At 45.1% G+C, this 72,089-nt stretch overlaps 1 protein-coding gene across 1 annotated transcript; it reads left to right on the top strand.

Annotated features, from left to right (window-relative positions):
• Nucleotides 1–20,783: 20,783 nt before the first annotated feature.
• Nucleotides 20,784–42,613, top strand: LOC144692819 (di-N-acetylchitobiase-like). Its single transcript, XM_078561894.1, has 7 exons — nucleotides 20,784–20,933; nucleotides 23,963–24,101; nucleotides 26,805–27,013; nucleotides 35,125–35,296; nucleotides 35,382–35,479; nucleotides 40,850–41,011; nucleotides 42,428–42,613. Exons 1-7 carry the CDS (start codon nucleotides 20,784–20,786, stop codon nucleotides 42,611–42,613), a joined length of 1,116 nt encoding a protein of 371 aa, XP_078418020.1.
• Nucleotides 42,614–72,089: the final 29,476 nt, after the last annotated feature.

Below are 72,089 nucleotides of genomic sequence, written 5' to 3'. Positions count from 1 at the left end.
CTTCCTCCCACATTATACCTCCCTAGTTGCTGCATTCTCCTCGTTACACCCTCCTCTCCCCCATAATCCCTCCCACCCCCCCCAACCTCAACCCCTCAACATGTTCATCTCCCCCCCCACACCAGCTTTGCCCTGCCCCCGACACCTTCGCCCCCCCGCCCCGACCCACAAATCTCAGCCCGCCCCCGGTACACCTTCCTCTCTCATTCACAGCTGGACCTTCCTCTCCCCTCTTCGCTGATCGTCCGTAGCAGCCCATGGCCCAGACCGTGATGTTCCAAAGCGGATCCAAAACATCAACGGAGACCTCCCACCTTCCGAGAGCTGCTTCGCGGTGGAGCCGTGTCCATGAGGATCCACCCAGCAGGCGATGCCTGTGTTCCTCCAGGGTCCGGTAGCTGTCGGGCTCCAGCATCTCCTTCTCCTCGGATGTCGGCGATCTGAGCAAGGCCCTAACGCTAAGTCCCGGTTTCTGAACGTCGCACTTGTCCAGGCGTGTTCTTGGCCGGCGTGTTCTCCCGCCAGCGTAACGGTAAATCGGGCGTGGGGGGGACAATTCCGGTTGGGCCATACTTTGCCTCCCATTACTGGTGGGATTGGCAATCCGCCACGGCGGACACCATCGGCTGATCCTGCTGTGCCAGCGAGAACCCAAATTCTGCCGAATTGTTTCCACCCACCTGCCGGGATGCCTGACGCCAACGGGACCAGATGATTCTGCTCATAGTGTCAAGTTAGTAGTACTTGCTTTGTCGAACTCTTGTATAGTAAAGGTTTTTCTTGCTTAAAATGTGAAATGCTGTGGTGCAATTCGATCAGCTAATAACTCGGAGTCGCCACTGAAATCGTAAAGATGCGATAACAGGACACTGAGAAAGTGTCGACGGGGCTAGGCACAGTTTACATGGATTTATGAAAGGCAAATCATGTCTGATAAACCGACTTGAGTTTTTTGAGGATGTAGCTAGCACAGTAGATAAGGGAGAACCAGTGGATGTGGTGTATTTGGATTTTCAGAAAGCTTTTGATAAATTCCCACATAAGAGGTTAGTGTGTAAAATTAAAGCACGTGAGATGGGGGTAATACATTGGCATGGATTGAGAACTGGTTAGCAGGCAGGAAACAGAGTCAGAATAAATGGTTCTTCTTTAGAGTGGCAGGCAGTGGAGAGTGGAGTACCGCAGGGATCAGTGCTTGGGCCCCAGCTATTCACAATATACATCAATGATTTGGATAAGGGAACCAAATGTAATATTTCCAACTTTGCTGACAACATGAAACTTGGTGGAAATGTGAGCAATGACAAGGGCGTTAAGAGGCTTCAAGGCAATTTAGACAGGTCGAGGGAGTGGGCAAATACACGGCAGATGTAGTATAACGTCGATAGGTGTGAAGTTATGCACTTTAGTAGGAAAAACAGAATGGCAGAGTATTGTTTGGGAAATGTTGATGTACAAAGGGACCTGGGTGTCCTTGTACACCAATCACTGAAAGCAAGCACGCAGGTGCAGCAAGCAGTTAAGAAGGCAAATGGTATGTTGACCTTCATTGTGAGAGGACTCCAGTACAGGAGCAAGGATGTCTTACTGCACTTGTACAGGGCATTGGTGAGACCACAACTGGAGTATTGTGTGCAGTATTAGTCTCCTTACCTAAGAAAGGAGATACTTGTCATAGAGGGAGTGCAGTGAAGGTTCACCAGACTGATTTCTGGGATGGCAGGATTGTCGTATGAGGAGAGATTGGGCCGACTAGGCCCTGTATTCACTGGAGTTTAGAAGAAGGAGAGGGGATCTCATTGAAACATATAAAATTCTGACAGGGGTGGACAGACTGGATGCAGGGATGATATTTCTTCTGGCTGGGGGGGGGGTGCGGCCTAGAACAAGGGGTCACAATCTCAGGATACGGGGTAGGCCTTTTAGGGCTGAGATGAGGAGGAACTTCTTCACTCAGAGGATGGTGAACCTGTGGAGTTCTCTGCCACAGAGGGCTGTGGAGGCCAAGTCACTGAATATATTTAAGAAGGAAGTAGATAGGTTTCTGGGCTTTAAAGGTGTCAAGGGGTATGGGGGAGAGCACAGGAGTATGGCGTTGAGTTAGCGGATCAGCCATGATCATATTGAATGGTGAAGCTGGCTCAAATGATCTACTCCTGCTCCTATTTTCTGTGTTCTACGTAACACATCTCTTCCTCAAGAAACAATTTCGGCAGTGCCTCCATTTTCATTAGACTGGAAACATACTGCATTAGAAAATTCTCCTGAAAACACTCAGGGAACTCTTGCTCCTTTGCCCTTTACACTACAGCAATCCCTCCAACTACATTTGGATAATTAAGGCCCCCCCATTATAACTATTCTATAAATCTTGCACCTCTCTGTAATTTTCTTGCAAATTTGTTCCTCTACATTCTTCCCGTGTTGGTGGCCACAGACAACAACCAGCGATACAATTGCACCTTTTTTGTTCCTTAGCTCTAGCCCAATAGATACTGCCCTTGACCTCTCTTGGATATCCTCTTTCTCCACAAGTGCAATGCTCTCCTTAACCAATACCACCACCACCCCAGCCCCCACCGCACCTTTCATTCCTTTCTCCACTTCTCCAAACGCTTTGTATCCAGGAATACTTCATACTCAGTCGTGTCCTTTTTTGAGCCAGGTCTCTGTTATTGTCACAACACGATAGTTCGACATGGCAATCTGTGCATGTAATTTACCACACTCTATGCAATGATGCGTAGGTCTTTTTTGTAAGTTAAAAAACATTTAACCTGGAAGGTGCAAAGAAGGGATGATACAGTGCCATTACTGGCTCAGAAGTCCTCATTACTATGCAGCAAGTTTAGGCCATAAGACCATAAGACATAGGAGCAGTAATTAGGCCATTCGGCCCATCGAGTAACAGAGACTGTTACTGTCTAAAAAGTGGACAGCAACAACAAAAGCGAAGACTATAGGGCATTTAACGTGGAAAAAAAAGCCCCCAAACCCTTCAAAGCAGCGTCAGAGGAAGTTACAATTGAAAAAAGTTGCGATTAAATTGTGAAAAAATTGACCAAGGTTTAGAAGACAGGAGGAGTGTTGAGAAGATTTTTGAAAAGACATTGCAGACGGAGAGTAGAGTAATTAGCAGTGGTTGTATCGGAGCTGCAGAGGAATCTCAGCACGGTGATGTCAGCAATAGGAATATCATAGAATTACATAAAAGATACAGCACACAAACAGGCTGTTTAGCCCATCCAGTCCTTGCCAGCGATTATGCCCCATTCGACTCTCAAATCTTTAAACTGCGTGTTCCTTTGTATATTACTCAATAATAGATCTTGCATTAGAAGACAGAAAAACATCTTCTCCCATGAGAAAATTCATTACAATACCTTTCCGGACAACTCGAACGCCATTTGTATGAACATGACACAAAAGCTCAGCGTCAGCATCCTGCAAGGACACAACAGTCGTGATCTTAGACCAGTCATAATGTTTCCAATCCAATCCTCCATGATCAAAGGCAAGGACCTGGTACAAAAATAAAGCTGTCAGCTGCAGTAATAAAGGATAAAAATATCTATATTTCCTGTCAATATAATTGTCCCCAGGGTACGGCATCAGGAAAGAATAATGAAGACATCTAGTCTGCAGGTTATATTGCTGCAGATCTTGTTGCTGCCACACTGCCCACTTAGCAACATTACTCTGAAGGAAAAACTAACCTCATCAACTACAGAACAGTTACAGTCATTTCATATCTACGTTTGTTGAAAGATCTGCTAAGTTGTATTCAGTTTAATCATGAGCATGATCCCAGTTTTACAATGACTGAGGTCAAATCACAATTTTATTACATATGATCCCAGGATTTTTAACTGGGGTTTTGGGGAACCAATATTCTGTGAAAAGTGCAAATCTTAACCACGGTATTAGTCTGTCAGACTGAGATCACACATCAGTTAAGATTCTGCACATCAGAGAAACATTAGAAAAGAAACATTTTGTTGCTGCTGCACTTGTTCAAATATCTTTGCACTGCTCAATATTACAGACGTCCTATTTTCCACAGGCTGTAACTATACCAAGATTAACACGTTAACATATATTATATATAATACGATTCTCACTGCACCTCAATAATAATCTGAGCTGCTCCTTGTGCCTCTGCACTCGCTTCACCTGTTCCCCCACCCGGGCTCACACTCTCAGCCTGACCCTGATACTGGGCCTGAGGCACCGAGCCCTCTCCAGCCTGGATCTCCCCGGGAGCGCAGGCTGGAGCCTGGCCGCTGAACTCTCTTCCCCAACCCCAACCCAGCCCAAATCCCGGGGCTAAAAAGAACATGGTAAAGAGGACAATCTCTCCGAATCTGTACAACAGTGTGGCTGACAGGAGCTGAACCACATGAGGAAAGACACGAGCTCACATCCCAATTCTCCCATTCCAAGTGTTGCTGCTCAATACAATTCACAAGATAACTTCAAATAAACCCAACTCTTTTTCCCGAGGGGATTGAATGGTCTGGGACACCCACCTCCACTTGGAACTGATGGTCCGCGGGTAAGGGCGCACAAAAACTCGTACTGGTACACGGACACCATTGCCAGGGTTTTTGCCCGGAGCCTCCGCCGATCCACAGCGCCAGCACCGCCAGAACCTGCGCCAATGCCAAACTCCAGCGCATCGTCTCCGCCGGAGATGAAGATCTATCAGACGCAGCGAGATCGTTTCTTTATGTTGACCCTCCTGTGGGTGATGGTGCCACCTCCTGGGTGCCTCTATCTCGGTTTGTGTGATCACAGGGAAATGTTGACGCAAACTTCATCCTCGGAAATGTAACTTTGTAGAGAATTCTCTTCCTCCCGTCACTCCTTGTCTTAGGCAGCATTATCCGTTAACCTCTGCAGCATTTCCTCCCAGTCCTGACCAACTTTCATTGCCGAATGTCTCTCTCGTTGCCTCTTTGTGTGGAACCTTGGTGAGGCTGCACTTGAAGTATTGTGTAGAGTTTTGGTTGGCCACTTATGACTGAGGTGAGGAGGAATTTCTTCACTCACGGGGGAGGTGAATGTTTGGAATTCTCTGCCCCAGAAAGCTGTGGAGGCTCAGGCATTGAGTATGTTCAAGATAGAGATTGATAGATTTCTAGATAGTAAAGACATCAATGGATATGGGGATAGTGTGGGCAATGGCACTGAGCCAGAATGATCAAGTTGGATGGCAGAGCAGGCACAAGGTGCTGAATGGTACACCCCTGCTTCTATTTCCTATGTTCATCATTGAAATCTCCACCTCCCTTTAACTCCATGTTATGTACATAATTCATCCCTAAGCCTTTCTCCTCCTTCCTCCCTGCATTGGCCAATGTTTACCCTTGAAACTCTCTCCCACTTTCTTCCTGTTTTGGCATCATTCATTCTTGACCCTTTATCCAGCTTCCTCCTCCCTATTTTGGTCAATATTTAACTCTGATCCTCTCTGCATGTCTCTCTCCATGTCATTCTCAACATTTCCTAGTATAAATCCATGATCGCAATTCAGAAAGGCACTCCAATGTCTGTAAATCACTTTAGGGTGTCCTGGGGCCATGATAGGTGCTATATAAATGCAGATCTTTCTTTTTCTCTCTAGGCATTTAAAGCTCTTTTCCCATTCCTCCATCTCAAAGAACAAAGAACAAAGAAAAGTACAGCACAGGAACAGGCCCTTCGGCCCTCCAAGCCTGCGCCGATCATATTGCCCATCAACTAAAACATTTTGCACTTCCGGGGTCCATATCCTTCTATTCCCATCCAATTCATGTATTTGTCAAGCTGCCTCTTAAACACCACTATCGTACCTGCTTCCACCACCTCCTCTGGCAGCGAATTCCAGACACCCACAACCCTCTACGTAAAAAACTTGCCCTGCACATCTCCTCTATAGTTTTCTCCTCTCACCTTAAATCTATGTCCCCTCGTAATTGACTCTTCCACCCTGGGAAAAAGCTTCATGGATGACTTTTACCCCAGTGCATATCTCCCACTTCCTTGTAACGTGTCAACATTCTTCACTCAACCTTTATTCTCTCCTTCTTCTTTGGCTCAATAAACTTTCATTCTTGTACCTCTGTGCTCCTTCCTTCCTGTCCTGCCTAACATTCATCCGTGAATCTCCACTGCACCACACCAACTCCCACACACACCCACCGCATCCTTCATATCATGTCCAACATTCATCCTGAACCCCTCTCTCTCTCCTCTTCCTCCATCTCAGGGGCAAATTTCATCCTCAAACATCTAACCCTGCCTTTTTCTGCATTTTAATCAATACTTGCCCCTGAACTCTGTCCTCTTCCTCACTACCTTGTCCAACATTCATGCTGAACATGTGTTCCCTCCTTCCTTAGCGTCCTTGTTAATATCCCTCCCTGAATCTCTCATCCTTGCTCTGGGTCTTGCCCAGTTTATATCCCTTTATGTCTCGCTATCCTTCCTTCACGTCCTGTGCACAGACCTGAAACCTTAACTCTGTTTCTCTCTCCACAGATGCTGCCAGACCGGCTGAGATTTTCCCCCAGAATTTTCTCTTTTTGTGAAATAAATTCAAGCTCTTGGATGTTTTTCGCTCGATTTAAACAGAGGCATGAAACCGGTTTAATGTGGGCTAATACCACAGCTGAACTTCCCGATGCCAGGTCTAAATTGACCTTTTCTTGTACCTGTCATTAACAAGGCTGCGGCTAGGCTGCAGCTACCGGTCTCCCCGGAGTGAGGTACAGAGTCGACACACCAACATTATACTGAGCTCTCCCCACAAAGGAGCGCTGGGCATGTCCGGATGGGGCTGCTGTAGAGCTCCACTTTCTGACGGATAAGGATTAATGACAGGGAAGGTCTGAATGGGACAGTCTGACTTCTAACATTAAAACCGTTTCACAGCAAGTTTGAAAGTTCTCTGGAATTTTAAAACTTAAAATTTTGCATCAGGCGGGAATTGTAATGAAGCCGGTACAAACTCCAGCTGGTGTGGGACAACCTCCTGCACTATGGGCTGAGAGACAGGCTAAAGAATGGGGCCTCATATTACTTCCCCTCAGTACAATTTCCAGCCAGGTCGCTGGTGTAATATCCAGGTTATTCGGCTCCTGGTATGGGACTGGCTGCCACAAGAAGCAGTTGTGGTGAGTAGCATAGATTCATTTAAGGGAAAGCCAGATAACAGCATGTGAGAGGAAGAATAGAAGGGTTTTCGCTGATAATGTGAGGCTGAAGCGAGTGAAGATGAAATGAGGTGTGAGGAGGTTCTTATGGGTATAAACAATGGCATTGACCTGATGGGCCGAATGGTCTGTTCTGAGCTGTACACGCTACACATCTATGTATAAAAGCAAAATACTGTGGATGCTGGAAATCTGAAACAAAAACAAAAATAGCTGGAAAAACTCAGCAGGTCTGACAGCATCTGTGGAGAGGAATACAGTTAACGTTTCGAGTCTGTATGACTCTTCATCAGAACTAAGGAAAAGTATACCTTGTTGATATGAATCTGTAAGTGTTTTGTGGTGATTAAAACGCCATTAGATACTGAATGGAAAGTTTATTAGTTTATTTTGTATCCAACAAACTGAATGAAATGTTTGTGAAAAGCTTCAGTGACGGCAGCAGATCAGAACAGGAATTACTCAGACCTTGAACAAGATGGATAAATTCTTCACTCTCCCCTCCCCTTCACTCCCTTAGTGATGTTATCAACCATCTCAGCAATAAAGAACAGAGCTCTCCAGGCACTGAGAGAACAGATCTGTAATAAACTTACCAGTTATAGTCCAGAAGGAGAACACACACACATGTAAACTTTGAGAGACTTTACTCCGAACAAGGGAACGTTCAGGAGAGGAAAATACCAATTTTGTCCATCAGGCCATTTCTAAATTTCAAAAGTGAATGCCCAGTTCCCTTCATTCAGTTTCTCAATAAGAGCCTCTGCAATGTCCCCTTAAAATTGCTGTGTTAGCTACCTCAACAGTGTCCCTGTGCTGCCAAGCCGCTATCATCCTTAGTGTGAAATAGTTCTCTCTCTAATCCATCTATGCATTGCATCCTTTGAGTTTCATCAGTAAGGAAGAAAGAACAAATGTATATTTATATTGTGCCTTCCACATCGTCAGGCACCTTCCAACCAAATAACTGCTTTTGTAACATACTCAGTATTGTGTTTATGAGAATAGAGCAGCCAATGCGTTCTCAGCAAAGTCCCACAACAGCAATAAGATAAATTACAGCTAACTTCTTTTGCAGGTAAGTCTGTAGGAGTGCTATTAGGAAGGAAGTCCTAGGATTCTGACCCAGTGACAGTGAAGGAACGACAATATAGTTCCAAGCCAGAATTGCTTGTGGCTTGGAGGGGAAGTTGAAGGTGGTGGTGTTCCCATGATTCTGCTGCCCTTGACCTTCAAGGTGGTAGAGGTCACATATTTGGAAGCTGCTTTTGAAAGAACCATGGCGAGTTGCTGCAGTGTAACTTGTAGATGGTAATCACTGCTGACATGGGGTAGGGAATGACTGTTTAAGAAGGTGGATGGGGGCCAGTCAGGTGGGCTGCTTTGTCCTGGATGGTATTGAATTTCTTAATTTTTTTTTCAGAGCTGTACTCATCCAGGCAAGTGGGGAGTATTCCATCTCACTCCTGACTTGTGCCTTGTAGATGGTGGGTAAGCTTTCGGGATTTAGGGAGTGAGTTATTCACCACAGAATTCCCAGCCTCTGACCTGCTTTTGTAGCCACAGTATTTATATGGCTGCTCCAGTTAAGTTTCTGGTCAATCCTAATCCCCGGTGTGTTGATGCTGGGATTTCAGTGATGGTAACGCTGTTGAAGGTGAAGGGGAGATGGTTAAATTCTTTCTTGTTGGAGATGGTCATTGCTTAACATTTGCATGTCATGATTGTTACTTGCCAGTTATCAGCCCAAGCCTGAATGCTGTTGATCTTGTTGCTTGTGCCTCATTATTTGAGTGGTTATGAATTGAAATAAACACTGTGCAATCACCAGTGAACATCCCACCTTGGTTGGAGGGAAGGTCAATGCTGAAGAATCTAAAGTAGTTTGGACCTGCGACACTGCTCTGAGGAACTCCTACAGCAATGTCTTGGGGCTATGATGATTGGTCTCCAACAGCCAGAGCCATATTTATTTGTGCTAGGTATGATTCCAACCTGGGGAGAACATACCTCTAGTTCATATTGACTTAATTTTGTGAGGTTTCCTTGATGCCACACTCTTATCAATTTAGGGCTGAGATGAGGAGGAATTTCTTTGCTCACAGGCTGGTGAATCTTTGGAATTCTCTGCCCCAGAGGACTGTGGAGGCTCAGTCATTGAGTATATTCAAGATTGAGACTGCTAGATTTCTACATATTAAAAACACCAAGGGATATGTGGATAGTGCAGGAAAATGGTGTTGAAATAGAAGATCAGCCATGATCTCACCAAATGGCGGGAGAGGCTCAAAGGGCTGAATAGTCAACTCCTGCTCCTTTTTCTTATGTTCTTGTCAATACTTTCCCATCAAATATCATCACTAAGACAGATTTTCAGTTCATTATCACTTGCTGTTTGTGGGAGCTTGCTGTGCACAGATCGGCTGCTGTTTTCCTATATTGCAACAATGAATTTATTTCAAATAACCTCATTGGCTGTACTTTGGGATGTCCAGGCTTTGTGAAGGTGCTATATAAAGGTAATATAAATGTAAGTGTATCTTTCTTTAGAATCTTTTTATATACATTAAGTCTATAACATTGTTAAACAGGGCAAACAGTTGCAGTGCATTCTGGCAATTTTGAGGGATACATTTGCCCTTTAAACATGTGCCCTGTTTTTTCATGTTGCAAAGACTCCAGGTGAGTTGGTTGATTTTGGTGTTATATAAGAAAGACAGGAAATTTCCTGGGGACTGCTCCAACTCTACCAATGTAACTTTGGAACTGTGCAAATGGAGTTTCTGATGACTGGGGAGCCAGTTGTGAGGAGAAGCTTTGAGGAAATTGATGACTGCAACCCTTAACTCTAAGATAGTTGGTCTCTGATGTTGTGCATTTTTCATTGTACATTTCATTGCATCCAATCCTCGGCAGCCTTGGCACAGCCAATCTACTGTAATCAAAAATGTGTGCTGAACTGTGACATTATTTTTTATTCTTTCACAGTATGTGGGTGTCACAGGCTGGGCCAGCATTTATTGCCCATCTCTAATTGCCCTTGAGAAGGTGGTGGTGAGCTGCCTTCTTGAACCGCTACAGTCCATGTGGTGTAGGTACACCCACAGTGCTGTTAGGGAGGGAGTTCCAGGGTTTCGACCCAGCGACAGTGAAGGAACGGCGATATAGAGGAGATAGTGGCGTAGTGGTAATCACAGAATTTTAACAACACAGGGAGAGGCCATTCAGCCCATCGTGTCTGCACAGGCTCTTCAAATGAGAATTATGACCTAGTGCCATTCCCCTGCCTTTTCCCCATATCCCTGCACATTGATTATTTGAGTAGAAACATCTAATGCCCTCCTGAATGCCTCGATTGAACCTGCCTCCACCACACCTCCAGGCAGTGTATTCCAGACTTGAACCACTCGTTGTGTGAAAAAGTTTTTTTCTCATGTCACATTTACTTCTCTTGCAAATCACTTTAAATCTGTGCCCTCTCGTTCTTGACCTTTTTATGAGCAGGAACAGCTTCTCCCTATCTACCCTGTCCAGCCCCCTTATGGTTTTGAACATCTCTATCAAATCTCCTCTTAGCTTTCTTCTCTCCAAGAAGAACAGTCCCAACCTCTCCAATCTATCCTCATAGCTGAAGTTTCTCAAACCTGGAACCATTCTTGTAAACCTCTTCTGCACTCTCTCCAATGTGTTCACATCCTTCCTATAATGTGGCACCCAGAACTGTACACAATATTCCAGCTGAGGTCTAACGAGTGTCTTATATAAATTCAGCATAACCTCCTTGCTCTTGCACTCTATGCCCCTATTAATAAAGCCCAGGATACTATATGGTTCATTAACTGTTCTTTCCTGCCACCTTCAATGATCTATGCAAATATACACCCAGGTCTTTCTGCTTTTGCACCCCCTTCAAAATTTCATCCCTTATTTTACGTTGTCTGTCCACGTTCTTCCCACCAAAATGCATCACCTCATATTTCACATTGAACTTCATCTGCCACCTATCTGCCCACTCCACCAACTTGTCTATGTCCTCTTGAAGTTCCACACCATCCTCCTCGTGGTTCACAACACTCCCAAGCTTCGTATCATCTGCAAATGTTGAAATTGTGCCCTGCACACCAAGATCTAGATCATTAATATATATCAGGAAAAGCAAGGGTCCCAATGCTGACCCCTGGGGAACTCCACTACAAACCTTCCTCCAGCCTGAAAAATATCCATTGATCATTACTCTCTACTTCCGGTTTTTCAGCCAGTTTTGTATCCACGTTGCTACTGCTCCTTTTATTCCATGAGTAATAACTTTTCTTGCAAGTCTATCATGTGGCACTGTGTCAAATGCCTTTTGAAAGTCCATGTTCACCACATCAACAGCATTACCCTCATCGACCTTTTCTGTTACCTCTTCAAAACACTCTAGCAAGTTAGTTAAACATGATTTCCCCATTAGAAATCCATGCTGGCTCTTCCTTATCAAGGAATTTATTTTTCCATGTGACTACTAACTCCATCCTGAATAATTGTTTCTAGAATCTTGCCCAACGCTGAAGTTAAACTGACTGGTCTGTAATTGCTGGGCTTATCCTTACAACCTTTTCTGAACAAGGGCGTAAAGTTTGCAATTCTCCAGGCCTCTGGCACCCCCCTGAGTCTAGGGAAGACTGAAAGATTATGGCCAGTGTCCATGCAATTTCTACTCTCACTTCCCTCAATATCCTTGGATGCATCTCATCCAGTCCCGGTGCCTTGTCAACTTTAAGTACCAACAGTCTGCTCAACACTTCCTCCTTATCAATTTTGAACTATTCTAGTGACAGAGTTTCCTCCTCTGTCACCATGGCCTGGGTAGCATCTACCTCCTTGGTAAAGATGGATGCAAAGTATTCATTTAATACATTGGCAATGGCACCTTCGTCCATGTGTAAATGCCCTTTTAGGTCCCTAATCGGTCCTACTCCTCCTTTTATCACCCTTTCACTATTTATATGTCAATAGAAGACTTTGGGATTCCCCTTTATGCTGGCTGCCAGTCTTTTCTCATAATCCCTCTTCCCTTTTCTAATATGCTTTTTCACCTCCCCTCTGAACCTTCTGTATTCCTCTTGGTTCTCAATTGTATTTTCTACCTGACACCCGTCATGCGCACACTTCTTCTTCTTCATCTTAATTTCTATCTCCTTTTTCATCCAGGGAGCTCTGGATTTGTTTGCCCTACCTTTTCCTTTCGATGGAATATACCTTGACTGTGCCCAAACCAATTCTTTTTTGAAGGTATCCCATTGTTCAGCTACAGTTTTTCCCACCAATCTTTCATTCCAGTCTATCCGGCCCAGCTCTGTTCTTGCCCCATCAAAATCAACTCTCGTCCAGTTAATTATTTTTACTCTGGATTGTCTATCGTCCTTTTTAATCATCACCCTAAAACGTACAATACAATGATCACTGTCTCCTAAATGTTCCCCCACTGACACTTGATCTAATTAGCCCACCTCATTTCCAAGAACCTGGTCCAAAAGTGCATCTTTTCTTGTTGGATTGGACACATAGTGCTGTGGAAAATTCTCCTGAACACAATCTAGGAATATCTGCCCCTCTCCGCCCTTTACATTACCACTGTTCCAGTCTACATTCGGATAATTAAAGTCCCCCATTATAACTACTCTATGATGCTTGCATCTCTCTGCAATTTCCCTGCAGATTTGTTCTTCTACGTCCTCCTCACTAGTTGGCTGTCTATAGACTACACCGAGCAATGTAATTATACCCTTTTTGTTCCTTAGCTCTGGCCAAGTTGATTCTGTCCTTGAACCCTCTGGGACATCCTCTTTCTCCAGCACTGCATTGCTCTCCTTAACCAATATTGCCACCCCTCCTCCTTTCCTATCTTTACTGAACACTTTGTACCCAGGGATATTTAACACCCAGTTCTGCCCTTCCTTGAGCCAGGTCTCTGTTATTGCTACAAAATCATATTTCCACATGGCAATTTGTGCCTGTAACTCCCCAATCTTATTTATTATACTCCGTGCATTCATATACATGCATAGTGACCCTGATTTAGATTTTGTTACTTTCTCCCTTACCCCAACTTCACCTATTAACTTACTATTCCCTATACTAGTGCCATCTGTCCCTCCCAGTATTTTGTGCCCCCGATATTCCTCTCTAATGTTCTCTCCTGGTTCCCATGCCCCTGCCGAGTTAGTTTAAAGCTCTCCCAACAGCACTAGCAAAACACTCCGCAAGGAACTCAGTTCCGGCTCTGTTCAGGTGCAACCCGTCCAGCTTGTGCAGGTGCCATTTCCCCCAGAGCCAGTCCCAGTGTCCCAGGAATCTAAAGCCCTCCCCCTTGCACCATATTTCCAGCCACGCATTCATCTGCCTTATCCTCCTATTTCTGTACTCACTGGCACGTGGCTCTGGAAGTAATCCGAAGATTACTACATTTGAAGACCTGTTTGCTAATTTTCTACCTAGCTCCCTAAATGCTCATTGCAGGATCACATCCCCCTTCCTACCTAAGTCACTGGTACCAATGTGAACCATGACCTCTGGCTGTTCACCCTCCCCCAGAAGAATGTCCTGCAGCCGCCTTCTGACATCCTTGACCCTTGCACCAGGGAGGAAACATACCATCCTGGAGTCACATCTACGGCCACAGAAGCGCCTGTCTGCTCCCCTAACCAGTGAACCCCCTATCGCTATTGCTCTTTCTTTCTTCTTCCTCCCCTCCTGTACAGCTGAGCTGCTCCTGCTGCCACAAACTTGGCTCTGACTGCACTCCTCTGAAGAACCAGTGCCCTCACCAGCTTCCAAAACAGAAAACCAATTTATGAGCAGGGCCTCAGGTGACTCCTGCGCTACCTGCTTACTTCTCTTGGGACTGCCTGGTGGTCACCCATTCCCTCTCTGTCTCCAGGCCCTTAAGCTACGGTGTGACCACCTCTCTGAATATGCTATCCACATAGCTCTCAGCCTCGCGGATGTGCCACAGTGACTCCAGCCGCCGCTCGAGCTCTGAAACCCGGAGCTCACGTTCCTGCAGCTGGCAGCACTTCCTGCACACGTGGTCGTCTGGGACACCGGTATCGTCCATGACTTCACACATATTACAGAACACGCATTCCACTCAACTGAGCTGCCCTGCCATGTCTTAACTCTACTTCCCTTATGTTAACTTTATTCTACTTTGGATTATTTATATTACTTTATTATGTTGGCCCTAAATTTCCCTTATTCCTGGCGCTTCTCAGCTAAATCCAAGTATAGCTACTCATTTAAAAAATTACACTTTTCTAATTTACTCACCGGGTTCCACTGGCCAAGGCTGATGCCCTTCTTTCTGAGGAAAGGTGGAAAGGGAAAGTAGCAACTCGTTCCTCTTCACCGAACTCCCTCAGTCACCAAACTCCAACTTAAGCACTATACTGCAGCGCAAAACAGCACTCCAGTGCAGACTACTGTGGCTGGTCTAGTAATCCAGAGGCCCAGGCTAATGCTCTGGCTACATGGGTTCAAACCCCACCATGGCAGCTGGCGGAATTTGAAATCAGTTAATATATCTGCAATGTAAAGCTACTCTCAGTTATGGTGACCATGAAACTATCGATTGTCATAAAAACCCATCTGGTTCACTAATGCACTTTCGGGAAGGAAATCTGCCATCCTTACCTGGTCTGGCCTACATGTGACTCCAAGACCCACAGCAATGTGCTTGACCCTGAACTGCCATCTGAAGTAGCCTAGCAAGCCATTCAGTTCAAGGGAAATTAGGGATGGGCAACAAATGCTGGCCTTACCAGCGATGCTCACATCTCATGAAAAAAAAATATAGTTAAATGTCATGAAGCTAAGATGGAAATGTTCTTTGAGGATTTCCGACCAGGTCACTTGCAATTAAATGTCAGGCTGATGGATGGACTACAGTTCATTTTCAAAGTTTAATTGTTTAAACAGAGAGGCAACCCAACATGACAAAACTTTGTAATTTTCAAAGGTAAATCTCCATACTCCAGATAGTGCATTTGCTATGTTCCTGGACTAATAATTCAGATAATGTGAGTTTAAATCCCACCATTATGGCTTGAGAATTTGAATACAATTATTTATGATTCTGGAAATAAAAATCCAGCATCAGGAGAAGTGACCATGAAGCTGTTGGAATTGTCGTAAAAAACCTAACTGATTCACTCATGTCCTTTAGGCTTTGTTAATAGGGCCATAGATTACAAAAGCGGGAAGGATAAGTTAAACTTGCATAAGACACTAGCCCAGCCTCAGCTGGAGTATTGCGTCCTGTTCTGGATGACACACTTTAGAAAGATGTGAAGACATTGGGGAGAGAGCAGAAAAGGCTCACGGGAATGGTTCCAGGGATGAGGAATTTCAGTTACGAAGATAGAATGGAGAAGTTGGGACTCTTTTCCTTGGAGAAGAGGTGGCTTAGAGGAGATGTGATAGAGGTGTTCAAAGTCATGAGGGGTCTGGACAGAGTAGTTAGGGAGAAACTGTTCCCACTTGTGAAAGGATCGAGAATGAGAGGGCACAGATTTAGTGTAATTGACAAAAGAAGCAAAAGAGATGTGAGGAAAAACATTCACACAGCAACTGGTTAAGGTCTGGAATGCTTGCGAGTGTGATGAAGGAAGGTTCAACTGAGGCATTCAAAAGGGAATTAGACTGTTACCTGAAAAGGAAGAAAATGCAAGGTTACAGGGAGAAGGCATGGGTGTGGCACTAGGTAAATTGCTCAGAGAGCCGGTGCAGACATGATGGGCCGAATGGCCTTCTTCTGTGGAGGAAGGTGGGAAAGAGGTTTGAGGATTAATGTTACACAGGAGATGAAGGAAGAGGACAGAAGATTCAAGGATGAACATTCTCAAAGGCATGTCCTCTCCAGGGGGGAGGTGATGGCGTAATGGTATTGTCACTGAACTAGTAATCCAGAGACTCACTGTAAAGCTCTGGGTTGCTGAGTTCAAATCCCACCACAGCAGGTAGTGGAATTTGAATTCAATAAAAATACAGAATTAAAAGTCTAATGATGGCCATGCAACCATTGTTGATTGTTGCAAAAACCCATCTGGTTCATTAATACCCTTCAGAGAAGGAAATCTGTTGTCCTTACCTGGTCTGGCCTACATGTGACTCCAGACCCACAGCAATGTGGTTGACTCTTAAATGGCCTAGCAAACCTCTCAGTTGTATCAAACTGCTACAAAGTCACAAATGTTGGCATAGCCAGCAACAAACACATCCCATGAAAAAAAGGATTGTAAGCTTCAGGGATGATTATTGCCTAGAAAAGAGAAGGATTGGGATGGAGTGGGAAAAAGACTTGAGGGTGAAGCTGGCTAAGTTAGTGACTAAGCAGGGAAAGAGTGGCAAAGATGAATGTTGCATCAGAGATAGAGGAAACAGAGGTGTAGCAATCAGTGGTTCTGGCATGAATGATGGCCAAGGCAGCAAGTAAAGAGGGAAAATAGTACAGGATTGAATTATGCTGGAGGTAAGAGAAATGGAGGCAGATAGTTTCACTGAGGAATGTTTCTCTGGAGATAGAAGTTGTGGGGGGTGAGGGTTGAAAATCAGACTTTCAGATGAATCTTTTTTTGGAGCGGGTAGATGAGGGGCAATGCTGTTGATGTGGTGTACATGAACTTCCAAAAGGCATTTGATACAGTGCCACACAACAGACTTGTGAGCAAAGTTAGAGCTCATGGGATAAAAGGGACAATAGCAACATGGATACAAATTTGGCTGAGTGACACGAAACAGCGAGTAGTGGTTAATTTAATAGTGCTTGTAGATGGTGGGCAGGCTTTGGAGAGTCAGGTGGTGAGTTATTTGTCACAGGATTCCTAGCGTCTTACTGCTCTTGTAGCCACAGTATTTATATGGCTAGTCCAGTTCAGTGTCTTGTCAATGGTAACCCGCAGGATGTTGATAGTGGGGGATTCAGTGACGGTAATGCCATTGAACATCAAGGGGTGATGGTTGGGTTCTCTCTTGTTTGAGATGGTCATTGCCTGGCACTGTGAATGTTACTTGCCACTTAGCCCAAGCCTGGATATTGTCCAGGTTTTGCTGCATTTGGACATGGACTGCTTCAGTATCTGAGGAGTCGCAAATGATGCTGAACGTTTTGCAATCATCAGTGAACATCCCCACTTCTGACCTTATGATGGAAAGAAAGTCATTGATGAAGCAGCTGAAGATGGTTAGGCTGAGGACACTACCCTGAGGAACTCCTGCAGAAATGTCCTGGAGCTGAGATGACTGACCTCCAACAACACAACCACCTTCCTTTGTGCTAGGTATGACTCCAAGCAGCAGAGAGTTTTCCTCCCGATTCCTATTCACCCCAGTTTTGCTGGGGTTCCTTGATGCCACATTCGGTCAAATGCGGCCTTGATGTCAAGGGTAGTCGCTCTCACCTCACCTCAGGAGTTCAGCTCTTTTGTCCATGTTTGAGCCAAGGCTGTAATGAGTTCAGGAGCTGAGTGGTCCTGATGGAACCCAAACTGAGTGTTAGTGAGCAGGTTATTACTAAGCAAGTGCCACTTGATAGCACTGTTGATGACCCCTTCCATTACTTTACTGATGAGCGAGAGTAGGCTGATGGAGCGGTAATTGGCCAGGTTGGATTTGTCCTGCTTTTTGCGTACAGACATACCTGGGCAGTTTTCCACATAACTGGGTAGATGCCAGTGTTGTAGCTGTACTGGAACAGCTTGGCTAGAGGTGTGACAAGTTCTGAAGCACAAGTCTTCAGTATTATTGCCGGAATATTGTCAGGGCCCATAGCCTTTGCACTATCCAGTGCCTTCAGCCGTTTCTTGATATCACGTGGAGTGAATCGAATTGACTGACGACTGGCATCTGTGATGCTGGGGAGCTCCGGAGGAGGCCGGGATGGATCATCCACTTGCCACTTCTAGCTAAAATTTGTAGCAAATACTTTAGCCTTATCTTTTGCACAGATGTTCCGGGCTTCTCCATCATTGAGGATGGGGATATTTGTGGAGCCTCCTCCTCCAGTGAGTTGTTTAATTGTCCAGCACCATTCACAACTGGATGTGGCAGGATTGCAGAGCTTAGATCTGATCCATTGGTTGTAGGATCGCTTAGCTCTGTCTATCACTTGCTGCTTATGTTATTTAGCACACAAGTAGTCCTGTGTTATAACTTCACCAGGTTGACACCTCATTTTTAGGTATGCTTGGTGCTGCTCCTGGCATACCTTTCTGCACTCTTTCTTGAACCAGGGCTGGTCCCCTGGCTTGATGGTAATGGTAGAGTGAGGGATAAGCCAGTCCATGAAGTTACAGCTTGTGTTTGAGTACAATGCTGCTGCTGCTGATGGCCCACAGCACCTCATGGATGCCCAGTCTCGAGTTGCTAGATCTGTTCAAAATCTATCCCATTTAGCTCGGTGGTAGTGCCACACAACACGATGGAGGGTATCCGCAATGTGAAGGCGGGACCTCTTCTCCACAATGACTGTGCAGTGGTCACTCCTACCGATACTGTCGTGGACAGATGCATCTGCAACAGGCAGGTAGGTGAGGGTGAGGTCAAGCATGTTTTTCCCTCTTGTTGGTTCCCTCACCACCTGCTGCAGACCCAGTCTAGCAGCTATGTCCTTTAGGACTCAGCCAGCTCGGTCAGTAGTGGTGCTACTGAGCCACTCTTGGTGATGGATGTTGAAATCCCCCACCCAGGGTACTTTCTGCACCCTTGCCGCCCTCAGTGCTTCCTCCAAGTGGTGTTCAACATGGAGGAGCACTGAATCATCAGCTGAAGGAGGGTGGTACGTGATAATCAGCAGGATAATCCTTGTCCATGTTTGACCTGATGCCATTAGACCCTGGCTTGATGGTGAACCCCCATGGGGTCCGGAATCGATGTTGAGGACTCCCAGGGCAACTCCCTTCTGACTGTATACCACTGTGCCGCCACTTCTGCTGTGTCTGGGACAGGACATGCCCAGGGATGGTGATGGTGGTGTTTGGGACATTATCTGTAAGATATGATTCCATGAGGCTGTTGCTTGACTAGTCTGTGAGACAGCTCACCAAATTTTAGCACTAGCCCCCAGATATTAGTGAGGAGGACTTTGCAGGGTCAACAGGGCTGAAATTGCCGTTATCGTTTCTGGTGCCTAGGTCGATGCCGGGTGGTCCATCCGGTTTCATTCTTTTTTTGTGATTTGTAGCGGTTGATATAACTGAATGGCTTGCTGGGCCATTTCAGAGGGCAGTTAAGAGCCAACCACATTGCTGTGGGTTTGGAGACTCATGAAGGCCAGATTGGGTAAGGACGACAGATTTCCTTCCCTAAAGGGCATTCTTGAACCAGATGGGTTTTTACAACAATTGACAATGGTTTCATGGTCATCATTACACTTTTAATGCCAGACTTTTTTATTGAATGCAAAATTCTATCATCTGCCATGGTGAGATTCGAACCCAGGTCCCCAGATGATTTCCCCTAGGTCTCTGGATTACTAGTCCAGCGACAAGTGTCCTAGGCTTTATCAATAAGGGCATTGGGTACAAGAACAAGAAGATTATGTTAAACCTGTATAAGACACTAGTTTGGCCTCAGTTGGAGGACTGTGTCCAGTTTTGGGCCACATTTCAGGAAGGATGTGAGGGCATTAGAGAGAGTGCGGAAAAGATTCACAAGCAAAGTCCTGGGGATAAGGAATTTCAGTTATGTAGAGAGATTGGAGAAGTTGGGACTATTTCCCTTGGAGGAGACTTGATGGAGGTATTCAAAATCGTGGAGGGGTCTGGACAGAGTCGATAGGGGGAAACTGTTCCCATTGGTGGAAGGTGGTGGAATGATGGAGAACATGGGGGTACAGATTTTAAGGTAATTTGCAAAAGAAGCAATGAAGACTTGAGGAGAAACTGTTTCATGTGGTGAGTGGTTAAGATCTAGAATGACATTCAAGAGGGAATTGAATTATTATCTGAAAAGGAAGAATGTGCAGGGTGACAGGGAGAAGGCAAGGGAGTGGCACTTGATGCTTTGGTCATTTAAAGATCCAGGGCGAACACGACGGGCAGAATGGCCTCCTTCTGACCTGTAACAATCGTGAGTAGCAAAGACTAGGTTGAGGGAAAGTGGTTTGACCATGGAAATTGGCCAAGTCAGAGGCTCAGATTCAGGGGTCAATGTTGTCCGAGTTAAGAGTAAAGGGGGGGAATACCTGAGGGAGGTTAGGAGATTAACAAAGCACTGGTTAGGAAGGTAGGGGAGGCAGGTACAGGGGTGAATATAACTCCAGAGATAGATGTAAAGGGAGAAATCCATGGAGCAATGATGCTTCAGAGAAGGTCGAAAAGGGGGAATAGGTTCCTGGATAAATGTTGCCCCAAGTGAGGGAGTGAGAGGAAGAGTAGAGAACTCTCTACAAAGTTACATTTCCGAGGATGAAGTTTACGTCAACATTTCCCTGTGATCACACAAACCGAGATAGAGGCACCCAGGAGGTGGCACCATCACCCACAGGAAGGTCAATATAAAAGAAACGATCTCGCTGCGTCTGGTAGATCTTCATCTCCGGCGGAGACGATGCGCTGGAGTTTGGCATTGGCGCAGGTTCTGGCGGTGCTGGCGCTGTGGATCGGCGGAGGCTGCGGGCAAAAACCCTGGCAATGGTGCCCGTGTACCAGTACGAGTTTTTGTGCGCCCTTACCCGCGGACCATCAGTTCCAAGTGGAGGTGGGTGTCCCAGACCATTCAATCCCCTCGGGAAAAAGAGTTGGTTTATTTGAAGTTATCTTGTGAAGTGTATTGAGCAGCAACACTTGGAATGGGAGAATTGGGATGTGAGCTCGTGTCTTTCCTCAAGTGGTTCAGCTCCTGTCAGCCACACTGTATCAGGGACAGGCTGAGGGGGTGAGCCCGGGTGGGGGAACAGGTAAAGCGAGTGCAGAGGCACAAGGAGCAGCTCAGATTATTATTGATGTGCAGTGAGAATCGTATTATATATAATATATGTTAACGTGTTAATCTTGGTATAGTTACAGCCTGTGGAAAATAGGACAGCTGTAATATTGAGCAGTGCAAAGATATTTGAACAAGTGCAGCAGCAACAAGATGTTTCTTTTCTAATGTTTCTCTGATGTGCAGAATCTTAACTGATGTGTGATCTCAGTCTGACAGCCTAATACCGTGGTTATGATTTGCACTTTTCACAGAATATTGATCCCCCAAAACCCCAGTTAAAATTCCTGGGATCATATGTAATAAAATTGTGATTTGACCTGAGTCATTGTATAACTGGGATCATGCTCATGATTAAACTGAATACAACTTAACAGATCTTTCAACAAACGTAGATATGAAATGACTGTAATTGTTCTGTAGTTCTTAGGCAGTCCTTCGGAATCGGGGATGACTTGGGCTGGGGTTGGAGTTGTCCATGGGAGCCCTGATGCTCCCTGTCCCGACCTTCATTTGGGCAAGTGGAAGATGCTTGTGTGTGAATTCTATTAACATGGGGCAGTCATTGCTTGGTATTTGGCGTAAAGTCTCAGCCAAGCCAGACATTGGTCCAATGGCAAGGACTTTGCAGAACATTTGGAGCTCAGGCTCTGCTATGAGTTACTAGCCTGTTCTCTGCATGATTATTATTTTTTATTCATTTACGGGACATGGGCATTGCTGACTGGACGAGCATTTATTGCCCATCCCTAATTACTCTTGAGAAGGCGGTGGTGAGCTGCCTTCTTGAACCACTGCAGTCCATGTGGTGTAGGTATACCCACAGTGCTGTTAGGGATGGTGTTCCAGGATTTTGACCCAGCGACAGTGAAGGAACGGCGATATATTTCCAAGTCAGGGTGGTGAGTGCCTTGGAGGGGAGCTTCCAGGTGGTGGTGTTCCCATCTATGTGCTGCCCATGTCCTTCTAGATGGTAGTGGTCGTGGATTTGGAAGGTGCTGTCTAAGAAGCCTTGGTGAATTCCTGCATCATCCAGTAGATGGTACATACTGCTGCTACTGTGTGTCGGTGATGGAGGAGGGAGTGACCGTTTGTGGATGTGGTACCAATCAAGTGAGCTGCTGTATCCTGGATGGTGTCGAGCTTCTTGAGTGTTGTGGGAGCTGCACTTATCCAGGCAAGTGGAGAGTATTCCATCACACTCCTGACTTAGAATCAGATTCATAGAGTTTTACAGCACAAACAGGCCCTTCGGCCCATCGTGTCCTCATTGGCCATTTATTCTAATCCCATTTTCCAGCACTTGGCCCATAGCTCTGTATGCTATGGCATTTCAAGTGCTCATCTAAATATGTCTTAAATGTTGTGAGGGTTCCTGCCTCTACCACCCCCTCAGGCAGTGTGTTGCACTCTTACTCCTCCCCACCTGTGCAGCTGTGCCACCCATAGTGCTGTGAACTTGGCCCTGGCTGCACCCTCCAGAGGAACCTTCACCCTCACTGTTTTCCAACACAGAAAAACGGTTCTTGAGTGAGATGCACTCTGGGGCTTTCCTGACTACCTGCCTGCCTCCCTTCTTCTGACTGGTGGTCACCCGTTCCCTCTGGCTGCACTTCCTTAAGCTGCAGAGTGACCACATCTAACCACATGCTACCCTCATAACCCTCAGCCTCGCGGATGCACCGCTCTGTCTCCAGCTGATGCTCAATCTCAGAAACCCATTGCTCAAGCTGGTCAAGCCAGTGGCACTTCCTGCACACGTGGTCATCCAGACTGCAAGGAGTGCTTAAGAATTCCCACCTGATGCAGGCCGTACGGCACACGGGACTGAGCTCCCTTGCCGTACTTGGTTTGATTTTAATTAAAAGACTATTTCCTTAAATTTAAGCCAAATAGAAAACTATTTAGTTTTTCTTTAAAAAAACAAATGCTGAGACTCTGACCTTCTGTAATGTCGCTTTAAAGTGGAAAAAAAACAACTTACCCACTACCTACCAATCATCTCTCCGCCTTGTCGTGACGTCACTTCTTTCGAATTCCAGCGTCGCCGAATGTCTGGGTGAGAACCGGCAGCTTCTGCCTTGTAGATGATGGACAGGCTTTGGGGAGTCAAGAGGTGAGTTACTCACCGCAGGATTCCCAGTCTCTGACCAGCTCTTGTAGCCACAGTATTTATATGGCTAGTCCAGTTCAGTTTCTGGTCAATGGTAACCCCCACAATGTTGATAGTGGGGGGTCCAGTGATAGTAATGCCATTGAATGTCAAGGGGCGGTGGATAGATTCTCTCTTGTTGGAGATGGTCATTGCCTGGCACTTGTAGTGCACAAATGTTACTTGCTGCTTGTCAGTCCGAGCCTGGACATTGTCCAGGTTCTTGCTGCATTTGGGCATGGACTGCTTCAGTATCTGAGGAGTCGCGAGTGGGGCTGAACTTCTGACCTGATGATGGAAGGAAGGTCATTGATGAAGCAGCTGAAGATGGTTGGACCTAGGACACTACCCTGAGGAACTCCTGCAGTGATGTCCTGGAATGTAGATGATTGACCTCCAACAACCATGACCACCTTCCTTTGTGCTAAGTAGATACTTAGGTATGCAGGTATATACGTGACCTGTTGCTAAGTGGGCAGTGTGGCAGCAACAAGATCTCCAGCAATATAACCTGCAGACTAGATGTGTTCATTATTCTTTCCTGATGCTATACCCTGGGGACAATTATATTGATAGGAAAAGAAAATCAATATTTTTAAGATCTGTTTGATATCCTTCATTACTGCAGCTGACAATTTTATTTTTGCACCAGGTCCTTGTCTTTGATAGTGGAGGATCGGATTGGAGACATTACGACTGGACTAAGATCACGACTATCGTTGCCTTTGGAAAGTATGACCGTGAGCTTTTGTGTCATGCTCATGCAAATAAAGTTCGAGTCGTCCTGAAAGGTAATTAATCTGATCACAGGAAAAAAAGCCCTCCTCTCTTCTATTGCAAGCTGCATTAATGAGAACCACTTAAAGGGACATACAGTGTACAGATGTGACTTTGCTATTCTGACTCATCTCCCCCTTACATTGCAGAAATTCCTCTCCGGCTCTGATACAACTGTTGCAAATTATTCTACATCCCATTTACAATATTAAAAACTTTACAGTAACAAACCACTCCGACCTTCAAAACCTTACTTCCTGTTGTCAAGTTTTTCCAAGTTTTTGTGGCTCCCTTTTCCATTTATAAATTCCTCAGTCCACATTTATAATGCTATCTGTCAACTTGTTTCACAGCAATGAGGGCCTCCTGACCATGGTGGTAATGTAGCCTCTCTTTTGCCGCTTGCAGTTTAAATTGTCATTTAACGATAAATAATATCAGATAAAAATCTTATTTAAAAGTAAATTTCACAATGGGAATTTATCTAAATGGACAAGGGCAGCAGACACATGGGAACACCGCCACCTGGAAATTCCCTCCAAGTCACTCACCATCCTGACTTGGAAATATATCGGCCGTTCCTTCACTGTCGCTGGGTCAAAATCCTGGAACTCCCTTCCTAACAGCACTGTGGGTGTACCTACACCACATGGACTGCAGCGGTTCAAGGCAGCAGCTCACCACCACCTTCTCAAGGGCAATTAGGGATGGGCAATAAATGCTGGCCCAGCCAGCGAAGCCCACATCCATTGAATGAGTAAAAAAAACTGGCCTGAATACATTGGTTGAAATATCCCACGCGCTACTCCGCTTTATCTGACAACACTTACTCCCGGGACCTCTTTGCATATTGGCATGGGAGATCGGCCACTGGTGTGTTTTTTTTTTTCCCCAACTTTCACCTCCAAAACTTGTTGGTCTTTGCTGGGTCTGCGAGCACTGCTGCATGTGGTCTACCAGTGGGGGCAAGGGGAATAATTATGGAAAAGGAGATTGGCATTTCAAAGAATTCTGGAGATGGTCCGGGGTTGCAAGGACTTAACAGTTTTGGGAGTGTGAGGGGAAGCAGGGTGTAACATTTCTTGTTGGGAGGGGCTGTGGAGGAGTTTAATGCAATGCTTCTCAAAATGTCTCTTTGGGGACTTCAAGCCTTCAGCCATCAGGTTGCTGCAAATTAAGTGCCCAAGCTGCCACTACTCTGTTGGTTGATCCCACATTCTGTTCCAGCCTTGAGCCTTAAGCACAAATGCTTATTTAGCAAGCCATAGACATGCCAACATGGCTCTGGGGTTTATTTCTACAGGAACAGAATTCAAAAGCAGAGGCGTGATGTTAAAACCTTTCCCGGTCCCTACAAAAGCAAAACACTGCAGATGCTGGAAATCCAAAATAAAAATGCAAAACGCTGTAAATACTCAGTGGGACAAGCAGCAGCTGTGGAGAGAAACAGGGTTCACATTTTATTTAACATATATATTAAACAGAACCTTGGTTTGATCACACTTCGATAACTATGCACAGCTGGATCTACATACCACAAAAACAGATGTAGGCTCACTGGAAAAAAGTGCAAAGAATAAATATGGAATGGAGAGCATATAACCATCAGGAAAGACTGAACAGGCAGGGTCTTTCTGCCCCAGAGAACTGAAGGTTGAGATGTGACCGACTTGACAAGGCAGATAATGTTTCTATTGGTGGGAAATTCTCAGATTAGTGGCCATAAAGATGAGATAGTCAGTAATAAATCCAGTAGGGAATTCGGGAAATACTTCCTTACCCAGGGAGCGGTTAAAGCAAATAGCAAGGGTGTATTCAAGGGGAAGCTGGATGAGGACGAAGGGAATAGAAAGATAATTCAATAGGAAGTTGAGATGAAGTAGTTACAGTGAGAGGCTCCTGTGAATCATAAACACTGGTTAATTCGCTGTAAATATTCTGCCTTTTAAAAATAATGGAAAGAAAATAATTGGCTGTGGGTTATGCAGCTTCAATATTGCAAGCTGGGAAATTATACAAACTGATTCAAAGCCTTCTCTTTACTGTTTACGGGGCAAAAAAAAATATCCAATGTTAGTCCAGGGGTTGGAGATAGGCTGAGGCACTTGAAAAGTTACAGGAAGCCAGTGAGAAACCTTGGTGAAAACAGTGTGGAATATAGAGACACAACAGGCCACGTTGTGTGCAAAATTCCATTAAAAAAAAGAGAACAGGGTATGCAAGTACTCTGTCCCTCTCTTGTAGGTCAGAAGCTTGTGTTTACCCCAAGCGCCCGCACAAGGACAACACTGAGGGAATACTGCTTTGCCAAAGTTGCTGTGTTTCTGATGAGACATTAAACAGACAACTTGAGGAAGAACCGGGAGTTCTCAGTGTCCTGGGCAAACTCATCCTGTAATCAACACCACCAAAAAAAAACGCCCTAAACCAGTTATTTATCTAGTTTCCTATGGGGGTCCTTCCTAGAGACAAAATTAGCTGCCACATCCACTTAGAAAACAATGTGATTGCAATTCAAAGATAATTAATTGAACTGAAGTATTTAAGGGTGTCTTGAGGCTGTGAAAGGCACTGCGTAAATGCAAATTCTAGCTAAATCTCCCTCTCCTACTATCCACTTGACATCGGCAGGTTCTTTTTGGCAAAGTGCCTTAGGGCTATCGGTCTGTGAACGATGCTGTATAAACATTTATTGTTCTCTCTTTATGCTTCACCAGCAACTATCGCACAGCACAACTTACTAAACAGAAACAAGCGAGCAGTTTGGATCAAAAGAAAAATATTGTTGGCAAGAAAGCAATTTATGGATGGCATCAATATGGAAATATGGGAAACTGATACTCCTGGATCTGAACATTATCACGCGGTATCTCAGCTGGTTGAGGAAGCCACACAAATCTTCCACCGGGAAATACCAGGGTCTCAGGTAAAAGAGCTATTACTTTTAAAACGGGGACAAACAAGTTTGTTCCTAATTGATTATAATGAAACACGGACATTTTTCTGGATAAGTAAATTGCAGTGACTTCTGGCTGTTGTTTATGAGCACATATCACCTTTCTGCGAGGCTGCTCAGATTCAACATTTCAGTTTAAGCTTAAACTGGACATTCAGCCGACCTGGTCTTGCAGCCTTTGTAGCTGAGAATTGTACAAGTGAATTGAAGCTCAGCTGCAAGTGGGTATGGTTTGAACTGTCATTTTCGCAAGTATAAAAAAGTGATAGCACAAAAGAGGCCATTCAACCCATCCTGCCTGTGCCTGCTCTTTTGAGAAACCTATCCATTTCATCCCGGTCCCCTTTTTCTCTACTGCTTTACAAAGGTTTTACTCCCTTCACATATTTGTTCCCTATTCAAAGTTACTATTGAATTTGCTTGCACCATCCTTTCGCACTGAGCTATCCAGATCAGAACAACTCACTGCATGGAAAAAAAACCAGACATGAACAAAAAAAAAGAAGTTTCTGTTAAAGTTATGTTACCAGGGCTGATGATGCACTCCAGGTCCTTCAGCACCCACCAATCGAGGAGAAGACAAACTATTTCCTCAGGTGATCCAGAGCAAGAGGGTAGGTAGGTAGAACCAGTCACAGTCCACAAGGGACTGGAGACATCTCTTTCTAATAGAGAGAATTGGTTATGTGACATGTGGGGACACATGACACCACATCTAACATGGGGGAGGCAAAGAGGCAGGTCCCAAGTGTACCTCAGCTGGAACGGGTATGGAACCCACACTGTTGGCATTATTCTGACCCACCTTGAACCTGTGTTCTCTGGTTACTTGCCCAACTACCACTGGCCACAGGTTCTTCTCATTGACTCTAACAAAACATTTTATGATCAGAACAGCAAACTTTTATCTACATAGCAATGTATAAGATCCTTCATCAATACCCCACAGTCACTTTGAAATTAAGGGACCATTAAATAGGCAAAAAAAAAACCACTACATTTTACTGGGTGATAAGTTTTCACATCAAAAACCTCTAACTCAGTTTTTGAAAGGTGGCTCACTTCTATCTTGGGGGTAATATTGGGAAAGTGTGAGCCAGGTAAATGCTGGTCCATGCTAAGTTATTTGATCTCAGATAGGATGTTGAAGGATACAACAGCACTAAAGATAAATTGTGTCAGTGAAGGTCAGTTAAACTATCTAATTACTATCTGGAAATCTGGTGAGTCTGAAGTGCAGATGTTGGGTATTAATTCGCTCTGCAGGCCGCTGATTAAGTAGGAAACCAGACAGCGATCTTTTACTTAATACTAGATTTATTTTCAGAATGCAGCATGAGATGTTGGTTAGGGAGGAGGCAGACTATAGTGTCTTCTCTTTTGATTAAACTAAAAAAGAAATTAATAAACTAATTAGTAGCCCCTTAAAGAGACACTAACAAAATCAAAAACTCTAACAGAAACGTATTGAATTAAAATTACACTCCAGGGCTGATACTCTTTCGAGTTATCAACAGTCACAGATTGCAACTCCTTCCGAGTACAATCACAGTTCTTGGATTCTAGGAGTGGGACATGAACCCACAACCCTCTGATTCAAAGGCAAGGGTGCTATGAACTGAGCCACAGCTGACACCTCAATGGTGCACTCCAGCCCCTGTGGTGCCTACCAGCTGTGGAGAAGACAAATTATTTCCTCAGGTGTTCAAGATCCAGGGCAATAGAGTGGGTAGGTAATTAGTTACAGTCTATGGGGGAGCTTAAGACATCTCCCTCTATTAGAGACAATTGGTTAAATAGCTTGTGGGGCACCACTCCACATCAAGCATGGGACAGGGCCCAAGTCAGACAGGTATTGAACCAGCGCTATTGATGTTATTCTGAACTACACTAGCCATCTAAGCTAACCAGTCCCCACGGTCTCTCTTTATATGCTGTTTAAAAACCAATAACATAAACAAATTAACTAATAAACAAATTAACAGCCCCTTAAAGAGGCACCGTAACAAAAAGGCAAAACTTTAAAGGAAGCTTATCAGATTAAATTAAACTAGTGTTCCCAGGGCTGCTGATGCACTCTAGCCCCTGTGGTGCTCACTGGTTGCAGACGGCCTCTAGTGTACTGGCGGACACCACATGCTCCCTCTGCAGGGACATTTGGCTGTGAACGTAGCCGCAGATGGGAAGACAGTGGGGCTTAACAAACCCCTCAGCTGCCCACTGCCTGGACTGGACAATGGACACCTTCAATGGCCCGCCCCAGGAACGGGCTAATAAGGAGGCCCTCCACCCTGCACACCCCCCCCTCCGCACCAGGTGGCCAAAGGTCAGGTGTCCAGGGCTAAAGTGCAACCAAAACTTGAGGGTCAGCCCTTCAAGTAACCAAAAATGGGCTGCAGCCTCTCACAAAGTATATACACATGGTAGATGGACTCCTCAAGGCTGCGGCTTGGGAGTCTGTGAACCATCGTAACCTTTTTTTGCACGGTACCTGCTGCATGTAACACCCTCCACGCCAAATCCCCGATGGTAAAAGGGAGAGCTCCTGTGTAGAGAGCCCTCCACTGGGAGCCCCCAGCACCTCCGGATGGCAGGACAGAACGCCGCAGCGTGATGGGTGGTTGGTGAGGAAGTGTGTGTGTGTGCAGCAGCAACCCGTACAGCAAACTCCTCCGTGCAGAAGGTAAAAGCACAGAGGGAGTTTCCGCGAGAATGGTTGACGGTTCCCGAGGGATGTTTCGGGATCTGGGGCCAACGTGAAATTCCGTTTGGACGGGGGGTCAGTTCAGGCAGGAGTCCCTTGGATACTTGAGCTGCCGCCCCGACACCTTGAGCGCAGCCAGGGCTGAGCATAATGATCTTAAGGCTGTGGATGGCTTTAGCCGCGAGCTGGACATCAATAGATGCGCGCCGCATAAGTTGTTGTGGCGTCATTCAGCTCAGTCTCTCTTTGTACTCTTTTGAGTACCAATAAAAATAAACAAATGGACAAATTAACTAATTGACAGCCCCTTAAAGGGGTCCTGTAACAAAAAAGATAAAACCTTTAAAGGAATCTTTGCAAACCAAGTTCAAATGTCATTCTGGGGGCTGATGATGTACTCCAGCCCCCGTGGTGCCCACTGGTCACAGAAGGCCTGAAACATGCCAGCAGACACTGCATGCTCCCTCCCCAGGGACAGCGGCTGTGAACAGAGCTATGGAAGAGGGGCAGACAGTCAGGTCTAATGGCCCCCTCCACAGACTGCTGCCTGGACCCGTTAATAGCCACCCTGGCCGGGCCCAGGAGCAACAAGCCCACGAAGAGGTCCTCCAATCTGCCCATTCCCCGCTCACCCCCTCACCAGACAGCCAAAGATCAGGAGGAGGGGACTGAAGTGCAACCAAAATTTGAGGAACAGCCCCTTCGAGAAACCAAAAAGGAGCTGCAACTTCTGGCGTCCCACATACATGTGGAACACGGGCTCCTCAAGGCTGCGAGAAGTTCAGTTGGGCCTGGGAGTCCGTGCACCATCTCAGTCTATGATTGCATGGAGCTGCCGCGCACAACACTCTCCACACCAAATCCCCGATGGTAAAAGGGGGGGGTGGGAACTCCCAGATAGAGTGGCCTCCGCTGTGGGCCCCTGCCACATCCGGACAGCAGGGCGGAATGCCGCGGCATGTCCGGACGGTCGACGTGGGCGCGGAAGCGAAGGGCGCGCAGCAGCTCCGCGTGGAACGGAAAGGTGAGGAGGGAATTTCCGAGAGACAGCTCGAGTTGTGGTGACAAGGTGCCCGAGGGAGGTTTCGGGACACAGAGCCAACGTGAAATTCCGTCCGAGTGAGAATCAGCCTGGGCGGGAGTCCACCCACCACATGCTACAGCCGCCTCGAGTGGAGTCAGGACCGAGCACCACGATCTTAAACAGTCTCCCTTTATAGATCCTTTTGAGAAAAGAAAAATATTAATAAATTGAACAAAAAAAAAATCAATAAATCAAAAAAAAATCAAGAAATCAGAGGGGTGGGGTGGGTGACAGCCCCTGGCACTACAAGTAAAACAAAACATCAAAGGAAACTTACAAAATCAAATTAAAATATCATATCCGGGAATGATGATGCACCCCGAGCCCCCATGGTGCCCACTAATCGTGGGAGGCCTCAAGTGTACCCGTGGACACCACTGCTCCCTCTCCAGGGCCATCCGGCCACGGACATAGCTGTGGAAGAGGGCCAGACAGTCGGGCCCGGATGACCCCCTTGACCACCCGCTGCCTGGACCTGTTGATGGCTACTTGGCCAGGCCCAGGAGCAGGCTTACAAGGTGGTCCACGCCCTCCCCGCACTCCCACCCTGCACCAGGTAACCAAAGATCAGGAGCGTGGGTGTAGTAATTATAGTTCTGATAAACGTTAGGATTGTAGCTTTCAGAATAATCGTCCGTTGTAAGATCACATGATCTGTGTAAACCAATGAGCTAGCAGTACGGGGAACCTCTAAGGGAGAGTTCTTCTTTAGTTATAGAGTTTGATGCACGTATGTAGCTGCTGTTGCCGTCTTGTAAATAAAGTTCAATGTTTCCACCAAGAAACCCTGCCTGGAAAATCAACTCTATAACAGTGGGGTTCAAATGCAACCAAAAATTGACGAGCAGCCCCCTCAAATAATGAAAAAAGGGGCTGCAACCTCTGGCAATCAACGTACACGTGGAGCACAGGCCCCTCAAGGCTGCAGGAAACACATGCGGCCTGGGAGTCCGTGAGCCACCTTAATCTACGCTTGCACGGCACTGCTGCATGCAACACCCTCCACGCCAGGTCCCCCCCCCGATGGACAAAGGGGGGACTCCCATGTACACAGCCCTCCACTGGGGACCTCCACCACCGCCAGGCGGCAGGACTGAGCACCACGGCTTGTCCTGACGGTGGAGGATGGCGAGGAAGTGGAGGGTGTGCAGCGACAGGCCATAGAGGAAACCCCCTCCGCGCCGTGTAGAAAGGCCTGGAGGGAATTTCCACCAGACGGCTGAATTTGTGGGGCTACGGCTGCTGAGGAAGGCGTTAGGATGCAGGACTGATGTGAAATCCTGTCCGAGTGAGGGTCAGTTCGGACGGGAGTCCAATGCACGCCGGAGCCTCCTCGACACCTAGTGCGTAGTCAGGACCGAGCACCACGATTTTAAACACTCGCTTTATATGCTCATTAAATAAACAATAAACCAATAAAAAAACTAATTAACAGCGTGACAGCCCCTTAAAGGGGCACTGTAACAAAGGACACCATTTTAAAGGAAACTTATCTCATTAAATTAAAATGCCATGGGGCTGGCAATGCACTCAAGCCCCTACGGTGCCCATCAGTCATAGAATGTCATAAAAACAAAAAACTGCGGATGCTGGAAATCCAAAACAAAAACAGAATTACCTGGAAAAACTCAGCAGGTCTGGCAGCATCGGCAGAGAAGAAAAGAGTCGACGTTTCGAGTCCTCACGACCCTTCAGCAGAACTGAGTAATATTAGGAGAGGGGTGAAATATAAGCTGGTTTTCCCCCATCCCCCCCAACCTTAAACCAGCTTATATTTCACCCCTCTCCTAATATTACTCAGTTCTGTTGAAGGGTCATGAGGACTCGAAACGTCAACTCGAGTCATAGAATGTCTCCTGTTTATAGACCCTTTTGATAAAACAACTTAATAAATTAAACAAAAGTCAATAAATGAGGGGGAAGGGGGGGTGACAGCCCGTGCTGGGGCACTGTAACAAAAGATCAAAATTTTCAAAAGGAAAATTATAAAATCAAATCAAAATGTCTTTTCCAGGTGTGATGATGCACCCTAGCCCCCGTGGTGCCCACCAGTGGTTGTTGGTCTTTAGCGCACCGATGGTCAATGCGTGCTCCTGCTCCAGGGCCATCCAGCCCTGAACGTAGCTAAGGTAGAGGGGCAGACAGTCAGGTCGGGCGACCTTCTCGACCGCCCGCTGCCTGGACCTGTTGATGTCCACCTTGGCCAGGCCCAGGAGGTCCTCCTCCCTTCCTGTCCCTCTCTGCACTGGATGACCGATGATCAGGAGTGTGGGGCTGAAGTGCAACCAAACATTGAGGTGCAACCTCTTCAATCAACTAAAAGGAGGCTGCAACCCTGGACAATCCTCATAAATGTGGAACACGGACTCCCCTTGGATGCAGCAAACTCATGCGGCCTGGGAGTCCGTCAACCACCTTGACCCATGATTGTTTGGCACTGCTACACGCAGCACCCACCACACCAGGTCCCCCATGAACAACTTTTTAATAATGGGTGAGCTGCAGAGAATATTATTATTTTGATGACCTGGTGTCCTATTAATTCTAACTCTATATTTGCCCCAAATTTTTAATGTAATTTTTTTATACAGTCTTGAACACTGTAGAGCTCCAAACTTGTTAAATTCACAGCTGAATTGGACCATGTGTGAGTAAGGAATGCATTTAAAAATCATATAACTGCAAATGATATAACTACAAGGTCAGCATGGTATGTGACGTGGAGGGGAACTTTAGGGCCACGGTGTCCCTATGCACCTGCTGTCCTTGCCCTTCCAGGTGCTTCTGGTGGTGGGGTTGAGAGGTGCCATTGAAGAAGCCTTGGCAAGTGCTGCAGTGGATTTTTTCGATGGGTGCGTTGGTGAAGGGGGTGAATGTTTAAGGTGACAGATGCGGGTGTCGATCAGTGGGCTGCTTTGTCCTGGATGATATTGCTCTTCTTGAGTATGTTGGAGCTGCACTTATCCAGGCAGGTGGAGAGTATTCCATCACACTCCTGACTTGTGCCTTGTATGTGGAGAAAGGCTTTGGGGAGGCAGGGGGGTGAATCAGGCATCACAGACTTGCTTGCTTTTGTAGCCACAGTATTAATAAGACTGGTCTAGTTAAGTTCTTGGTCAATGGTAACCTTATAACCTGGTATATCCCTCATTGTACCATTATCATCAAGCCAGGGGACGAACCCTGGTTCAATGAAGAATGTAGGAGAGTACGCCAAGAATATCAGGAATGCCAAAAAATGAGGTGTCAATCTGCTGAAGTTACAACACAGGACTTCAGCAGAAGCAGCATGCTATAGACAGATCTAAGAGATCCCACAACCAACAGATCAGATCGAATTACTACAGTCCTGCTACATCCAGTTGTGAATTCTCCACTGGCTGAAGGTCATTGTGGTTATTAAAGCTAAGACATTGCTGAAAGGCTTCCTCAGAACAATGTCCTGGGCCCAACCATCTTCAGCTGCTTCAAAATTACCTTCCCTCCACCAGAAGGTGAAAAGTAGGGATGTTTATTGGTGATTTCAGTGTTCAGCACCATTTGTAACTCTTATAACACTGAAGCAGTCCATGCCCACATGCAGCAAAACCTGGACAACATTCAGGCTTGGGCTAGTAGGTGGCAAGTAACTCTTTTTAAAATTTGTTTGTAGAATATGGACCACACTGGCAACTCTTATTGTCCATCCCTAATTCCCTTGTGAAAATGATAATGAACACTTCTTGAATCGCTGCTGTCTGTGTGGTGTAGATGCATCCACAGTGTGCTGGCCAGTGAGTTACATAATTTTGACCCAGTGACAGTGAAGGAATGCTGATATATTTCCATGTCAGGATGGTAGGAAATTGAAAATGGTGGTGTTTCATGAGCCTGCTGCCCATGTTGCTCTAAGTGGTAGAGGTCATGGGTTTGGAAGGTGCTGTTGAAGCCTTGGTGAGTTGTTGCAGTGCATCTTGTAGATGGTACACACTGCTGCCACTGTGCGTCAGTGGTGGAGGGAGTGAATTTTAATGTAGTGGATGGGGTGCCAATCAAGCAGGCTGCTTTGCCCTGGATGATGTTGAGCTTCTTGAGTGTTGCTATAGCTGCACCTATCCAGGTGAGTGGAGAGTATTCCATCACACTCCTGACTTGAGTCTTGTAGATGGTGGACAGACTTTGCGGAGTCAAGAGTTAAGTTACTCACGACAGAATTCTCAGCTTCTGACCTGCTTTTGGGGCCACGTTACATGCTTAAGTTCTTACAAGGTATCAGATGAAATCAACAACTTCTTCTCATTACTCTTACCTTAGGTCACGTTTAACGTGCCCTGGACTCCAGATTGCACAGTTGGGCGATGCTATGATTATGCAGCAATTGCAAATTCTTGTGACTTTTTGTTTGTGATGTCATATGACATCCATCGTGGAATCTTGGACGATTGCATTGCAAAGCCAAATGCTCCCTATAACCAGACCTTATCAGGTATGTTCAATATGATCTTCTGGTTCAGGCTCTACCTGCCCTACGCAAATGTTAATCTAAGACTGTCATTAATTTTGGCATTTAGGTCTCTCTGCTTATATCGACCTGGGTATTGATTCCAGAAAACTCGTGATGGGAGTTCCATGGTATGGTTATGACTACACTTGCCAGCGTTTCTTTGAGGTAAGGAGAAATGTGTGTTTTACATTGTGCAAAAAATGGCAGTGAAGTCAGTTTATCTGAAACTGTCCAATCAGGGCATCCAAGTGTAACCTGGAATGGCCCAGTGCTTTTGCCTCTGTTACTTTTACCTTTGCACACTATTTCAATAATTTTGCTCTGTTACTTGTGTGGACACACACAAAAAAATCCAGTCATGTTAAGAGGTAGAAGGCTAAGAGGAGAGTTGAGGAGAATTTTTTTGGTGGGAGTCTGGAACTCACTGCCTGAAAGGGTGGTTGAGTCAGAAACTCTCATAAGATTTAAGAAGTATTTAGATATTCACTTGCATTGCCATAGCCTCCAGGACTATGGGCCAAGCGCTGGAAAATGGGATTAGTGTGGTCAGGTCTTTGTTGACTAGCACAGACATGATGGGCTGAATGGCCTCATTCTGTGCTGTAAAGGTCTATGAGTCTATAATTTTAGTATCTTTTCCATGGCAGAGAGAGGTAACAGGTGACCGCCAGACAGTCAAGAATGACAAGGATTGGCAATATTGATGAAGGAGAACTTTAAAGTATTGGAGAGAGAGAGGGTGTTCTGGAGAGGTCAAGGAGAGAATCTATTTGGTTAGAGTTAAGAAATAATGGAGCTATCATTACACTGCTTGGTGCATTGCACAGGTCACCAAACTAGTGGGAAAATATAGAGGTACGAATTTGCAAGAAAATTACAGAGAGATGCGAGAATTATAGAGTAGTTATAACTTCCAATATCTTAATATAGATTGGAATAGTGATAGTGCAAGGGTAGAGATGGGCAAGAGTTTCTAGAATGTGTCCAGGAAAATGGCATCTGTATATTTACAGCACACAAGGAAGGAGACATTGCTGGATCTGGTTATGGGGAATGAGGTGGGTCAAGTGAATCAAGTGTCAGCAGGAGAACATTTAGGCAACAGTGATCATAATATCACAAGATTTAGGGTAGCTATTGAAAAGGACAAGCAGCAATCCAGAGTAAAGGTAATTAGTTGAGGGAGGGCCAACTTCAATAGGATGAGAATGGATCTGGTCCAGATAAATTGGAATCAAAGTGTAGCAGGCAAAACTGACACTGAACCATGGCCTACTTTTTAGGAAGAAATAGCTTGGGCACGAGTGTGGCATCAAGGAGCCTGAACAAAACTGGAGTCAATGAGAATCGGGGGAAAACTCACCACTGGTTGGAGTCATACCTAACACAAAGGAAAATGGTTGTGGTTGGAGGTCAATCATCTCAGCTCTAGGACATCATTGCAGGAGTTCCTCAGAGTAGTGTCCTCAGCCCAACCATCTTCAGCTGCTTCATCAATGACCTTCCTTCCATCATAAGGTCAGAAGTGGGGACATTTGCTGATGATTGCACAATGTTCAGCACCATTCGTGACTCCTTAGATACTGAAACAGTCCATGTCCAAATGCAGCAAGACCTGGACAATATCCAGCCTCTCCAACAAGAGAAAATCTAACCATTGCCCCTTGGCATTCAATGGCATTACCATCGCTGATTCCCCCACTGTCAACATCTTGGGGGTTACCACTGACCAGAAACTGAACTGGACTAGCCATATAAATACTGTGGCTACAAAGCAGGTCAGAGGCTAGGAATCCCATGGCGAGTAGCTCATCTCTTGACTCCCCAAAGCCTGTTCATCATCTACAAGACACAAGTCAGGAGTGTGATGGAATACTCTCCGCTTGCCTGGCTGAGCATAGCTCCAACAACACTCAAGAAGCTTGACACCATCCAGGACAGAGCAGCCTGCTTGACTGGCACCCCATCCACCACCGATGCACAGTTACAGCAGTGTGTACCATCCACAAGATGCACTGCAGGAATTCACCAAGTTTCCTTAGACACTACCTTACAAACGCATGACCGCTACCATCTAGAAGGACAAGGGCAGCAGACACATGGGAATATCACCAACTGGAAGTTGCCCTCCAAGCCAATCACCACCCTGACTTGGAAATATATCGGCGTTCCTTCACTGTCGCTGGGTCAAAATCCTGGAACTCCCTCCCAACAGCACTGTGGGTGTACCTACACCACATGGACTGCAGTGGCTCAAGAAGGCAGCTCACCACCACCTTCTCAAGGGCAGCTAGGGATCGGTTATAAATGCTGGGCTAGCCAGCAATGCCCACGTACCATGAATGAATAAAAAAACTAGCCAGTAACAACGCAAGTGATATTCCCCACTGACAGGATGCTGCCGTCAAGTCAAAAAGACGTCCTGCCTATCACACAAATGAGTAGTGTGGTATATGAATTTTAGTGCCGGCGTGATGTTAGGTATGTAGGCTGTATGCCCCAAAGACTGGTGGATCCTATCAAACAGCCTGTCCCTTTAGCTATTTGCAATAGGCAAGGTACTTGCAAAACTCAATACATAGTGTCCAGCATTAGATGAGATTCTGCGTTTGGACAACATTTTCTAAACAACCCTGAGTGCGTGAAGAATTGCGCTGACAACCAATGTAAGATTATCAGTTGGGCTTGCAGTGTGGCTCACTTACAAGTGCTAGAAGGTACATATGTTAACATACAGGGCCCTGTCCTTTGCAGACAGAAAGAACACGTACACACGTTGCGCCTCTTTCAACTAAACAAAATAGACAACAGCCATTCTCTGGTCCATCCCCCAGGGCAATGCCTTGACCAATCAGTCAGCCTGCTTTTTTGAATTTAAACAAAGCTTGGTAGTTAACTGTCTGTCATCAGTTCTCCATGGCAATACCATTACCAATCAGAGGCCACTTACCAACCAATCAACACTCTTTTTTCATTCAGTATAAATTGTTGTTCCCTTTACATTTAGTATTTTTGCAATGATTGGTGCACGATGAAAAGCTTCAACAACATGACTTTTTTCAACAATACTCAAGTTGCACCCTTGTTCAAAAAAGTTTAGAGATAAGCTCAGCAACTACAGCCAGACAGTTTAACCTCAATGGCGGGGACGCTTCTAGAATGATGATACAGGAGAAAATTAATAGTCACTTGGGCAAATGTGGGTGTACGAAGGAAAGCCAGCAAGGATTTGATAACACTAGTCTAGTGACAATGATTCAGAACACTAGTCTAGTGACAATGATTCGGAACACTAGTCTAGTGACAATGATTCGGAACACTAGTCTAGTGACAATGCCACTATGCCACCGCCTCCCCTAACTGTCTCGAGTATTTTGATGAGGGTAATGTGCCCGATGTGGTATACATGGATTTCCAAAAGGCATTTGTTAAAGTGCCACATAGCAAGCTTGCCAGCAAAGTTCGAGCTCTTGGATACAAAATTGCCTGAGTGACAAAGAAACAGATGAGTGTTTGATTTTTGGAATAGAGGAAGGTAAATGGTGGGGGTTTGAGGGGTTGGTGTTAAGACCCCTCCTTTTCTTGACTTGCGTTAATGATTTAGATAAAAGCAAAATACTGCGGATGCTGGAAATCTGAAACAAAAACAGAAAATGCTGGAAAAACTCAGCAGGTCTAACAGCATCTGTGGAGAGAGAAACAGAGTTAATGTTTCGAGTCCGTATGACTCAAAACGTCAACTCTGTGGAAGATCCATACAGACTCAAAACGTTAACTCTGTTTTTCTCTTCGTTAATGATTTAGACTTGGGTGTCGGGCACAATTTTCAAAATTTGCAAATGACACAGCACTTAGAAGTATGGTGAACTGTAAGGAGATTAGCAATGGACCTCAAGAGGACATAGACAGGCTGGTGAAATGGGCAGACAAGTGGAAGATGAAATTTAATGCAGAAAAGTGTGGTGACTCATTTTTAAAATTCATTCATGGGACATGGGCGTAGGAAGAACAATAGGAAGAATATTCTTTGGTAGGAAGAACAAGGAGAGACAATATAAACTAAGGATACAATTCTAAAGGGAGTGCAGGACTAGAGGGACCTAGGGGTATATGTGCAGGAATCATTGAAGGTGGCAGGACAGGTTGAGTAAGTGGTTAATGAAGCATATTGGATTCCGGGCTTTTTAATAGGGACAAAGTGTACAAAAGCAAGGAGTTATGATATACCTGTATTAAGCCCTGGTTTGTCCTCAGCTACAGTATTGTGTCCAGTTCTGGGCATCACACTTAGGAAGGATGTGAAGGCATTAGAAAGAGTGCAGAAAAGATTGTTATGTGGATAGGTTGGAGAAGCTGGGGCTGTTCTCCTTGGAGAAGGGAAGTTTGAGAGGGGATTTGATAGAAGTGTTCAAAATCATGAGGGGTGGGGACTGAGGAGATGGAGAGGAAACGTTTCCATTGGCTGAAGGGTTGAGAACCAGAGGGCACAGATTTAAGGTAAAAGAAGCAATGGCGACACATGGAGAAACCTTTTTACGCAGTGGATCTGGAATGCGCTGCCTGAGAGTGTGGTGGAGGGAGGTTCAATTGAAACCTTCAAAGGAGAATTAGATAATTATCTCCAGAGAAGGAGATTGCAGGTCTATGGGGAATAGGCATGATAATGGGACGAGGTGATTTGCTCTAGCAGAGAGCTGGCACGAACTCAATGGACCAAATGGCCTCTTTTTTTTGTTGTTGTAACCATTCTATGGTTTCCATTCATATTTATTAACTTGCTCTCTGGGCTTATCTTATTGACGCTATATAATATGTCCCTGAAGCATTCCCTTAGCTGCATTCTGTCAGGTTGCACATCTTAAGCTTCTCACATCTATTCTCAATACTCATACCATTATACCTGGGATCATAGGGACATAGGAGCAGCAGTCAGCTATTCGGGCCCTTAAGCTTGTTCTTTGGTAGGAATTAGATAATGAATAATCTTTATCTTAATCTCCATCTATCTACCTTGTACCGTAACCTTCAATAACTTTGCCTAACAAAAATCTTATCAATCTCATTTTTGAACTTATCAATTGACCGAGCCTCAGCAGCCTGCTGAGAGAGAGAGTTCCTGATTTTCTTTGCATGAAGAAGTATTCCCTGAACATCACTGAACGGCTTAGCTCTAATTTTAAGGCTATGTCACCTTTTCCTGGACTTTACTCATAAGAGGCATTGCTTTCTCCCTATCCACTCTACTAGCTCCTTTGATCATCTTAAACACACCAATTGGATGAGCTCCTAATCTTCTATATTCAGTCTTGTTCCTGTCCCTTTGAAATGACAACTTTGTCCTCATCCATAAATGTGCCATTTAATTTATATATTTTAACGAGATACCGTCCTTTTCAAATTATAAAGCTTCAGCATCTTTAATTGTCTGTAACGATCTTTAAACTTGGAGATCATTATGCAGTTCCTGCTTTTTTGAAGTTACCAAAATAACGTCATCCGCAAGTGCTATGTTTTCACCCTTTTTGTGCTTCTCAGGCTGGTAGATGTGACTTGACAACGTTTCATTTAAATAAATCCACTTGTAGCTTTCGAGCTAGCCGTTGGATCCCGTACAAAGAGATCATGAAACGCCTGCCCAAATCAATTGCTGGCAGATATTGGGATGACGATCACAAAGCCCCATATTATGTCTACATGGTAAGACTATCAATCAAAGCACAGTGGAGACCTGTGCGTTATAATATTCCTTGTAGAATGCAAACATTGCAGTGTTTCGTGATTCAGTATTCTTTGCGTACAGGGGTTAGTAAAGTTTAGAATGTCCATTTTGTATGGTAGAAAATGTGTATAGTTACAGAATTGACAAGGAAATGTGAGTTGGCTAACAAAGCACCAAAACCAGTTTTTAAAAATATTGCAGGCATTGTCGGAGGTGCCATCTTTCAGGTAAACAGTTAGACTAAGGCCTCTTCTGCCCTCTCAGGTGGAGGCAAAAGTACACATGGCACTATTTCGAGGAAGAACAGGAAAGTTCTCCCCAATTTCCTGGTGAATATTTATTCCTCAATCAACATCATTTAAACAGACTACTGGTCATTATTGCTTGCTGTTTGTGGGGGTTTGCTGTGCACAAATTGTCTACTATGTTTCTTACCTTAATACTAGTGGCTACACTTGAAAAGCTGGCAAATCCTTGATTTATAAATGCTTATAATTACTTTCAAAATCCCACCATGGCCTCGCCCATCTCTATCTCTGTAACCTCCTCCAGCCCTACGTCCCTCTGTGTTTCATCGATTCAGGCATCCTGTGTATCCAGCATTATTGTTTGTGTCTTCAACTCCCTAGGCTTTAAGCTCTGGAATTCCTTTCTTAATTACCTCCACCTTTATTTTCTACCTTTAAGACACTCATTAATGCCTAACTCTTTGATCAAGATTTTGGTTACCTGTCCTAACATCTCCTTAGGTGTCTGGGTGTCAAATTTTGTTCGATAACGCTCCTGTGAAGCACCTGGAGATGCTTTACTACATAAAGGCGTTGTACAAATGCAAGCTGTTCTTTTAAAACAAGCTAAAGAATGGCCTTCATATTGTATTGAACCACTTATACCATCCAAAAGTGTTTCACACAACATGAACTGCGGTAACATAGTTATTTAATTGGCTTGGAATTAGGCTGTGCATGTTAGTAGTCGAAAGGCTGATTCAGTTAGATGGACAACCTCATGTTATTTTAATGTCATCATTAACCTATTAAATTATTTGCACTCTATCTCATGGTCTAATCTCCAGGTGAATAATGTTTTTGAACATCAGCTTCTGTTTTTACTTGTAATCATGGGTGGTGTGTAAATGTATTAAAACACTTTGCAGATTATTACAGTACAAACAGGATAGCAGTGGCTTTCATAATCTGTGGCAACTGAGGGTTGGAGGAAAGTATCCTTGTATGTTTCCTTTCCCCAATTCATCCAACCTCCTTCTTTAATGCAAGTACAAGTTCAATGTATTTTAAACAATGATGCTGAAGATGTTCAACATTCAACCTGGTTCAGTGCAATGACCCAAACTTAGCCCCTACCTGTGTAAATCTCTTTGGCTTTTTTGGCAGGTTAATAAAACACACCACGAGGTCTGGTATGATGATCCAGAGAGCATTTCAATAAAGTCATCTATCTTGAAGAAATTAAAACTGCGTGGCATAGGTGTGTGGATTGGAAATTTCCTGAACTACAGTACATACCCTGCAGCAACAACGCAGACCGAAGAAATGTGGTATGCTCTGCGCCCTGCCTAAGGAAAACATTAAGATTGAGCTCGAACCATTTCATTTTCACACAATGCGATTTTTAAAATTTTACAAGAAAACACCCCAAAAAGTGAGCTAGCTTCCATCATTAAAAAAATAACATAGATCTAAGGAAAAGCTTTAACATTTTCTTTTATCCATGAATTTCTAGACAATGAAAGCAAATTTACAAATGTAATTTTCATTGCAAGATTAATCAACTTCAGGCAAACCTGTCGCAACTTTCATTGTGATTAGTGACAGTGTAAGTTAAAGCTTGATGCCAGGATTTACTTACGATTCAGGGAAGGGTTCAGCTTTCCCAGTGGGTCATAACCCCTGAAGAAGGGTCATACGGACTCGAAAACTGTTTCTCTCTCCAAAACTGCTGCCGGACCTGCTGAGTTTTTCCAGCATTTTCTGTTTTTGTTTCAGATTTCCAGCACCTGCAATATTTTGCTTTTATCTTAGGGTCATAATCCAATCCAGGCGTGCACATGTGTGCTCTCTGTTTTATCCACATCTTAATTTTTTACTGTCTTTTTATGATTTTATTTTGCTGCAGGTTATCATTTTGAATTTGGACAACTTGTAATTTTTAGTTTCCCCAATAAGGCATGTGAATGAGCATATTTCTGAATTGTAATGATACAAAACATTGCAACTATTCAAATGTTGCTGAAAACAGATTTCTTCTGCTGGAGCTTTGCGCCTTGCACTCATCAGGACAATCTGCAAGAAAACCAATGTAAGGGAAACAACAATTTATACTGTATAAGAAGAGAATGCTGAATGGTTGGCAAGTGGACTCTGATTGGTAGAGACATTGCCGTGGAGAATGAACCAGTTGATGGTGACTGGCAGTTAACTGCCAAGTATGATTTGAAATTTATACCAAGCAATTTGTCTCTGATTGGTCAAGGCATTGCCCCGAGGAGTGAACCAGTGAATGGCTGTCACTTACTTTATTTAGCTGAAACAGGGGCAATGTGTGGGCATGTTCTTTCTGTCTACAAAGAACAGGGCCCTGTGTATTAACATACGTAGCTTCCAGTACACGCAAATGCGCCACACTGCAAACCCGACTGACAATCTTAATTTGGTTATGAGCGTTATTCTAAGCACACTGAGGATCATTTAGCAAATGCTGTCCAATCACGGAATCACATCTAATGTTGGACACTGTGTTTTCAGTTTTGCAGGCACGGGTTGGTTGGATTTGGTCTGTACCTTGCCCATCGCGAACAGGGGAAGGGACATGCTATTTGATATGATCTGCCAGTCTTTGGGACCATACGGCCTACATACCTAGCATCACACTAGCACTGAAATTCATATACCATATTACTCATTGGTGCGATAGGCAGAATGTCTTTTTGGCTTGATGGCAGCATCCTGTTAGTGATCAGAGTCCATTTGCCTACTAATCAGCACATTCTTCTCATACAGTATAAATTTGTTATTTCCCTTACATTGGTATTCCTGCGAATTGTCCTGGTGAGTGCAAGACGAAAAGCTTAGACAAAAAATGTCTTTTTTTTCTCCGCGATACTTAAGCCCTGTATTACCAAACAACTATTCAAATTTTAAACACCAAGATAAAAGCAAAATACTGCGGATGCTGGAAATCTAGAACAAAAACAAAAATACCTGGAAAAACTCAGCAGGTCTGGCAGCATCTGCGGAGAGGGATACAGTTTATGTTTCGAGTCCGTATGACCCTTCATTGCCCCCTATCGAGCTCTCCTGTCTCACCCCCTTCTACCAGCTTATATTTCATCTCATTTCTATGTGTCTCAGTTCTGATGAAGGGTCATACGGACTCGAAACATCAACTGTATCCCTCTCCGGCGATGCTGTCAGACCTGCTGAGTTTTTCCAGGTATTTTTGTTTTTATTCAAATTTTAAATCCTCCTAAGTGCTGTAGAATTATCTAATCCTAAAAGGCAATTTGAATTTTTACATGAATATATGTTTCACAGAATAAAATGTTGTTTTCAAAGTAAGTGTTTTGGTTCTGTTGCTTGAGAAAAGTGAAAATGATGTAAATATAAAACAATAATGTGGTTCAGGTTTTAAAAACACCCATGGATCTAACCTTGGCACATACATGTGGTAGTCTTTTGTTAATCACATTCCCTCCTCATGGTCACTGTACAAAACTCAGCATTTCTGTTGGGTGGGTGGGAGAGGGTATATCTCCCATTTTTCCCCTGTGTTTGTAGATCTACACACAACAAGAATTGTAACAGTTTTAAATCCTGATAAAAATATCTTCTGTAACAATGAGCTTTCAGTAAGTTGGTGCAGGAGATTGTAGCCTGGCCATCTTCTAGATAAGTGTACAATTCTGGCTTGGAGGTTACAAGAACACAGTGAAATCCAGGTCAACATACAGGAGGGAAAAGAAAAATTACCTCGATTGGTGATGAGACAAGATCCCTTTCTTTCTTCTTGGAAAACTATCAATTCAAACTGAAACACTGGCCAGAATTTCCTGCCTGTCGGGCGGGCGGGCCCGACCCAATTTCCGGCGGGCGGGGAGCCGATCCCCGCCGGAGAAGCGGGCCCCGCTGCCATTTTAAGTGGGCGGGCCAATTAAGGCCCGCCCAGCGTGACGCCCGGCAGGAAGTGCTATGCGCTTCCTGTGCGGGGTGGGGGGGGGTGGATTCCCCAAATGCGAGAGTGCGCTCTGTCACGCATGCGCACGAAAGAGCGCACGTCTCGCTGAGGCTAAGTGCAACCTCAGGGAGATGGCTGAAAGTTGTTCAAACATTAAAAACAGAAAAATTAAAAAACCTTAACATGTCCCCCTCATGTGACAATGTCCCACGAGATGGGGCATGTTAATAAATTTCACTAAAACGTTATTAAAGTTTTTTAAACCCTACATGAAACCTCATCCCGCCGGTGGATGAGGTTTCCTGTATTATCAGAAGCCCGCCGGGGCTCCTGGCCTGCCCGCCAGCCTTAAGGTTGGACGGGCAGGTCCTGTAATCATTTTAATTATCCTGTCAATGGCCAAAATTGGCCATTGACAGGTCGGCGGGCGCACAGCTGATTTCTGAAGATTTAAATGGGGCGGGATGACATCGGGGGTTTCCATGTCATTTTGCGCGTCGGTGTGTGGGCCCCGCCCCCTGCTCGCCGACGGCAAAATTCAGCCCATTATCTTTGCAGCAAAATCCTGAAAGTGTGAGAATGTCTAAAGCCATAAAGAGGCATCCTGGGCATTCCTGATTCACATCCTTTTTTTTATTTATTCATTCATGGGATGTGGGCTTCTCTGGCTAGGCCAGCATTTATTGCCCATCCCTAATTGCCCTTGAGAAGGCGGTGGTGAGCTGCTGCAGTCCGTGTGGTGCTGGCACATCCAGAGTGCTGTTAGGGAGGGAGTTCCAAGATTTTGACCCAGCAACAGCGAAGGAACGGCGATATATTTCCAAGTCAGTTTGGTGAGTTACTTGAAGGGGAACTTCGAGGTGGTGGTGTCCCCAACTATCTGCTGCCTTTGTCCTTCTAGATGGTAGTAGTCCGTGGGTTTGGAAGATGCTGTCTAAGGAGCCTTGGTGAGTTTCTGCAGTGCATTTTGTAGATGGTACACGCTGCTGTTACTGTGCATCGGCGATGGAGGGAGTGAATGTTTGTGGATGTGGTGCCTATCAAGCTTTGTCCTGGATGGTGTCAAGCTTCTTGAGTATTGTGGGAGCTGCATTCATCCAGGCAAGTGGGGAGTATTCCAACACACTCCTGACTTGTGCATTGTAAATGGTGGACAGGCTTTGGGGAGTCAGGAGGTGAGTTACTTGTCGCAGCTTTCCTAGCCTCTGACCTGCTCTTGTAGCCACAGTATTTATATGGTTAGTCCAGTTCAGTTTCTGGTCAATGGTAACTCTCAGGATATTGATAGAGGGGGATTCAGTGATGGTAATGCCGTTGAACATCAAGGGGACAATACCACTGCACCATCTGCTCCCCTTAAATGTGGCCTTAATGTAAAGGGCAGTCACTCTCATCTCACCTCAGGAGTTCAGCTCTTTTGTCCATGTTTGAACGAAGGCTGTAATGAGATCAGGAGCTGAGTGGCCCTGGTGGAACCTAAACTTGGCGTCAGTGAGCAGGTTATTGCTAAGCAAGCGCTGCTTGATAGCACTGTTGATGACCATTTCCATCATTTTACTGATGATTGAGAATAGGCTGATGAGGTGGTAATTAGCCAGGTTGAATTTGTCCTGCTTTTTGTGTACAGGGCACACATGTGCAATTTTCCAATAGCCAGGTACATGCCAGTGTTGTAGCTGTACTGGAACAGCTTGGCTAGGGGCACGGCAAGTTCTGGAGCACAAGTCTTTAGTACTATTACAGAAGGCCCATAGCCTTTGCAGTATCCAGTGCCTTCAGCAGTTTCCTAATATCACATGGAGTGAATCAAATTGGCAGAAGACTGGCATCCATGATGCTGGGGACCTCCGAAGGAGGCCGAGATGGATCATCCACTCGCCAGTTCTGGCTGAAGATTGTTGCAAAATGCTTCAGCCTTAACTTCTGCACTGATATGCTGGGCTCCTCCATCATTGAGGATGGGGATATTTGTGGAGCCTCCACCTCCAGTGAGTTGTTTCATTGTCCACCACTATTCACGACTGGATGTGGCAGGAGTACAAAGCTTAGGTCCGATCCATTGGTTGTAGGATCGCTTAGCTCAGTCTATCACTTGCTGCTTATGTTATTTAGCACACAAGTAGTCCTGTGTTATAACTTCACCAGGTTGACACCTCATTTTTAGGTATGCTTGGTGCTGCTCCTGGCATGCCCTCCTGCACTCTTCATTGAACCCTTGATCCCCTGATCCCGTGGCTTGATGGTAATGGTAGAGTGGGGGATATGCCGGGCCATGAGGTTGCAAATTGTGTTCGAGTACAATTCTGCTGCTGCTGATGGCCCACAGTGCCTAATGGATGCCCTGTCTTGAGTTGCTAGATCTGTTTGAAATCTATCCCATTTAGCACGGTGGTAGTGCCACACAACACGATGGAGGGTATCCTCAATGTGAATGCGAGACTTTGTCTCTACAACAAGTGTTGGTCACTGCTACCGATACTGTTATAGACAGATGCATCTGCGGCAGGCAGGTTGGTGAGGATGAGGTCAAGTATGTTTTTCCCTCTAGGTTCCCTCACCACCTGCTGAGGACCCAGTCTTGCAGCTATGCCCTTTAGGACTCAGCCAACTTGGTCAGTAGTGGTGCTACCGAGCCACTCTTAGTGATGGATATTGAAGTCCCCCATCCAGAGTACATTCTGTGCCCTTTCCACTCTCAGTGCTTCCTCCAAGTGATGTTCAACATGGAGGAGCACTGATTCATCAGCTGAGGGAGGGCGCTACGTGGCAATCAGCAGAAGGTTTCCTTGCCCATGTTTGACTTGATGCCAGGAGACTTCATGGGGTCCAGAGTCAATGTTGAGGACTCCCAGGGCAACTCCCTCCTGACTGTATACCACTGTGCTGCCACCTCTGCTGGGCCTGTCCTGCCGCTGGGACAGGACATACCCAGGGATGGTGACGGTGGTGTCTGAGACATTATTTGTAAGGTATGATTCCATGAGGATGACTATGTAAGACTGTTGCTTGACTAGTCTGTGAGGCAGCTCATTGGCACTAGCCCCCTGATGTTAGTAAGGAGGTCTTTGCAGGGTCAACAGAGCTTAGTTTGCCCTTGTCACTTCCAGTGCTTAGGTCAATGCCGGGTTGTCCGCCCAGTTTCATTTCTATTTGGAGTGCCATTTAAGAGTGGAACCACGTTGGTGTGGGTCTGGAGTCACATGTAGGCCAGACCAGGCAAGGACAACAGATTTCCTTTCCTAAAGGCAGAATCTCCTGCCTGTCGGGTGGGCCAGTCGGGAGCGGGCGCAGAGCCGATCGCCGCCCACGAGGAGGGAGAGTCGGGGCCTGCATGTGCGTGAAAGAATTCCCGATCGCGCCCCCGACTGGGGGCGGCGTGCCGCCATTTTGCGCGGGCGAGCTAATTAAGGTCCGCCCAGTGTGACGTCCACCCAGAAGCGCTGAGCGCTCCCTGTGTGGGCGGAGGGGGGGGAGGGGATTCCCTGAGCAGGTCGGTGTGCTCTTTCGCGCATGCGCGCAGAAGGGTGCACAGATCTCCCTGACGCAACGGGCTGCCTCAGGGAGATCAGTTGAAATTTTAAAAATTTATTAAAGGTAAGAAAAAATTTTCCTGACATGTCCCCTCATGTGACACTGTCACATGAGCTGGGACATGTCCATTACTTTTATCTAAAAATTTTCCGAGCATTTTAAATCCCCTCATGAAACCTCATCCCGCCCGTGGATGAGGTTTCATGTTTATTCTGAAGGCCGCCAGGGCTCCCGGCCTGCCCGCCAACCCTAAGGTTGGACGGGCAGGTCCATTAACCATTTTAATTACTTTTTTAATGGCCTTAATAGGCCTTTGACAGGTCGGCGGGCCCGCCAAACTGAAAATCCGAATGGCGCAGGGTGACGTCGGGACATACACCTGACATCACCCCGCGTCATTTTATGCATCGGCGAGTGGGCCCCACCCCCGCTCGCCGACAGGTAAATGCTGGCCCAAGTGTTTCCAAAGGCACAGCTCCCTGGAGGGGGAAATAAAAGAGATAGAGATTAAAACAAAGCAGGGGAAGGAAGCTTGTAACAAACACAAGTTTGATAATGCTGTAGAAAATCAGGCTGAGTTTGCCCTTGTCATTTCCGGTGCCTAGAGACATGTGAATAGATTAGCGGCTAACATAAAAGTGGGCCCAAAAGTTTTTTTGTAAATATATAGTAAAGCCTATAGTAAAAGGCTAGTCAAAGGAAGGGTCAGGCTGAAACCAAAAAAAGAGATCGTCACGTGGAGGCAGAAGACATGGCTGAGATTATAAATGAATACTTCTTATCTGTCCTCACGAGAGAAGAGGACACTGTCAGTGCAGTATAAGTATGAGGTGTGGTGATATTGGATAGAATAAAAATGAAGAGCAGGTTCTTAAAATGTTGACATACTGAAAGTAGAACTGCACCATAGGTTACCAAGGGAAGTAAGAGTGGAAATTGCAAAGGCTCAGGTCACAGCCTTCCAATGTTCCTTAAATATGTTGGTTGTGCCAGAGGACTGGGGGATTGCAAATTCTCAACGAAGGAAAAAGGACAGAAGAATGAACCTGAGCAGTAAGTGAAATATCAATAGTAGGAAAAATGATTGTGATAATCATCCAGGAAACAATGAATTGCCATTTAGAAAATTATGGGCAAAATGAAAGTCGGCATGGATTTATTAAAGGCAAATTAATTTGACTAACTTGATTAAGATCTTTGACGATGGAACAGAGGAGTTTGAGGAGGGCAGATACATGGACTTTCAAAGTGTGTTTCTAAAAGTACCACATAATATACTTGTAACAAAATTAAAGTCCATAAGATTAAACGGACTGTGCAGTGTGGATACAAAACTAGCTAGAGATAAAGTGCAAAAAGTAGTGAAGACTGCGTATTCTTCATTCTGAAGGAGACATTTAGTGATGTTGCCGTGTGTCAGTGTTAGGACAACCGTTATTTTTGATATATGCTAACAACCTGGAGTTAGGTGCACAGGATATAATTTGAAAATTTGCAATTGTCATAATAATCACAGATGAATAAACAATTAAGAGGAGAACTTCAGGAGGACAAACAGGCTGGTGGAATGGGCAGACATGCCAGAAGAACTTTAATATAGAGAAGTTTGAAGTGATACATTTCGGAAGGAGAGGCTATATAAAATAAATGGCACAAGGTTAAAGGGGGCCCAGTTACACAGAGACCTAGGGATACATGCACACACATCTTCGAATGTAGCGTTACAAGCTGAGAGAGACTTTCAAAAACAATTTGAGATATTTGTCTTTATTAATAGAAGCAGAGGGTGCCAAAACAACAAAAGTAACACAGCACATTCATAAAATGCTGGCTAGGCAGCAGCTGGAGCAGTGTGATCCATTCTGAGCACCACGTTTCAGGATGAATGCCAAGGTCTTAGAAAAGTGCAGGAGAGATGTCTTAGAATTGTACCAGGATAATGGGCCTCAGTTAGATGGAGAGATTGGAGAAGTTAGGTTGTTCTCTTTCAAGTAGAACATATTAAGACAAGGCCTAATAGAAATGTTAAAAACCTTGAAGAGTTTTGCTAGAGTGAATAAGGTAGTGCTTCCTAAGCTATTTTCCAATGTGGCCGGGTGGTTAACAGTGAGGTTGAGTGTCTTGGGCTACAGGAAGATATAGACGGGAAGGTCAAATGGGCAGATAAGTGGCAGACGGAATTTAACCCTGAAAAGTGTGAGGTGATACACTTTGGAAGGAGTAATTTGACAAGGAAGTATTCAATGAATGGCATGACACTAGGAAGTTCTGAGGAACAAAGGGACCTTGGTGTGTGTGTCCATAGATCTCTGAAGGCGGAGGGGCATGTTAGTGGGGTGGTGAAAAAGGCATTTGGGACACTTGCCTTTATTAATCGAGGCATAGATTACAAAAGTAGGGAGGTCATGTTGGAGTTGTATAGAACCTTGGTGAGGCCACAGCTGGAGTACTGTGTGCAGTTCTGGTCACCACATTATAGGAAGGATGTGATTGCACTAGAGGGGGTGCAGAGGAGATTCACCAGGATGTTGCCTGGGATGAAACATTTAAGTTATGAAGAGAGGTTGGATAGACTTGTGTTGTTTTCATTGGAGCAGAGAAGACTGAGGGGCGACCTGATGGAGGTGTACAAGATTATGAGGGGCATGGACAGGGTGGATAGGGAGCAGCTGTTCCCCTTAGTTGAAGGGTCAGTCACAAGGGGACATAAGTTCAAGGTGAGGGGCAGGATGTTTAGGGGGGATGTGAGGAAAAACCTTTTTACCCAGAGGGTGGTGACGGTCTGGAATGTACTGCTTGGGAGGGTGGTGGAGGCGGGTTGCCTTACATCCTTTAAAAAGTACCTGGAAGAGTACTTGGCACATCATAACATTCAAGGCTATGGGCCAAGTGCTGGTAAATGGGGATAGGTAGGTAGGTCAGGTGTTTCTCACATGTTGGTGCAGACTTGATGGGCCGAAGGGCCTCTTCTGCACTGTGTGATTCTGTGATTCTGTGATTCTGTGACCCTATTTTAATATTTGAAAATTAACATGACCCCAGACACCAAAAAAAGCATTAAAGCAGCACAGTAACATTTAGTATATAATTATCAAAGTTTGCATATAGTTCAACATACAATACGTAATATAAATATGAAAACCTGTTTTTTCAAGTACTTTGTAAAAATGTTATTATTTTATGTATTCATCAATTTATTACTTCATCTGAGCCATTCCAGCTCATAGACCTTGGCCAGGAAGCAGTGAAAGCACAGGTTGAGTGTCTTGAGATGGCTGATGTTGGAGCCCAGGTCATTCCATAATGCCACGCTGACAGAGTTGGGCTCAGGCAGGCCACAGTTCAGCAGAGGAGGCATCGCCACTGGGTTCAAGGTCATAGCTAGGCTTTATGAGGGAAGTGGAGTGCTTCTGAGCAGGCATAAAACATAAAGTGTAACAGTTAACGATCACTGAGGTTTCAGTCAAGCTTTCCATATTGCCCAGTGACAGTAGACTCAGTAAAGCAGCGACAGGCAGCAGTCCATTGCCCAGAGAGAGAGAGAGAGAGAGACTGAAAGATGAGGAGGGCAAGGGCAGGGCCAAATGCTGTCTGGGCCTCAGTGCCAGAGTGGGTTGTGGTATGGGAGGAGGGGAAACTCACGACCCCATTTGATGGTTCTGCACCGCCAATTGAGGTCGCAATACACAGTTTGGGAACTGCTGAAAGAAGGAGAAACTGTTTAGAGGAGAAGGGTCGGTCACCATAGATCAGGGATTTAGGATGATAGACAAAAGAATGAGATGGGCCATGATGAAAAAAGAAATGCGCAGTGAGTTGTGATCTGGAATGTGAAGCCTAAAGGGATAGTGGAAGCAGATTCAATAACAACTTTCAGAAAGAAATTAGATAAGTTGGATATGTACTACAAGGTGGAAAAATGACTGGAGTACGATGAAAGAGAAGATGAGAGAGACTATTTGGAAAGCTCTTTCAAAGAGCCCAGGTGGGCTGAATGGCCGTCTGTGCTGTATCGCTCTATAATTTTAAGTTGAAAGTACAAGAACAGGAGTAGGCCTCATTGAATCTGCTCTGCCATTTGATAAATCCATAGCTGATCTGATTGTGGTCTCAACTCCACTTTCCTGTCTGCTCCCTATAACCTTGGACTCCCTCATCCATCAAAAACCTATCTAGCTTAAACTTGAATAGATTCAATGACCCAGCCTCCACTGCTCTCCAGGGAAGAGAATTGCACACAGTAACGACCCTCTGGGAAAAATAAATTCTCCTCTTCTCCGTCTTCAATGGTAAACCCCTAAATTTAAACTGTGTCCCATGGTTCTAGACTCTCCCACAGGTGCAAACATCCTTTCAGCATCCACTCTGTCAAGTCCCCTCAGGATCTTATATGTTTCAATAAGATTATCTCTCATTCTTCTAAACTCCAATGGATGCAGGCTCAACCCTGTGCAACCTTTCCTCATAAGATAACCCCCACGTCCCAGGAATCAGTCAAGTGAACCTTCTCTGAACTGCTTCTGATGCAATTATATCCTTTCTTAAGTAAGAAGAGCAAAAGTGTGCTCAGTAATCCAGATGTGGTCTCACGAAGTGCGCAGGCTCCCCTTCCCCTCAGAGCCGCAGGTCAGTGCTGCAAGAACTTCCGAGGCCAGATGAGAGCAAGCAAATGTTGTCCCTTTTCTCCTTTGAGCGCCGTGAGCACCACGATACCATTCGCCTTCCAAAATTAACACGCAGCAACAAATAATCTCACCCTGCATAGAGCTGCCTCATGGAGCTGAAGGATTTAAAAATGAAAAATAAACATTTTGCAAATGATATAAACATGTCCCCACACGGCACTCAGTCATATGAAGAGGGACACGTTAAAAATGATGTTAAAAAATGTTTTATTGTTTTCGCATCTACTGTTGGAAATCTTATCCTGCCCATGGATGAGGTTTCGTAAAAAACGCAAAGGCCGCCTGACCTATTCGCCCGCCCGCCAACCGTGAGGCTGGATGGGCAGTGAAAAATAGCTTTCAAATACTTGCCTTAAAGGGCCTCTTAATTGTTGGCAGGCGTTTTGCCGCCTCTCACGCCTGCCCGCCAACTGAAATATCGCGCGATGATGTCGGGACGCTCGCCCGACGTCACTGCGCACTATTTCACTCCCGATCGGGTCAGGTGCGCTCCTGCCCACGGGACGAAAAATTCTGCCCCTGGAAATACTGAGCCGGTCTGGCAGTGTCTGTGGAGAGACTAACATTGGCCGGGATAGTCCGCTCCCGCCCGCCAAGGGAATCGCAGCGAGTGGGACGGAAAAATTTGATGGCAGGCAGGGCACACCCAGAGTTAACGTTTCGAATCCAATATGAACCTTCTTCTTCAATTCTGAAGAGCCGTCATATTGGACTCGAAACGGTAACTCTGTTTCTCTCTCCACCGATGCTGCTAGACCTGCTGAGTTTTTCCAGCATTTTCTGTTTTTACGTCAGATCTCCAACATCTGCTTTGCTTTTATTTTGCTGCAGCAGGGTGTATAATGTTGCCTTAGCCTCATACTTGCACATTGTCTTTTTCATGTGGCAAGTTGCTCGATGGTAACCGCCTAACAAGGGAAATGGGGTCTCTGATATTTACAGGGAGTGAGTCCCCTGTCAAATTTAACAACAGGACCAGGTCACAATTTTTGGAATCCATTTCCCAGTTGCATCCAGCTGGATTGGGAGTCCGGCTGGCTGTTCGACTAGTGGCCCCGCAGCATCAGACAGCAGTTCAGAGGCTGGAAGTGAGGGAGTGAGAGATTTGGGGAGGAGGGGGGCACTGATGGGTAGAGCAGTGGCAGGGAGATCATGGGAGGGAGGGGGAAGATTACAGGGGGTCCAGAGAGAGGAGGGGGGTAGAGGGAATGATCAAGGGGTTCCAAGGGAGGAGAGTGCAGTGAGGACATGGTGGAGATTGCAGGCCAGTGGAAGATGTCAGGAGGGCCTCAGGATGTGGATTAATTTTCTTACAACTAATCTTTACCTAGTAATTGTCTTATTGCCTGTGCTAATCTGATGACCTTCACTATTTAAGCTACATTAACCATTTTAAAACATAAGCCACTTGTCAGGGAATGGACTATTAAAAACCCACCATTTAGACAGGTTGGCGATTTTTAGGGAAGTACCAATTGATGATTGACGATGGCCTAAACTTCCGAAAGACAGAAAGGAAAAAGTAGAAAAAGAATAAATCTGACATTTGTAAAATCTTCAACAACAATTAAAACCTGAAGACATGAGGCTCCATGAAACGATTTCTGTCCAATACTCTGGACCATAATGACGCCCCAGCGCTCCTCCTTTGAGTTCTGTATTTTTACATTCCCAGACATGGGCTGAATATTTTGAAGGAGTTATTTGATGAGATACTTTCAAAGTTCTTTTTCATTGTTCACCATGGTCCCTTGAACTATCTAATGCGACCACTAAATGGAAGGCATTGGAGAGAGTGTAGAAAAAAATCATGAGAATGGTTCCGGGGATGAAGAACTTCAGTTATGTCGAAAGATTGGAGAAGTTGAGACTGTTTTCCTCAGAGAGAAGGCTGAGTGGAGATTTGATAGAGGTGTTCAAAATCATGAGGGATCTGGACAGAGTAGATAGGGAGAAATTGTTCCTGTGGGTGGAAGAATAGAGAACCAGAGGGCACAGATTTGAGGCAACTGGAAAAAGAAGCAAGGGGGACATGAGGAGAAACTTCATGCAGCGAGTGGTTAGGGTCTGAAATGCGCTGCCTGAAAGTGTGTTGAAGGCAGGTTCAGAAGCATTCAAGAGGAAATTGGATAATTATCTGTAAATAAAGAATGTGCAGGGCTATGGGGAGAAGTTGGGGGAGTGGCTGTTCATGAATTGCTCCTTTAGCAAGCCAGCACAGACACGACAGGTTGAATGGCCTCCTTCTGTGCTGTAACTATTCTGTCGTTCTGTCATTCTATGGATAGGTTGCTGCAGAATTCCTAGTATTATAGAATGAGGCACAATAAGGTAAGGCAGGTTAACTAGGGAATAGAAATTAAAATCTGACAGGCAAAGCTCATTACAGAGCAATTCACTGAAGTGTTCTTTGAAAATGATGTATGTACTTGTGTAAAACTCAAATTTTTTAGATGAATTATTTAGGCAAAAGGGGTCAACGTTTACATAGGGAATGTGTTTCAGCGCTTACTTTTCACTGAAATATATCCACCCAGCACACCTAACATGGCTTGCTAAAGAATCTGCAAGGGGGAAGCAGATCTCTCTCTCTCTCGCTCTTTCTCAGTGATTTTATTAAGGAACATCCTCCATCCCCCATCTCCCAGGGAGGGGAAACAGCATTTTTAGCTGGGTCTATGGCTTCAATGTTGCTGGTGGGCCAGGGCAAGAAAAGGGAAAAGGGCCCCGCCATTGGAAAATGTCACACTGGCATCTCACCCAGCCCTCGAGCTAGGTCTTGGTGCAGGGAGGGAGATGGCACTGAGTCAGCATCGACAAGGGCCCAATTGGCGAGACTCGGGCCTCCTCTCCCCAGGGAGGCTGAGGGCGATGTTGGAGGACAAAAGAGCCTCCATTTATTTAACGTTCACCCAGGAAGTTGGTTCCTGCAATCTATTTCCATGTCCGCTGTTTATTAGTCTTCTCTGATCCATCAGTTTTTTCCTCCAAAAAAAATCAAAATCAATCCTCATTCTTCCTGCCCTAATTGACAAGTAGCAAGTGGAGGAAACAAGTAGGAAGTGGAACTTGGTTAATGACGATTGAGGTTTTTGATATGATGGCAGAGATTATACTTTGGTTCTGAAATTTTTGGGCTTTGATCCCTGAATAAGTAGAATCAGCTTCTAATTCAAATATGTGTATTTAAGACCGAGATAGATAGGTTCTTGATTGGTAAGGGGATCAAAGGTTATGGGGAGAAGGCGGGAGAATGGGGTTGAGAAACTTATCAGCCATGATTGAATGGCGGAGCAGATTCGATGGGCCGAATAGCCTAATTTCTGCTCCTATGTCTTACGGTCTTATGTGAAAAACTGCAGTTCTATGGGCCAAAAATCATGGAGTTGGCTTTTACATATGAACATGCAAATTGGGAGCAGGAATAGGCCACTCTGCCCCTCGAGCCTGCTCCACCATTCAATAAGATCATGGCTGATTTGAAGGTAACCTCAACCCCACATTCCTGCCTACCCCTGATAAACTTTAACCCCCCTTGTTAATCAAGAATCTATCTAGCTCTGCCTTAAAAATATTCAAAGGCTCTGCTTCCACTGCCTTTTGAGGAAGAGAGTTCCAAAGGCTCACAACCCTCTGAGGAAAAAAAATTCTCATTTCTGTCTTAAATGAGCGACCCTTTATTTTTAAGCAGCGACCCCTAGTTCTGGATTCTCCCACAAGAGGCAACATTCTCCCCACATCGACCCTTTCAAGGCCGTTCAGGGTCTTAAAGGTTTCAATTAAGTTGCCTCTTACTCTCCTAAATTCCAGTGGATACAAGCCTAACCTGTCCAGCCTTTCCTCATAAGACAAACTCCCCATTCCTGGTATTAGTCTGGTAAACCTTCTCTGAACCGCTTCTAATGCATTTACACCTTTCTTTAAATAAGGAGACCAGTACTGTACACAATACTCCAGGTGTGATCTTACCAATACCCTGTACAGATGAAGTATAACCTGTCTACTTTTGTAATCAATTCCCCTCACAATAAATGATAACATTCTATTAACTTTCCTAATTACCTGCTGTACCTGCATACTAACCTTTAGTAATAAATGGACCAGGACACCCAGATCCCTCAGCAATCCCTCACCATTTAGACAATAAGCTTCTTTTTTATTCTTCCTGCCAAAATGAATGATTTCGCCTTTGCCCACATTATACTCCATTTGCCAGATCTTTGCCCACTCACTGAACAGATCAATGTCACTTTGTAGCTTCCTTACCTCCTCTTCACAATTTACTTTCCTACCTATCTTTGTGTCATCAGCAAATTTAGCAGCCATTCCTTCAGTCCTTTCATCCAAGTCACTTATATAAATTGTAAAAGGTTGAGGCTCCAGCACTGATCCCTGTGGCACACCACTTGTCACATCCTGCCAACCAGAAAAATACCCATTTATGCCAACTCGCTGCTTCCTGTTAGCCAGCCAAACTTCTATCCATGTCAATATGTTACCCCCTACACCCTGAGGTTTTACTTTCTGCAATAACCTTTGATGTGGCACCTTATCAAATGCCTTCTGGAAATCTAAGTACATCCACCCCCCAGTTCCCCTTTATCCACAGCACATGTGACTCCTTCAAAGAACTCCAATAAATTGGTTAAACGTGATTTCCCTTTTACAAAACCATGTTGACTCTGCCTGATTGCTTTGAATTTTTCTAAATGCCCTGCTTTAACATCTTTAAAAATAGCTTCTAGCATTTTCCCAATGAAGATGTTAGGCTAACTGGCCTATAGTTTCCTGCTTTCTGTCTCTCTCCCTTTTGAATAAAGGAATTATATTTGCTAATTTCCAATCTAATGGAACCTTCCCCGAATCTAGGGAATTTTGGAAAATTAAAACCAATGTATCAACTATCTCACTAGCAACTTCTTTCAAGCCCTTAGGGTGAAGTCCATCTGGATCTGGGGATTTGTCATCCCAAAGCCCAAACAGTTTGCTGAATACCACGTCACTGGTGGTTGTAACTTTCTCGAGTTCCTCCCTCCCTTCCATTTCCTGATTTACAGCTATTTCCAGGATGTTATTTGTGTCCTCTATAGTGAAGACCAAAGCAAAATACCTGTTTAATTCATCCGCCATTTCCTTACTTTCCATGATCAATTCCCCAGACTATACAGGACCAACGCTCACTTTGTTAACTCTTTTCATATTTAAATTTCCATAGAAGCTCTTACTATCTGTCTTTATAATATTAGATAGCTTTCTCTCATACTCTAATTTTTCCCTCCTTATTAATCTTTTTGTCATTCTTTGTTGTTTTTTATATTCTTTCCAATCTTCTGACTGCTACTCATCTGCATAATTATATACTTTTTCTTTAAGTTTGATGCTGTCTTTAACTTTTTTTTAGTTAACCACGGATGGTGGGCCCTCCCCTTGGAATTTTTCTTTCTCATTGTAATGTATCCCGTCTGTGTATTCTGAAATATCCCTTTAAATGTCTGCCACTGAACCTCTATTGACCTATCCTTAAACGCAAATATCCCATCCCCAATGATGGAGGAGCCCAGCACATCAGTGCAAAGGATAAGGCTGAAGCATTTGCTACAATCTTCAGCCAGAAGTGCCAAGTGGATGATACATCTTGGCCTCCTCCGGAGGTCCCCAGCATCACAGATGACTGTCTTCAGCCAATTCGATTCACTCCACATGATACTGCAAAGGCTATGGACTCTGACAATATTCCAGCAATAGTGCTAAAGACTTGTGCTCCAGAACTTTCCGCGTCCCTAGCCAAGCTGTTCCAGTACAGCTACTACACTGGCATCTACCTGGCTATGTGGAAAATTACCCAGGCATGTTCTGTATACAAAAATCAGGACAAATCCAACCCGGCCAATTACCACCCCAACAGTCTACTCTCCATCATCAGTAAAGTAATGGAAAGGATCATCAGCAGTGCTATCAAGCAACACTTGCTTAGCAGTAACCTGCTTGCTGACGCTCAGTTTGGGTTCCGCCAGGGCCACTCAGCTCCTGACCTCATTACAGCCTTGGTTCAAACATGGACAAAAGAGCTGAACTCCCGAGGTGAGGTGAGAGTGAGTGCTCTTGACATCAAGGCCACATTTGACAGAGTGTGGCATCAAGGAGCCCTAGCAAAACTGGAGTGAATGGGAATCAGGGGGAAAACTCTCTGCTGGTTGGAGTCATACCCAGCTCAAAGGAAAATAGTTGTGGTTATTGGAGGTCAGTCATCTCAGCTCCAGGACATCACTTCATGAGTTCCTCAGGGTGGTGTCCTCGGCCCAGGCATCTTCAGCTGCTTCATCAATGACCTTCCTTCCATCATAAGGTCAGAAGTGGGGATGTTCGTTGATGATTGTACACTGTTCAGAACCATTCATGGCTCCTCAGATACTGAAGCAGTCCATGTCCAAATGCAGCAAGACCTGGACAATATCCAGGCTTGGGCTGCCAAGCGGCAAGTAACATTCATGCCACACAAGTGTCAGGCAATGACCATCTCCAACAAGAGAGAATCCAACCATCGCCCCTTGATGTTCAATGGCATTACTATCACTGAATCTCTGACTATCAACATCCTGGAAGTTATTATTGACCAGAAACCGAACTGGGCTAGCCATATAAATACTGTGGCTACAAGGGCAGGTCTGAGACTAGGAATCATGTGATGAGTAACTCACCTCCTGACTCCCCAAAGCTTGTCCACCATCTACAAGGCACAAGTTAGGAGTGTGATGGAATACTCCCCACTTGCCTGGATGAATGCAGCTCCCACAACACTGAAGAAGCTCAACACCATCCAGGACAAAGCAGTCCGCTTGATTGGCACCACATCCACAAACATTCGCTCTCTCCCCAACCGACACACTGTAGCAGCAGTGTGTACCATCTACAAGATACACTGCAGGAATTCATCAAGGCTCCTTCGACAACATCTTTCAAACCCACGACCACTAACATCTCAAAGGACAAGGGCAGCAGATAGATGGGTACGCCACCACCTGGAAGTTCACCTCCAAGCCACTCACCATCCTGACTTGGAAATATATCGCTGTTCCTTCATTGTCACTGGGTCAAAATCCTGGAACTCCCTTCTTAACAGCACTGTGGGTGCACCACATGGACTGCAGCGGTTCAAGAAGGCAGCTCACCACCACCTTCTCAAGGGCAACCAGGGTTGGGCAATAATTGCTGGCCCAGCCAGTGAAACCCACATCCCTTGAATGAATAAAAAAACCTCATTTGCCAATTCACTTTAGCTAGATCTGCCTTCATGGCCTCATAATTGCCCTTATTTAAGCTTAAAATACTTAAAATAAAATGGATGCACTCGTTTCTCCCTCAAAATGAATGTAAAATTCAATCATATTATGATCGATGCTACCTAGGGGTGCCTTCACTATGAGGTTATCTATTAATCCTATCTTATTGCTTACTACCAGGTTTAGTATAGCCTGCTCTCTGGTTGGCTCCAGAACACGGCGTTCTAAGTAACTATCCCGAAAACATTCCATGAACTCCTCATCTATGCTACCTTTGGTCATCTTATTTTTCCGGTCTATATTTAGATTGAAATCCTCCATGATGATTGCTGTGCCTTTCTGGCCAGTTTTCTGGCTTTTACACGAGGTCAGATTGTAAACACGTATTTACGGCAGAAATTTAAAATTTGTAAAAGTGCGGCTGTGAAATACATCACACGGCAGATTCTGAGAGGCTATGTCCCTTGGCCGGAGGGTTTACACTGGGACGCATAGCCTCAGGTTGAGGCACCAGCCATTTGGGACGGAAAAATTTCACCACTTAGCGGGCTGTTCAACTTTGGAACTCTCTACTCCAGGGAGCTGTGGATACTCAGTCATTGTGTATGGTCAAGGCTGAAATCAATAAATTTTGAACTCTAAGGGAGTGGAGGGTTAAGGCGCTGATCGAGTGAGAAAATGTCTTTGAGGTTGAGAATCAGTATAATTTTGTGAAATGGAACAGACTTGAGCAGTTTGTATGGTCTACTCCTGCTAGTATTTCTTGTGTTCTTGAGCATTTGAGCCTCTCCCCTTATAACTCATTCAAATCTATAACAAAATAGGGTTAAAATTAGCCAGCAGCACAAAACGGGCTTGTGGTCAGCAGATTTTTGAACATGGTGTTATTTTTTTGTATTTTCCATTGACTTGGAGCAAGGTTTTACACCCCTGCAGCGGCGTGTCTCCCCCTGGTGGATGCGGCGAGCCATTTAAATCTCCATTCAGTTCAGCGGGAATGTCATATCCCACCAGGCGAGAGGGGCTGTAACATCCTGGCCCTGGAAAATATTTCCAAGAATTTTATTTTCAAAAATAAAGATAAAAATGAGCGTGCAGGAAAAAAAAAATTGAACCATTGTTCTATGAACTTTAAAAAAAAAGTATTCCTTCATGGGATGTGGGCATCGCTGGCAAGGCCAGAATTTGTTGCCCATCCCTAATTGCCCTTGAACTGAGGTGACTTGCTTGGCCATTTCAGAGGGCATCTAAGAGTCAATCACATTGTTGTGGGTCTGGAGTTACACATAATCCAGATCAGGTAAAGATGGTAGATTTCCTTCCCTCATGGGCAGAGGGGTTCTTAATGACAACTAATGATAGTTTCACAGTCATCATTACTGAAACTAGCATTTAATTTCCCATTTTTATTCATTGAATGTATATTCCACTGGCTGTCCATGGTGGGCATTCGAACCTTTGTCTCCAGACCGTGAGCTGCTAGGTTAATGATGTAATGATATTACCACTACACCACTATTGCCCCCAAGCCTCAGTTGAAATAAGATCAGGCTCGTTGAAAACTCAGGTGCTGAATTGATACAAGCCCATTTTACACTACTAGCACAGGTTAATATCAGCCCTCAGCACAGTTTGTGTGTTGAGCTGTGGCTCAGTTAATAGCACTCTCAGCTCTGAGTCGGAAGGTTCCGGCTTCTGAATTGAACTGACAGTCTAGTGCAGTACTGAGGGAGTGCTGCACTATCTCTTGAATGAAATGTTAAACTGAGGCCCTGTCAGTCCTCTCAGGTGGATGTAGAATGTACATTGAAGCGGAGTAGGGGAGGTATTCCTGGTGTCTTGGCCAATATTTATCCCTCAATCAACATCACAAAAACATATTATCTGGTCAATATCACATTGCTGTTCGTGGGAACTTGCTGAGTGCAAATTGACTGCCACGTTACCTACGTCACATGTGCCTATGCATCAAAAGGCTTCCTTGGTTGCCAAGCACTTCGAGACGTTCAGTGGTTGTGACAGGCGCCATATAAATGTAAGTTTAATTTCTTTGACTGTGGAAATCTTTCTGAACAAACATTATTTTTTTAAAACAAGCAGCATGATAGACAGCTATCATCTGCTGACTCACAATATCAATCACTGAACACTTTCTGCCACACTTTACTCAATGCACAGACTATTCAAATGTTACTCAAATGAACCCGTTTGAGGACTCTGGGTTTATACTCGATGGAGTTTAGAAGGATGAGGGGGGATCTGATTGAAACTTACAGAATACTAAAAGGCCTGGATAGAGTGGATGTGGGGAAGATGTTTCCATTAGTAGGAGAGACTAGGACCCGAGGGCACAGCCTCAGAGTAAAGGGAAGACCTTTTAGAACAGAGATGAGGAGAAACTTCTTTAGCCAGAGAGCGGTGAATCTATGGAATTCATTGCCACAGAAGGCTGTGGAGGCCAGGTTATTGAGTGTATTTAAGACCGAGATAGATAGGTTCTTGATTGGTAAGGGGATCAAAGGTTATGGGGAGAAGGCAGGAGAATGGGGTTGAGAAACTTATCAGCCATGATTGAATGGCAGAGCAGACTCGGTGGGCCGAATGGCCTAATTTCTGCTCCTATGTCTTATGGTCTTATGGTTTACTGTTGCCTGATGTAATTTTCACCAACTGAGACAGTCACTCCCAGTGTTGATTTCCACTGTGTATCAGCCAGTAAATCCACAGAGTTTTATTCATTGTTGCATGAAGTGAAATTCTCTTGTCTCAACACTGTTTGAGATCTGACCAAGTGCATAGAACAAAATGTTTTCACCAACCCAGATGAGGTCATGTAAAATCCAACTTACAGGCTACAAAGAAGCAAAATTAAGCAAGGTTACACAAAAACTGTGATTAGCAAATGATTCTTTGTCTTGATATTACGTTAGCACTTTGTGTTTTTACAATTTAAAGGATGCTCAGTCTTTCCACATTTATTCCATTGGTGTGAATTCCCTTTAAATCCACATTCCCCACAGCTACACATCAAATATTTCCCTTGCTTATCTGATTCTTTTTAACTGAGATGTGTATTGAAGCAGATTAATATGGGGCAGATTTTTACGATTCCCCCATCGGCGGGTTTGTAAACAAGGAGTTCCGTAAAATTTTCCAGCTGGTCTTCCCGTCGTCCTACTGCCCACCCCCAACCTGTCCGCAATTTTACATAGGGCGGGCGAGGCTGAGGGCGCTCATCCCACCCTTACCCCAATAGATGACCTTAAGTGGCCAATTATTGGTTACTTAAGGGCTGCTTCCTTGTCAGCCTCAATTTTGAGACAGGAAAGAGCAGTTCAAGGGCGGGGGAAGCCCAGCAAGTCATCCTGCTTGGGCTTGGGCAGGAAGGGAGGGGTACCTTATCAAGGGCCCGCTTCCCACATTCCATGCCTCTCCACCCAAGGTCTGGCCCCTGCTGATTCTCCTTCTCCCCCATCCCTGGCCTCTCCATCAAGACCCCAGCCCCTCTCCCTGACAACACTCCGTCCACCCCTCAAGGTCTCCCCTGCATGGTGTCCTGGACCCTGGGACTTCGAATCAGGAGACTGCCCGTAGCCTCAGGCCTGGCCACTGCTGCCAGTGGTGTTGCTGGGGCTACAGACAGGCCAATCAAATTGGCCAACAGCTCTCTGAGGCAGGTCTTCCACCCAAGTGAGGATCAGAAGTCCCATCTCCAGCCAATCAATGGACTCAGAGCAGTTAGTGGCTGTGGGGCTGCTATGATTGGAGGGGATGGATTCCCTGCTGACTTTATGGGGTTCATGTGTGGGAAACTCCACCCTCTGCAATATCCTACCCTTTCACCACTCTGGAGAGGAAAAATCCCATTTAAAAAATAAATGAGTGCTTTATAGTAATTCTGCTATTAATGTTGTGTTTTTCTAATGTCAGAATTCATGGTGCCTTACACTCCTCCTCCCTCGTACCATGCCTAGGAGGGCATTGGCGACCATGGACTGCCATTGGACTGGTCCATGATAATTCTTGGCAAAGTACTGCACTGGTTTGCCGTTGCCTTCTGCAGTATGGCTGACCAGGTTAGTCTTCCGCTCTTACCACCTGCCATCAGACGTATTGGAAGGATTTACAGGCTGATAGTCAACCTGTTTGGCCACAGTATGAATGCACCTTCCATAGCCATCATGTCCTGAACTGGGACTTGAACCCAGAGGTAGGGATGCTACCACTGCACCACAAGACCTCCCGCCTTACACTGCAACCTTCAATAAGAAGTCTTTGGACATCAGTTACTCAAAGGGTTTCCGTAGTGATTGATCATTCCGGTGAACTGAAGCATCAGGACATAGGTCTAGCTGATCTTCCAAGAGGGTACAGAGTGTGTACATGAACTCTATATTCACTTGTGGATTTACAGTAAGTTGAAAATTCTGAATTACAGTATTTGCAGCAAAATGGACTGATTGTACCATAAATTAAAAATACTGAACCGTTCTTTAAATAGACCAGTATTGTTTTATTTCTTGGCAAGTTCGTTCTTTGCGATTCATTTATGCAGTTAGGATTAAACAATTACTGAAAATATTCTCCCAGTTACTGACTGTGACCCTGGATCATCTTCTAGTTTCTCCCTTGTATTCCTTCAACCAGATCGACTGGCTTCAAAACCCATTACCACTGGCATTGGAGTAGCTTGACCTCCAAGTTCCCTTCCGATTCATATGCCATCCTGGTTTGGACATTCATTGCTGTCTGTTCATCGCCGCTGGGTCAAAGTCCTAGATCTCCTAACCTAGCAGCATTGGGACAGCACCTTCACTACACTGGCTCTGTGCTCTCCTCTTGTGCCATAACTGGTAAGTCTATTACTGATCTGTTCTCTCAGTGTCAGGAGAGCTCTGTTCTTTATTGGTTGGATGGTTGATAATGTCACTAAGGGAGGGAAGGGGAGGGGAGAGTGAAGAATTTATCCATCTTGTTCAAGCCTGAGTAATTCCTGCTCTTACCTGCTGCCGTCACTAAACACACGTATAAAATTCTGATAGAGCTGGACAGACTGGACGCAGGGATGACATTCTCTCTGGCTGGTCGGGGGGGGTGTCTAGATCAAGGGGTCACAGTCTCAGGATACGGGGTAGGTCATTTAGGATTGAGATGAGGGGAAACGTCTTCGCTCAGAGGGTGGTGAACCTGTGGAATTCTCTACCACAGGAGGCTGTGGAGGCCAAGTCATTGAATATATTTAAAAAGGAAATAGATAGATTTCTAGACTCTAAAGGCATCAAGGGGTATGGGCAGAGAGCGGGAGTATGGCGTTGAGATAGACGATCAGCCATGATCATATTGAATGGCAGAGCAGGCCCGAGGGGTCAAATGACCAACTCCTGCTTCTAATTTCTATTTGACTCATTTTGCCAGATACAAAATAAAGCAGTAAACTTTTGATTCAATATCAAATGCCAGTTTAATCACCCTGAAACATTTTTAGGTGCATTTGCAGGTCTGACATCCAGTAATGGATGTGCTGTCATTTCCTCCAATTAGATATTGGGAAGGCTGAAGACCATTGTTTTCTGTCCCCACTACAAACTCCATTCCTTAGCTATTGACTCTATCCCTCTCCCTGGCAACAGCCTGAGATTAAGCCAGTCTGTTCACCAACCTTGGTGTCACATTTGGCCCCAAGATGAGTTTCCAACCTCATATTAGTGCCATCATTGAGACCGCCTATTTCCTCATCTCTCGCATCCCCTGACTTTGCCCCCATCTCGGTATATCTACTGCTGAAACCCCTCATTTGTCTCTTTATTATCTCTAGTATTATGATCAGGTGAGGAGGGGTCAAATGGTTTACCTCTTTTCCCTCTCCTTGTTTGGCTCCAGCAAGTTTTTTTCTAATACAGATATACTTGCTAACTCTGTGGGTGTTTAGCTGTTGATGTGCTATGACCGTAAAAGACACAACCAGACATGTTTTGTTGAGTTTTTTAAAAAGAAGAGGATAGTTTTTTATTGTAAGCTAATAAAATATTCCTCTGACTCTGTCTCTCTCTCTCTCACACACATACACACACACACACATTCAAAGTTCACACACACACACGTGAATCACACACAGACACACACATGAATAGATTACAGAATGTGGAGGATAGATTAAGTAATTTAGAGTCCGGTTATATTAAAAGAGTATACACCTCCTATAGGTTTGTGACTCAGCTGGCTACAGGCTGAATTTGTCTGTCCTGCTGCTTTTACTTGGTGGCCCCGCTGCTTTTCATGTCCAGGCAGTTTAAAGCTGTAGACGGACCATTTATTTGTCCTTCTGGACACAACAACACTAGGCTGAGGTCTTTTTAAAACCTCGGAGCAGGACGGCACCTACTCTACGTTGGTGCCCCAGAAACAGGTGGACTCATTGTGTGAGTCCCTCGTAGCAACATGAGGAATCCCAGCCGTCATGGGGGTACACATAGGAGTATTCCCTGATCATTGTCTTTAGGGGCTGGTGGTACCATTCTAAAGCCCTTTGTGACTATGGGTGGCTGGTTAAGGACTTGGGCTGGGCAATGCCCAGATCACTCATAACCATTTGAAAAATATTGGATATAAAATTTGTGCCCTGATCTGACAGGATCTCAGTCGGCTGACCGTATTGGGTAAAGAATTGAATAATTCCCTCAACCACTACTCTTGCTGAGCTAGCACTTAGCGAAATGGCCTCTGGAAATTGGTAGCCACATCCACGATGGTGAGAAGATATTAGTGACCCCCTTCTGTTCTAGGCTGAGGCCTCACGTAATCCACCAACACCCTGCTGAATGGTTCCCCAAGAGCTGGTAGGCAAATTAGGGGTGCAGTTTTTATTGCAAGTTGGGCTTTCCCACAACTTGGCATGTATGGCAAGTTTTACAAAACTCCACCACATCCTTGTGGAGGTGTGGCCAATAAAAATGCTGATTTATACGGGCTTGGGACTTTCAGATATCGACATGTCCAACCATTGGAATTTTGTGAGCTATTCTCAATATTTTCCTACCGTTCCTTGGCGCCACCTCTACCTGGTGGACCACTGTCCATTTTTCATCTGCAGGTCTATGGGGAGGTCTCCACTTCCTTGTCAGCACTTCATTTTTTAAAGGGTATCACTCCAGAACTCCCTCCACTTCAGCTTCTGTTTGGGCAGTCTGTGCTAACTTTTATAACACTGGGCCTTGCCAAAGCAAGACCTGCTTAATACTTCCCTTGGCTCATCTAAGTTTCCGAAGAAAGTTTCAGCTAGCCAGACAGCAGGGTCATCCATCTGTAGTGCCGGTTCAGACTTCTCTAATGGCGCTTGTTTGGCCATGGACCAGGTTACCACACAGTCAGAAAAAATACAAGGCGTCTTCTGCTGTAAGTTCACTGTCCTCCTGATCTTGCTTGGCCTCTGTAAGACCACTGGGGAAGCTACCGCCTTTGACCCCATCAGGTCATTGCCGAGGCGCAGGTCGATCATGTCCTCAAGAAACTAGAGAGGAAACCCACAGTTACCGGATCTGAATTAAGGTCACGCTCCAGGTGCACTCGATATGAACCTACGAGCATTTACCTTCCCCCGGTACCGTTCACATTGGCATTCAGTGCGCTCTTCATTGGAAAGGTCATGTTTTTTTCCCAGAAGAAGAGATTGGGTAGTCCCTGTACTCCTAAGCATGACTATGGGCTTACTTGCCTCACTCAAGGGGTTTAGGGTCACTTCTCCTTTAGACACAATATCCTGGTAATTCTCAGGGACTTTGTTAAGTTTTACTGCACTCACAGCAGTATATTTACAGAGACTTAGTGCATGGCTAGAGCCACAGCCTTCTCCGCCCCACTTTCCATCAGGGTCACTTGGCCTGCACCAGTCTGGTGTACCCTGACAAAACCTATGGATTTTCCCCGTGGTTTCCAGCAGTCAGCTCAGAGGTAGCCTGCCTTGTTACAATGGAAACACACAGGCTTTTGGACATCATTCCCGTTCTCAGCACCTTCCTTTTTGGCCTGAGGAGGGCCCCCTGTGTTTCCAACTTTCCTTCCCATCTGTGGTCACTCATTCTCCTATCACCCTCCCACCTTCTATAGTTTTCGGTTTTTTGCGGTGACCAGGGAAGGATTTCCCTTGGGCCAAGGGTTCGTGGACAAGCTTGCGATCATCAGCCAGAGTTGCTGCCTGTCTGACTTTCGAGACTTTTTGTTCTTGCACGCGGGTCTTTAGGGAGAGTTTTGAAGTCTTGGAGGAGATTCACCTCTCTGAGGTTCTCATAGGTGGGATCTATTCTAAGCGCCTGTACCCAATTGAAGAGAAGTTGCTTAACCCTTTTGATATAAGTTTGTCTGAGTTGTTTTCAGAGGGTTTGGAATTTTTAGTGGTCTGCCCCCGGTACACCATGCTCATATGCACTCAGGATAGCATTTTTAGTCATCTCATTTTTTTCTTCATTCTTCCATGGGATGTGGGTGCCATTGGCAAGGCCAAAATTTGTTGCCCATCCCTAATTGCCCTTGAACTAAGTGGCTTGCCAGGCCATTTCAGACTCAGGCAGTTAAGAGTCAACAACATTGCCTTGGGTCTGGAGTCACATAGAGGCCAGACCAGTTAAGGACAGCAGATTTCCTTCCCTAAAGGACATTAATGAACCAGATGGGTTTTTACAACAATCAGTGATAGTTTCATGGTCACCATTACTGAGACTGGCTTTTCAATTCTAGATTTATTAATTGAATTTAAATTTCATGGCAGGATTGGAACTTGTGTCACTGGAGAATTTACTAGGGCCTCTGGATTACTAGTCAAGTGACATTACCATTGTGCTACTGTATCCTCCTCACTGTTTGATGAAATCTTGTTGGAAAATACGGATTTTCTTGTTAATCTGCTTTGCAGTAGAAGGGTCCAAATCTCCGTTGACCATGTCAGCTGCTTTGCAAACTTTTCAAAGCTTCCACCTCCCCCTTGTTGAACTTGGGTGTCAATTTTGAGTAGCCTAAGAGCTTAACACTTGATCCTGAGCTGGGGCAGTTACCTCACTAGTGGTATCCTCCATGGGTAGAGTGGACCTTTCCTGAACTGGGGCAGTTACCTCACTAATGGTGTCCTCCCTAGGTACAGTGAGCCTTTCCTGACTCAGATTGAACTGCTTTAATTGCCTTTCTTTGTTTTCTCCCCGGAAAGCCTGTTCTTTCTCCCTTTCCTGAAATTCTCTCACCTCCTTCCGTTCCTCTCTTTCCATTTCTTTTTCTTGGAATTCTCTTCCTGATTTTCCTTCTCTCCTATCTAGTGCTAGTCTGTCCAAGTCAGGTTCCAAGCCTGTCTCTTGCTCCTCAAGTTCAATTGCAAAATTGCCACAAGATTTAGAATTTCAGGTTTCCTAGCTGTTGGACAGATATTTATCTCCAAATGCCTGGCCACACTCCTCAACTCTAGAGGAGATAGGGCTTTTAAACTGTCCCAAGTTACTTCACTCTGTTTTAAGAAGGTACTGATGTCGAATGTGGACACTTTAAATACTCTGGTAATCTAAATCAGGAGAAAAGCTTTGAGGAATCAATTTGGTTTCCCATTCCCAATTTATTGCTTATCTCTGGGATCAATCATAGAAGCAGCCCCAACATTACTGTTACAATCAAGTAATGATGGCTTGAATTGTTCACCTCTTTTCCCTCTCCTAGTTTGACAGCAGCTGTTCTAATTAAAAAACTTGCCAATTCAATGAGTTTACATGCTATGACCATAAATGACGTGGCCAGATGGGGGTATTTGGCTCGATGGTTTCTGACTCAGCTGAATTCGGGCTGAATTTGTTAATCCTGCTATTTTCACTGGGTAATTCTGCTGTTTTCACTCGGTGATCCTGCTATTTTCACTGGGTGATTCTGCTGTTTTCACTGGGTGATCCTGCTGTTTTCACTGGGTGATCCTGCTGTTTTCACTGGGTGATCCTGCTGTTTTCACTGGCTGATTCTGCTGTTTTCACTCAGTGATCCCGCTGTTTTCATTCAGTGATCCCACTGTTTTCATTCAGTGATCCCGCTGTTTTCAGTCGGTGATCCTGCTGTTTTCACTAGGTGATCCCGCTGTTTTCATTGGGTGACCCAGCTGTTTTCACTGGGTGATTCCGCTGTTTTCACTGGATGATCTTGCTGTTCTCACTGGGTGATCCAGCTGTTTTCACTAGGTGATCCTGCTGTTTTCACTCGGTGATCTTGCTATTTTCACAGGGTGATCCCGCTGTTTTCATTGGGTGACCCAGCTGTTTTCACTGGGTGATTCCGCTGTTTTCACTGGATGATCCTGCTGTTCTCACTGGGTGATTCTGCTGTTTTCACTGGGTGATCCTGCTGTTTTCACTCAGTGATCCCGCTGTTTTCATTCAGTGATCCCACTGTTTTCACTCGGTGATCCTGCTGTTTTCACTGGGTAATACCGCTGTTTTCACTGGGTGATTCTGCTGTTCTCACTGGGTGATTCCGCTGTTTTCACTGGGTGATTCTGCTGTTTTCACTGGGTGATTCTGCTGTTCTCACTGGGTGATCCTGCTGTTTTCACTGGGTGATCCTGCTGTTGTCACTGGGTGATTCTGCTGTTTTCACTGGGTGATTCTGCTGTTCTCACTGGGTGATCCTGCTGTTTTCACTGGGTGATTCTGCTGTTTTCACTGGGTGATCCTGCTGTTTTCACTGGGTGATCCTGCTGTTTTCACTGGGTGATTCTGCTGTTCTCACTGGGTGATTCTGCTGTTTTCACTGGGTGATCCTGCTGTTTTTCACTGGGTGATTTTGTTTTCACTGGGTGATTCTGCTGCTTTCGCTCAGTGATCCTGCTGTTTCTTTTTTTTCAATTCATTCATGGGATGTGCGTGTCACTGGCTAGGCCAACATTTATTGCCCATCCCTAGTTGCCCTTGAGAAGGTGAGCTGCCATCTTGAACCGCTGCAGTCCACAGTGCTGTTAGGAAGGGAGCTACAGGATTTTGACCCAGTGACAATGAAGGAATGGCGATATATTTCCAAGTCAGGATGGTGAGTGACTTGGAGGGGAACCTCCAGGTGGTGGTGTTCCCATCTATCTGCTGCACTTGTCCTTCTAGATGGCAATGGTCATGGGTTTGGAAGGCGCTGTCTAAGGAGCCTTGGTGAATTACTGCAGTGCATCTTGCAGATGGTACACTCTGCTGCTACTGTGTGTTGGTGGAGGAGGGAGTGTATGTTTGTGGATGTGGTGCCAATCAAGTGGGCTGCTTTATCCTGAATGGTGTTCATCTTCTTGAGTGTTGTGGGAGCTGCATTCATCCAGGCAAGTGGGGAGTATTCCAACACACTCCTGATTTGAGATTTGTAGATGGTGG

Source organism: Cetorhinus maximus, chromosome 17 (assembly GCF_964194155.1).
Source record: "Cetorhinus maximus chromosome 17, sCetMax3.hap1.1, whole genome shotgun sequence".
Classification (NCBI taxonomy): Eukaryota; Metazoa; Chordata; class Chondrichthyes; order Lamniformes; family Cetorhinidae; genus Cetorhinus; species Cetorhinus maximus.
The sequence above is the reverse complement of the archived record's forward strand: the minus strand, read 5'-3'. Positions and strand labels throughout refer to the sequence as shown.

Excerpts from the sequence above, each read along its gene's own strand:
- LOC144692819 (XM_078561894.1), top strand. The coding sequence starts at position 20,784 with ATGCGCTGGAGTTTGGCATTGGCGCAGGTTCTGGCGGTGCTGGCGCTG. Across the intron at positions 24,102-26,804 it reads AGTTCGAGTCGTCCTGAAAG|CAACTATCGCACAGCACAAC; the intron begins GTAATTAATCTG and ends ATGCTTCACCAG. Across the intron at positions 41,012-42,427 it reads CCCCATATTATGTCTACATG|GTTAATAAAACACACCACGA; the intron begins GTAAGACTATCA and ends CTTTTTTGGCAG.